Source organism: Lepisma saccharinum, chromosome 27, assembly GCF_977018435.1.
Source record: "Lepisma saccharinum chromosome 27, izLepSacc3.1, whole genome shotgun sequence".
Lineage (NCBI taxonomy): Eukaryota > Metazoa > Arthropoda > Insecta > Zygentoma > Lepismatidae > Lepisma > Lepisma saccharinum.
In genome coordinates, this window is record NC_139255.1 from 50672984 (window position 1) to 50745072 (window position 72089).

The 72089-nt window shown below is 40.1% G+C and overlaps 1 protein-coding gene across 1 annotated transcript; it reads right to left on the bottom strand.

Moving 5' to 3' along the window:
• Window positions 1-31451: 31451 nt before the first annotated feature.
• LOC145979996 (uncharacterized) lies at window positions 31452-39747 on the bottom strand. The gene is made up of 3 exons (XM_083112942.1): window positions 39741-39747; window positions 35048-35119; window positions 31452-32577 (listed from the first exon to the last, which is right to left on the bottom strand). The coding sequence occupies exons 2-3, from the start codon at window positions 35090-35092 to the stop codon at window positions 31594-31596; spliced, it is 1029 nt and encodes a 342-aa protein (XP_082969068.1). The 5' UTR covers window positions 35093-35119; window positions 39741-39747; the 3' UTR covers window positions 31452-31593.
• Window positions 39748-72089: the final 32342 nt, after the last annotated feature.

The window sequence follows — 72089 nt, forward strand, 5'->3', positions numbered from 1 at the left end:
ACTTGCCCTAAACATTTCTCATTTTCAGCAACTTCTTGAAGAAATGTGAACGTTACTCTTACCTTTTTCATCATAATTGCCTCTGCAATTGAGCACACAACACTTATACACCATACCTCTTGCAAGTTTAAGCATATTTATACGTCATGTAAACTAGATTACAGTTCTTAAATTTGCATTACAATTCCATATTCACTAAAAAGGTCCAACATTGATTCCGAAGAAGCAAATCAAACATGGAGGCTATCTCGCCTCCAGTTGATGACGCTTAGTCACGTGCATGGAGCAAGCCATCAGGCTTTCAGATAGAGAAGGTAATGATCAGAAGCGGATTGTAGCATTTCAAAGTTCTCTGATTTAGTATGTGTGCAATGCGAGAAAGGTACCAACCGCTGCAGTTGCTGCAAACGGCTTTCGTCTTTACACAGGACGAATGGGGGAATCCATCTACGTAGAGGAGGAACGTTATCCACAGTTTCAATTATGGTCCGAAACCAATAGGAGCCCAGGTTTCATCTTCTAATTAAAACCCCAATTAAGAGCTCTTTCGCAAGTTCCACACCGCACACACACGTGTAATCCGATTATGAACCTGTTAGAACTGATCTTTCTCTGTTGTTCTCACTGGGCTTTTTTTCTTTTCCGATGAACCGGTTCCGCCTACCCTCCACCCGCTTCGTCGTAAAGCTGATTGGCTTTTTGATCTTTCCCGAACGGAAGATGGATGTATGATTGTGGTGAAGGGTAGGGGGAATTAGGAAGCTCCCGTTTTGCGGGTTCCAAACGTCAGAGAATTTAGAAAGAGCAGACGCTCGCTTGAAAAATGGGATCTGGTTGCGAGGTGTGTTTGCGAGGGTGTCTATGCGTATCTGCGTCCGTGTGCGTGTGGAGGGGGTGAGAGACGCAAAGGCAGAGTGGTGAGAGGCAAAGAGGGAAGGAGTAGATACAGATAGGATGGTAGAAAGAAACAGAGAGAGAATGAGAAGCAAGTGCATCGAGAGAGAAATGGCAAAGAGAGGGAGAGAGAGAAGCACGGAGAATGAGACAAAACGAATGAAAGAGGCAAGAAGCAAAAACACTGGAAAAGGAGAGAGTGAGACAAAGAGTAAAATAGGGTAGAAGAGAAAAGCAATGAGTGGGCAAAGAGCATTAAAGGAAAAGAAGAAAATACACTTAGAAAAGTGAGAGAAAGAGAATGGAAAAGTCAAGAAGAAAAGATACTGAGAAAAGAAGTGTGTGAGAGAAAGTGAATGAACGAGTCAAGAAGAAAGGATACTAAGAAAAGAGAGTGAGAGAAAGAGAACTGAAAAAGTCAAGAAGAAAATACACTAAGAAAAGAAAGAGAATGAAAGAGGCAAGGAGAAAAGATAGAGAAAATAAGTGTGAGAGAGACAGAATGAAAGAGTCAGGAAGAAAGGATACTGTAAAAAGAAGAGTGAGAAAGAGAATGAAAAAGTCAAGAAGAAAATACACTGAGAAAAATAGCGATAGAAAAAAAAGAAAGAGTCAAGAAGAAAGGATACCTAGAAAGTAAGTGAGTGATAGAATGAGAATGAAAGAGTCAAGAAGAGAGGAGGAGAGAATGAGACAATGAAATTGAAAAGAAAGAAAAGGCATAACGAGAAAGAGATAAACAAAATATGAGACAGAGATGAATATAAGGAAAGGAAAGAGACAGCGAGAAGGAAAGGAGAAAAGATAGAACAGGCACACACAGGGAAAGGAAAAACTAAGAGGGACAGGGAGAAACAAAAGGATGGGGTAATATACAGAGGTTGAAATAGACAGAAAAAAGAAGCAAGGGAGAGAAAAGTACATAAGAGAAAGATAGAGAGAGGAAACGGAGAAAATAGAGATCCAAAGGAAGAACGAGAACAGAGAGAGAGTAAGATACAGAGACTGAAAGAGAGAAATTGAGATAGAGAGAAAGTAAGAGCAAAAGAGTAGACAAAATCCGGAAACAGAAGAGAGAGAGAGAGAGAGAGAGGTAGTCAATGGAGCTACGTTCTTGCAATTTCTCTCTCTCACATATCCGACACATTTATATGTAAACGCACGAATGTAGAGCATTACAATTGGGCAATTCCTTTACATTCTATACACCTTTCACAGGTCAACGTGCAACATATTCTTCCTCATTTGTAACCAGTCTCTGCCTCTTCCTTCCCCACTCTTCTTCACTGTATCTATCCACTTCTGTCGTGGTCTCTTTTCTGCATTCGTCTCAATCCAGTCATTTTCCTGAGCACTTTTCTTTACATTTCATTTTATCTTCTTATCTGTAGCTCTTCTTAAATTGTACAATTTTCTCATATCTCTACACATGTTAATAAGTGCTTCAACATATCATGATTTCGTTCGCCTTTTCAGCTTCCTGAATTCTTCCTGAATTCGGTTTTACTCTGAGATGCTCTCCCAGCTGAAGTACACAAGGAACATTTTCTTCTTCCTTTTTAATTACTATCCTCTCTAGAATGCTTAAGAGAGTCCTCTCTAGATTTCTCTAATTAGAAGAAGCAATGGAAGACAGCCAGAAGGAATACCCATTCGCGAAGATATAAAAATAACTCATGAAGAAGAATTAAGACCTATTTGCGGCAACGAAATGGACAGAGAGTAGAGATTTGTTTCAACTGCACAGTTCTCCAATTCAAGTGCTATAATCGTCCAGGCAGTGTTTCCATCTTTCTTACAAAAATATATCCAGGCCTTGACTGAAAATGGGATGTTTACACAGTCTGTACGGAAGATGATAGATTTCATCTTTGTTATTTAGCGTCGCTTTTCTTCCACTTTTGACTAATCGCGATGGCGAAGACGAGTGATATGGTTAACCTGATGTAGGGGCACTCACAAAGAACATTCATGCCGGGCCGGGTTTCGAACTCGAGACCCCTGGCGTCGTAGCACAGTGCGATGACCATTTCGTCACGGAGATTGGTTAATAACCTATTAGATTTTTTTACAAATCTATGAGATTATTTGAGTTGCGAAGAGAACCAGAAGTTCCAAAGCTCTGGATATCTACATGCCACGCATACGAATAATTTGCATATTACAGTAAAACCTGTCTATCCCGGAACATGATGGTTCCGAGCAAAATTTTCCGTCTTAACAGATTTCCTTCTTATACAGGGTTGACTTTAAATACAGTATAGAGCGCTGCAGGAAATAATGGAAAGGCAGATTTACATCTCGCATTACTTATAATGTAGAGTACTAATGCATGTACGTACTTGTATAAAAATGCGATACAGTCGCAATAAACATAGCAGAGATTACAATTATGTAACTACACAACATGTTGGTACACTTTTTACAGTATTGTAAGAACGTACAGTACTTGTGTATCTTTTCGAACCCGGGGCCCCTGTCGTCGTAGCGCGATGTGCATAGAGGGAAAGAGAAAGATTGAAAGATGGAATAAAAGAGGTGAAGAAAGATTGAGATAAAAGTGAAGAAGCAGAAACAAAGAGAGATAACAAGAAAAATAGAAAGATGACGAAAGAACAAAGGAGAAATGGACAAAGAAAGGTGGGGAAAGAGGGTAAGAGATGAAAGAAAGAAACGGAATCGTAACAGCTATGAGTATTGTAGCGCATTCTTTCATATCGACAATGTTACCGATAAGCGAGTGGCAACAGAGGCGTGTTCCATTTACAGTATTGCATTGTTTTCCTGCGAGCGAAAAAAATAAAGGAATAAATTTCCGTCTTACTGAGAATAAAAACATCTCGTTGGTCTTTCAATGGTGTTCCGTTTCCGCCTTAAGCAGATCATTTTCACGTTTAAAATCGGTCCGTTCTGGGGACTTTTTCCCCCCCTTATTTACAGGTTTCCTTCTCATAGAGGTTCCGGGATATGTAGTTTCTGCTGTATTTACATGCTTTAATGTTAATCAACTTTTACTAAGCTCTTAAGAATACGGTAATGCGGTTATTTTTAATGCCAAAGCTCGTGGTGTTTGAATATATGAACTATCGCCTGTTTGCATCAGTAATAAAATTTCGTCTGTCTCAGCGTTTCATCCGTCGCAACCTGGAGCAACTAAGCGAGAGTGGATTCACTTTTAAAAGTAGTCCTTCCAGTTGTATATACATCTCAATGGTCAGGACAAACTCTTTCACTGTGTGTCCGAAATGTCCCCTTGCCCCTACTTGCATATATCCTGTTCCGATCGTGTTGAAAATTGTCCGGTATTCGGTTGCTTGGGAATATTTTCGTTTTCGTGGTTGGCATCCCTGCTCTGAAGGTCACATGGAACGCTCGTTCGAGTTGCCATGGTTAATGTGAACGGATATAGTTACGGTGCTGAGGAAAGGCTAGTGGCGTGGCGGGGCACCAACGACAAGGAACAAACGATGTACGTAATGTTATGTTCCCAAGTATGTTATAAGTAAATAAATAGATACATATGGAATAGTAAATCAATATGTCATATACAATAGGAGTTGTCCGTAGTATGTAATATAATCTAGGAGTACGGAAACTTGTCAGATACCATGCATATATACATGACATTGCAGAGTCGTATCCTATGTTAAAAACCTGGGCTATCGCACCATATCATAGTGTTCGAATGGACAAAAATTTGCTGGTGGGGTGTTTTTCTTAACTCATTTGGGGTGGCGGGTTGAAATCATGTTACTCTGTGATTAAAATATATACGCCATAAATAAAACATGGAATTGTACACTGGTAAGGAACGGATTTCAAGAATTTAATTCTTATTTGCTTAAATAAGAGGCCCATATTGTGAAATATTATCTAGGCCTATATACGAGAATAAATATAAAATTTCAACCTACCTATTTTTACGATTATAAGTTCGAGTACTCCTTGTTGGCGCAGTGGTAAACTAGGGGGTTCCGGTTTCGATACCACTTTAACTGTAGGTCCGATCCCCATTAGCTTATCTGTTCATAAAGTGGACATACAAGAAAAATCCACAACGATTTGGAGCTTATCGTCATTCGTAAGCCGAATAGACAGCTTGTTAATTATGTCCTCTTTTCAGTTCATTACACAACACAGCACATATCATTCACAAAAATACAATCCACTCACTACAGTATTTACACGCTACCTCTAAATAAATTCCACGCACCAAGACAACTCGACGCGATCTAGACTAGAACTGGGCCTTGTCATTTCGGTAATTTTTAGATTAACTCATAAACCATTCCCGGTCAGCCAACAATTTTCTACTCCCCTCTGTATCTCTAGTTGTTTGAAGGTCAACGACCTCTTTTCAACTTCTCTGCAAGCGTTCAATGATGTTCTTGTCCATGCCATATGCCACATTTTCCCCTTGCCTGCGATAATTTGGCTTCAAAATTCCCCGTTCCTGGGAAAATTACATGCTGGGAAAAATTGGTTTACAACATTGACCCAGACTCTTGAGGAAGCTCTGAGGGTTTTTCCCCCCGGCATATGCAACCCTGTTCCCTCTCCTGTAACAGTTTGGCTCCACAATTCCCCGATCCTTGGGAAACTAGATGCTTGGAAAAATTGGTTTCAATGGGTGATCTTTGTCATAGCCCTGTCACGCTTGCCCGTCACCCCCATGGAGTTGCCCGCCGGCGCTGGGCCAGCCGCCTCGCGAATTCAAAGAAAGCGGGCAATGTTTCCAACTCCTAAGAAATCAGGTTCACCTTATTGAAATGAACAATTTTACGCACATTTTCTGATAGATATTTCTTTCTGTATTTTGGTCACTGAGCCTGAGTTTCGCAGATAGCAGTACAAGTGCACGGTCCCGGAGTAAAAAAAAATACGGTAATTTGATGTGGCAACACTGGTTCTTTAGACTAGTGCCGATAGAAGGTCACGAAGCAAAAACTCTCCATCCGCAATTCTACATTCAACATCCAAACATGAACGTTCCAGCTCTATGTTGCGCAAAGAACTTCACCAAACATACTTCTCGGCTTTAAAACAAAAATTTCCTGTTCCCAGTTCGCCCCTAATATTTACCTTTACTTTAATCAGAGCCGAAGTACCGAGCTCTCTGCCTGCTTAGGAATTGTCGCAATTACCAAGCGAGCTTCATTAGACCCAGCCGGGAGATTGCAATGCGGAGAAGGGAGCGAGGCACAAATAAGGCAATCCGGTATCTTTCTCCTCTCATGTAGGAAACATTTATCAACGGCTTTGTCAAACGAGGGATCCCGAAATTAAGCACTGCGAAATTTTCCTGTATTTGCATGCGGAAAGTATAAAGTCAAAATGCTACGCTGGGTCTGATGTCATAACATTGTTCTTATTAGTATTGTTGTAGTGTAAGTGGTGACTGTCGTTTGCACCCAAGTGTGAACCTGGCATCTACGAAAAACTCAATATGCTGACCAAGGCAGAAATTTATTTTATTATAAAACATAAACTAAACGTAACCTTTCAACCTTCTAGCAAGGTCTTCTTCAGATTATGCACAAATGTAACAAGGTACAAAACAGGACGATATATATACGCAAACATTACTCCCCTCCAGAAAGATGTTCTGGAACATTCTGGCAGGTGACTTTCCCTTGTCAATTGTACTTTCACCTGAACAGCTAAACAGTACAGTATGTATATATATATATAAACTTGTTTTTTTTGTTTTTGTTTTTTAAGTAGACCTACCTAAAAAAAATCCTCCAGTTTCCCTCATGGCCCGCAGAGTGTAAAATATTTAATGTTTGGCACTTTACAAAAAAAATGTTTGCAGACCCCTGTTCTAGAATGAAACCATCGCATCAGATTCAAACAATGACATGATTGTTCCAAATATGTGCTTATTTACTACATTTTACACTCAAAATATTTCTGAATTTGAAATATATGTTTATTTTTTAACTTAAGGCAAGCAACCTAGCTACATTAACTGAGCGTTGAAAGTTTTAGATAGGCCTACGTTCTGACTGGGGCGCCGCGGAAATATCTTGAAACACTAAAGACGCAGTGAAACTAAAAATGTTTTGGAACGCCTGCGCTTAGACAATTGAATGCAAGCAGCATAGGTTTAACACAGGGCGTTGAATGTGTGATGGCTGTACGAAGCTGATATTTTCAGATCTCGTCAATTGAGGTAAAATTTATTAAGGAACATGCAATATGGCCAACAACACCGTTAGATTTACAAGCTAATTTACAAAAATTAGATGCAACCGTTTTCGTTTAATTGATTTTACGTTGCTATTGCCACTTTTGGCTAATTTCGACGATGAGGATGATGAAGGTGCGGTGTTGTTTCACACGAAAGTCATTTTCGTGTTTGTTCGCACGGTTTCTTATCTCGTCGCAATCAGGGTGTTGTTTCGCACGGCTGCACCAGGCGAACAGAAAGCATAGAGGAATACGAGATCAGAAAACGACTTGCGAACTGAAACAAGAGAGCGCGGGAAGAAATATTAACGTCGGTATCAACCATTTTTAAGGAGGAAATGGCTGTGGCCGTTAACCAGGGACTTGACTTAGTGACTACCGTTCCAGTATACATAACCGCAAAGGAGGTTTGAACGCTGTTAGGAGGAATACCCTGGGAATACACCAAGAAACACCTACCCCGGCCAATGTATCTTTCCCTCCAGATGTTCTGCATTTCGAAGATGAAACCTCGTTTTTGCAGTTTGACAAAGTGGAAGGAGAGAAACGATTATTATGTTTCGGATACGAGGGTATGGCGGCCGCACTACAGGGAAGCGAAGAATGGTTTCTGGACGAAACATTTAAAAGTTGTTGCAAGCACTTTTCGCAGTTGTACACATTACACGCAGATCTTGGAAGCACAGTTGACTGCACAGCAGAAAATTGAACTGTTTTACGATTACTTTGTACAACAGTGGCTAGAAAACCCAAACATTCCGTTAGAGACATGGAACTGCTACGGTCAGAGACACAGAACCAACAATGCTGTCGAGGGTTGGCACCACAAAATAAACTCAACAATATCCAGGAGTTCTCCGGACATATTTTCGCTTATAAGGGCACTCAAGGATGACGCTGCAGCGGCTTTCGATTGTTTCAGAAGAATTGAGATTGAAGGTAATCATCACAAAAAAAAGAAAACGACGTATATTAAACTTGACGCCAGGAAAAAATCTATCCAGGAAAATCTGGTAAGGTGCGGTGATCTTAAAAACCTATTTGAGAAGTTATGTTAGTGTGTCCTATAAGATTTGTTCTTCTTGAAACAATACATTGGAAAGAAAATATAAATAAATCTGTTTTTAAAATTCAATTTTGTTATTTATTTTTCTAAGTCATTTTCCTTTCCAAATTGAATAACAGTATTTATTAATGTTTTGCATCAAAGGGCTTATTAGTGTCTTTATTTTGTTTTCATTTGTGGTTATTTTCATTCCTCATTTATTTTGATTTTCATTCGATTAAGCTTTAATTCCTCTATGCTTTCTGTTCGCCTGAGCCGTGCGAAACAACACCCAGATTGCGATGAGATAAGAAACCGTGCAAACAAACACGAAATCAAAGTCGCGCGAAACAACACGCAATCGATGATGACGACACTCACAAAAACACCTATGAACAGCCCGGGAGTCGAAGCCGGGACCAATGACGTGTCAGCGCGGTTTGATAACAACTCCGACAAGGAGATAGGCACAAGCGATTTTATACGTGAGCCTGCTCTATGCTGTGGCTTTCTTGCAAGTACTTCAATACATAAATAAAGTGTCACTATGTCATGGAAACCTAAGTGGAAAACAGCATGCTGTTGTCTCGGTTCGGTGAGGTTGGTCAGATTCAGACTGGAGTCTTCCTTTAATCCACAAGGTTGCATACTTTTGGGCAGGGAAACCTTTGATGACTGGACTGGACAGTTAATGGACACGAATGATTTTTCCATCGTTTTTGCTACACGGTTAAGAAATGATATATACCGGGTGAGCAAAAGGTATCTGTGCACCTACACTATGCTTCATTACGCAGAGAAAAACTTCCCTTTCTTGATGTTTGTTGGTACATAAGGACATGAGCAGTTGGTTAGTAAGACCCTCAGTGTTGTCAGTCTCTCCTTGTTGTCAGTCACTCATTATTGTTTCTTCAGAGCGTGATCTTGCAATGGTTGGTCTTTGAACCACTGGCAATACTCAACACGCTTGTCGTGGTGTCTTTCTTGCAGATTTTGCACTACTGTTGTTTTGTAGGAGTGTAAATGTAAGTGCTTTTTATTGCGGCTCTTGCGCAGCCATACGACACACTCACTTGCCGTGCCAATTTACGAATTGACTTCTTTGGGCTTTGCTCCATTCTAATCTAAATATCCTGTAATTTGTCCCCTGCTAGATCTCGTGATCTGCCTGATTTAGGCGCATTCTTCACTGATCCCGTTTTGCGAAATTTATCGATCAACCGCCGCACTGCATTACGATGTGGTGGATCTGTATCAGGAAACCTTTCCATAAACTTATTTCGCACTTCTTCCGTTTATTCACCTCCATGTCGAAAGACTTGTTCCACCAAAAACACACGAGCTTCGAGTAACAAAACCTTTCCTAATGCAGTTCCGCGCATTGCAAAATTACGCTCTGAAGACACAACAATGAGAGACTGACAACAATAAGTGACTGACAACAGTGAGTGTCTTACTAACCAACTGCCCTTATGTGCCAACAACTATCAAGAAAGGGAAGTTTTTCTCTGCGTAATGATATATGCTGTCAATTCTATTTTCCTTGACGGGGTAAAAACATTAATTAACTACCTCTTTAACCTTTCTAAACCCGAAGGTTCATGGCTGCAGCAACACAGGCCTTCCGTCTGTCCCTATCTTGAGCAAGATCGATATACCCTTTTTCATCCCTACCAATTTCCTTGAGGTCCATCTCAACATTATCCCTCCATCTTCGTCTTGGCCTTCCTACAGGTCTCTTACCATCAGGTTTCCCAACAAGAATCCTGTAAACTCCTCTTTCCTCTTCCATTCGTGCCACGTGACCTGCCCACCTAAGTCTTCTTGATTTAATCATTCTAATAATATCTGGACATGAATACAAATTATGTAGTTCTAAATTATGTAACCTTCTCCACTCACCTGTCTCCTCATCCCTTTTAGGCCCAAATATTTTTCTAAGGATCTTATTTTCAAATATTCTTAATTTATGTTCCTCTTTCAATGTAAGGAAACAAGTTTCGCATCCATATAATACTACAGGTAAAATTAGTTTTGTATATTTTAACTTTTAGTTTCATAGATATTAAACGAGAATACAAAAGTTTATGAAAACATTCAAAATAATTTTATTTTTCTGTGGATAACATTTTTGTGGCTGGGGGAAAATCCCCGGCACCCTCTTCCGTTAAACCGAATACATCTCTAACGAGTAACGTTAACGAGGGTGTACACTCGACTACAGCCCTGGTAATCGGTGTGTTTTCCTAACAACCGCAATTTACTCATAACTGTACAACACATTATTGCTTCTGACTGTACCTAACGAAAACCAAAGATACCGCTCTTTTCTCCAGAAAATTCCGAGTAAAAAAGAGTTGTTGGAATCCAGAAATGAATCTTATTTAGAATATCCAAGTCTTATTTCTGCGCCACTAATGGTCCTCTTTGGCTTTAATTTCACTTAAAACGCTTCCTTAATGGGGGTGGTTGCGGAAGGGTAGGGGGAAGGGAGCTCCAAGAAGTAGTCCTTAATTTCCTGTTCCTTTAATTACCACCCTCGTTAAAATAGTAATGCAAAGTAGGTGAGAGGGGAGGAGGAGGTTGGATTAGAAAAGAAAGAACGGAGGGATTTTTTCTCCTTTTCTTTCCTGGTAGAAAGATTGCAGTGGAAACGATGCAGATAATTCTTGAAGAAGGATTAGTCGCTATTTCGCAGTGACGCCTGTGTTCTTCTGAAGATTAGATTTGGCGCAACTTGGATGTAATCACTTGGTACACAGCTTTTGCAAAGATTTATATTCGCAGGGTAAAGCGTACAATTTTCAGTTCGAATGAAGCCAGGACAGTGTCGCCCTGTCATTCTAGCTAAGCTCACATTGTAATCAGGGATTGAAGCATCTGGATGAATAATCTGTGTCCGAGTCTGACCAAACGCAGGCCCGAGAGGTGCTTGTTAGAGTGGATTTCGGTCGAGCGCCAAATAGTTCGTACGGACGACGCTAGATAGCGTACGGAATTGGAGCTTCTTCGCTCGAGCGGTATACGTTCCAAGCCCAGTAGTACACATGAAACCGTAATATGTCTGTGGTAGTGGGCTTTCAAATATGGATCGTGACTATGTGCCTCCACCGGGTACCGAACCCGGGACCCCTTGATTACAAGGCGACGATGCTAGCACTGCGCCATCGGGAAGCCCTTAAAGACGGACTGAAATTGAATATTAAGTGAACACAGTGATCATCTCCATGTTAAAATGAGGTTTATTCTATTTTACCAATACACAATGAAATTAAAATGAAATGGGTGATTGTGGGCTGAAATTACCAATATTTTACATACATTTGTCTACGACTATTATCACGCTAAAATCAAGGTTATTAGAATTATATGGTTAAAACGACCCATGAGGGCGTGAGACTCGACTGAGCGAAAGTGGTCACATATAGTATTCTTTCTAGTGCGTGACATGCTGAAAGCAATTCTTTCGAAGCGAGTTTTGAAGTTAAGATAGATTCCTGCCAATTCCGAACTAATGTAGACATCTGCATTTACGCACAGAGCTTGAAATCTATCAAATCAAGAATGATGCATTTTAGTGCATAACAAGGAACAACAGTTGATGAACGTAGGGAAGAGATTGTAACACTTTTTGTTCTCGAGTAGGGAAGACCGGGGTGAGTTGAACATGTTTTTATGTTTAAATTTCTGCAGCTCTTAAAAATTACTATCTACTGTACTATTGATGAAATGCTACGAGCATTGACCACTGCGAATTTTTATTACACCATGATGCTAAAACTTGTAAAGTTATTGCTTGTTTTGTCGAAGCGTGTCAGTATTGTCAATTCACCCCGTATATGGGGTGAGTTGACTATATGTCCGGGGTCAGTTGACAATATGTGTAATTCTACCCCATACATGGTTTGGAATATTTCATTTCAAACAATATACTGCCTTAAAAATTACGGATTACAAAAATGTTTTCAAATGAACAGTATAACATCAGACATTAACGTTCCAAACTTTAAAAAAAAAGTTTACAAAAGTGTTTACTGAATTTTTACCCACTGGTTATTGTTATATCACAAATACAAATGCAATATACTGTCCTATAATCCTAATGTAATACATATTATTACAAACAATGTGTCTATATGCTAAGATGTTTCTGATGAAACAATTTTCTCAATAGAGCTACAGTATTGTCAACTAGCCCTTTCCTTCCTATTGTCAACTCACCCCGATCGCCATATTGTACTTTCTGGTCATGCCGCTGCTAAACATTGCAGTTTAACAAAGTATCCGAATGTAGTATCCGTACAATTTACCCTAGTCTTCTGGATAGCCTTAGCATAAACTATGTGCTTACTTACTTTGAAAACGTATAAGAAAGAATATAGAGTTGAGAAAATTTACTTCGCAAGTAAGAATTGATGTTATTTGTCATGCACTAGAAACTTTGAGAACAAGACACTCAACTTGTGAGTTGGTTCTAGAGATGACACATATTCACAGTAACCTGCAATGTTGCCAACTCTTGACTGGTGGGAATAAAATGGACTTTGTCAACTCGCCCCTATGGGCAAATCCCCCCGGTCTCCCCTATATTGCCGATGTATACAAGGCAGTACGTAAACGAAATTTTACACACAAGGAACTATACATTTCTAGTATAACAAAACGAAATAACTGCAACAACAAACTATGGACCGTACAACAAAAGAAACCTTGCAATTGTTACAACCTGCCCCACCAAGGGGGTTGCTTATAACAATGAGTAGGATAGGTTGTAACAGTCTCCTTCATAGATGAACACACAAGAATATCTGAATGTAACTTTAACGAAATGTAAATGTAACGAAATGCACGACGACAAATGCCATCACTCTCAAGTTACTAGGGACATTCCGAAAGTAAGTTTCGTCACTTTTTTCACAGGGAAGCTGTACTTCAAAGTGAGAAAACACAATGCCATAAAAAAAGACAATCTTTCCTGAATTGACGATGTTAGGACCGAGAGCAGAGGAGCGATGGTGCATGCGCAGAGTGCCGAAGAATAGAGATAAGCAGCAGATTGACGTGCCCGAGCTCATTAGAGTGCAAACCACTATGGCAGAAAAACGTGATCACAAGTGTGTGCTGTCGTGTGCTATGAATGGGCACATGGGACTAGTGTATAAGATATTCATCGATGCCTACAGAGTGTCTATGGAGACGACGTTGTGTGGTTTTGTTCTTGGACGACAATGCAAGACCCCACACAGCAAGGGTCACTGCAGAACACATTCGTCGTCTGGGATGGGAGAGATTGAATCATCCGGTCTACAGCCCCGATCTTGAGCCATCAGACTTCCACCATTTTTCTGCGTTGACGTCACCACCATCGGGATGTCACTTCGGAAGCAAAGAAGAAGTGCAACAGGCTGTGAAGAACTTCCTTAAATCGCTAGGCACCGATTTTTACTAGGAGGGTTTCTTGAAATTGATTTCACGGTACGACAAATGTATCAATGCCGGAGGCGACTATGTAACAAAATAGCCAAAAGACTGTATTTTGTTATGGCATTGTATTTTTCTGTTTTTACTAAAGCTTCCCTGTGAAAACAAATGACGAAACTTACTTTCGGAACGTCCCTCTAAAATCTAAATCAGGAGTCAGGGGCTTGGCCCAATATTCCAAACATTGGAACGTGACGAGCACTTCGGACTTCGGACCACAACCTAGTAAAGATAAAGGAACCGCAACCTTAAGTCAAGACATCTCTAAAGAAACTGAATTGGCTACATCTCATTTACTCCACGTGGATTTGACTACTGTCAGTTCTTGGACTGACGCTATTGGTGGGAAAGGTTTGAGGGGAGGATTTACTGGGCTCCACATGGACTTGGCATATTGTTGTCCAAGGAAAACTGATCTTTCGGAAATGTCTTTGAAGAGGCGTTCCAATGAGGACTAGGACTATATAGAAATTTTTAGCTCTGTTACAACTAGACCCGCTCTCCCTTGTATTTGATGCATTTCGGTGATTTGATCAGGGGTGCTCCCAGGGCCAAATGAACGAACGAAAAAAGCATAAATGAACATCTTAGAAAAGTGAGCACGTTTTGATCACACCTCGCACATGGCCGCTATTTTGTCCATTCTTTCGCACAATATAAACAGGTACGGTGAGTCCTTTCCTGTTATTTTCTAGAGTAGAGAGGCTTACGCTCAAGCGTGAGGAGAAGTCGTCGAGATGGGTTGTTTTCTTTCACCCTAAGTTTCCAAACTTTCGTGATTAAAAGCGAAGAAAGGGGTTATGAGTGGAAGGAAATAGCCTAACCATGGAGAAGAGCTCTATGGAACAGGATGCGAGCCCCCACTTCTCTAACGCCACGAAAGAGAGAGGAAGAGGAGAGAGGGGGGGGGGGAGAAATATCGCTTGAGAGAGAGAGAGAGAAAGTTACATAGTTTTCAGTATGGTTACATTTTAGAGGGTTAAGTTTGGGAGTTAAGTTCTGAAAGATTCTTCCATTTTCAAGAAAAAATCAGGGATATGGGTTGTTCTAAGTACGAAAGAGGACTCTTTCGTCAGAAATTACCACAGAAATGGAGAAATCTACCAAAATTCTGTAAGATTCCCAATAGAATCTTTGCCACAATCATGTTCGCGTTTCATAACCCGAACCCCACAAATTAACTCAAACGAAATTCAAAGTTATAGGTCAAGATAAAAGTCCGTTGTATAGATGTAGGAAGTTGCGGTGTCTTTGTTTCATATTTGAGTGAAAATGGTAATATATATACATATATATCCCAATTAATGTTTTCCAAGGATACTTCGACATACTGTGAAAACTACATATCCATTATTCCCTGAAAACCAAGGGCTTTCATGTGACGTCATCTAATAGCTTTCTTGTTGAATATCTTGGACGGATCCACCTGTAGAAATTTCATCTTGACCCGAACGTAGGACGCATTTGGCTATAACATCTCAAGGATGTTGTCACAAAGCTTGTCAAAGTATTCATAGACTTAAAGGATGTCACGTTTTAGTTGCGCATAAGCATGACCATTTGCGCATGTCCAGATGCCATATGCGCATGCGCAGAAATTATTTGCTCACGCATGCAATTGATCATATCAATGAACACATTCCCTGTTTGTAAAGTAACAATCACCAAGGAAAAAACATTACATATTGAACCGAATTTTGAAAGCGTTATACATGAAAATTCATACTTCAATTAATGTCAATGTAAAGTAAGTCAAAAACTAACATCACCTACCTTAATCCTGTACTTGATGAAATTCATTCCAAAATGTCACCTGAAAGGGACAAAGGAAATATAATCAGTTTTTATTTTCTAATAAATTTGTGTTTAGAAATGTGTGCATTTATGCTACTAAATATTAAAAGGAATAAATTGATATTAAACACATTAGCGACATCTATACATGTGCTGAGAAACCTGTTTTGAGCAGAAAATGTAATCATATTTGAGTAGAAATACATCAATGATAGGACAATCAAGTTTCATAATTTTCCCTCTTTCTCAAGCTTCAAATGAATCACGAACAAGTCGTTTAATTGAACTCAATTCAAAGTCGTTAAACAGCATTCCTATCGGAAATCTTCAATGGTCTGAAACTGCGCATATACGCGATCAAACAAAAATGAAAAAGTTCACATTTTACCAGAACGGCAAGGAAATAATTAAATACATTACCGATTACCCGTAACAAAGATAATGATTTTCTTTCCAAAGGAAGATACGAGACATATTGGAAACTCGAGAGATGTGTGACGTTCATGTATTTTCTATGTATTAATAATCTAAATGTAATCCGAGTGACCAGAAAAACAATGTGAACACAACAAAACAATTTCATAAATATCTCATTTCCACAGATAAACATATACTGTATATATCATTGCGTTTATCTAAACCTCAATTTCTCCTTTATTTTCTTCCTTCCCCCTTCGGCATGTTTAAACATAATCATTCAATTTGAGATATTATACAAAAAATAAATTAACTATTTAATTCTAGTGGAAACTAACACGTGAAAGTGAGACTATTAAGCCTTTTTCTTTTCAACAAATAAAAGATTCAAATAAATTTTACATAAGTTTTATTTGTTAAGAACTTAAGTATAAATTGAAAGATATTTAAGTTCTTAACAAATAAAACTTATGTAAAATTTATTGAATCTTTCATTTGTTGAAAAGAAAAAGGCTTAATAGTCACTTTCACTTGTTAGTTTCCACTGCAATTAAATAGTTAATTTGTTTTTGTAAAATATGTCAAATTTAATAATTATTTAATTGTCTAATGTAACAATATTCCAAACTTTTTGTGAGGAGTGTATATACCAGGTGGTCCAAAAGTCCCGGAACGGTCACATATCGTGAAAAATACACATCGAATCGGAGATCGAAAAAATACTTGTTCAATAAGTGAAAGAAAGGTATTCTATGATATCACACTTGATTCCCCACCCTCGCCCTTTGGGGGTGGGGCGGGGGCAACTGTGAAATTTTAAATGGAAACCGCCATTTTGTATTGTAGAATCGTAAAGAGTGAGACTCTTAAACCATTTTCTTTTGAACAAATGAAAGATTCAATAAATTTTACGTAAGTTTTATTTGATAAGAACTTAAATATCTTCTCCAACCAATGAAGAGTTTATATTACATATTAACTTAAGGGTTTGAGGCAACATTTCAAAATCAAGTTTAAGATAAATAATAAACTCTCTTAATACAAAAATGACACAAGCTTCTCAAATCAATTTTACCAAAGCTTAAATTATAACAAAGGCACCATTATACTTTACTTCATCTCTTATAATAGATCTAAATAATGGGAAGGGGACACATTTTGGATTCAGCAATATAAGTGATATGAAGCAACCTATGTTCGCGTCAAGAAAGGGAAAATGAAGGAAAATCTTCCTTCCTCTCTCTCTCTCTCTCTTTCATCTTCCTCTCTCTCATTCTCTCTCACTTCTATGATTCTCTTTCCTCTTCTTCTCTTGAAGAAGAGGGAGACAGAGAAAGGACAGAAAGAAAGCAAATGAGAGTTGATTCTTTAGATGAAGGGTAAAATGGCGCGAAAAAGGGGAAATCTTACCCTCAGAGTGGCAAAAGGCAGCAGTACATAGCACGCAGTGCCTGAGATCGCCAGGCAGCACCATCCACCTCCTTGTGGTGTGCACCGTTCGGAGGAAGATTCCAGGGATTGCGCACGTACTATTACCTTCGCGTATTTCGTATTGATCCCCGGTCGTGGCAGCTGGGTTGCTCGGCAACTGCAAAAGAGGGACGGAAAGAAGGTGGAAAAAAACAGTTCCAACTGAATTTGCTTGGCAATTATTTCCTCCGGTGCGTCTTCTCCTTAGATTTCACTCCGGGGAGTCGTCCGGGCGATTGGGGAAGATTTCTCTGCTCGTCTCCCGTAGCGGCCGAATTCGGAGTCTTCCGGGGAGAACGAGAGATGTCGCTGTCGACAGCTGATGCAGTTATTTGCAAAAAGTTTCGTCCATAATCTAACTTTCAGTTCTGTAAATTGCGATTTGTTACATGTATTTGTGTTAAGTACTGTTTAGCAGACAAACTAAAAAATATTCTCTATTACCTTAAAATATCATAGGTGAAAATTGCATTCGCGCATATATGATGTGTGCTACCATACATAAGTGCGTGCTTTATGCCTTCTTCACGTGTAGTAGTGTTTATAGACACTTCGTGAGAAACTTATGAAACGTCTTGAACGTGCGTGTCTCTACACACCGCTACAGATCGGGGGGAGGGGGTGGTAGTGCACAGTGCGCTACAACGCCAGGAGGTCTCTGGTTGAAATCCCAGACCTGGGCATTTTTGTTCATTGTGAGTGTCCATCATAACACGCCCATCTTCGCGATATTATCCGTCAGAAAAGCGAATAGTAATATAATTAAGCCTTGTTTCCATATTAAAAACACTAAGTTGCTGACCAAGCCAGATTTATTGAGAAATATAAACACTTAACAAGTAACGTTTCAACCCTATATCAGGGTCTTCCTCAGACGAAGAACTAAACTAAAAAACTAAAAAAGTTTAGTTTAGTTCTTCGTCTAAGGAAGACCCTGATACAGGGTTGAAACGTTACTTGTTAAGTGTTTATATTTCTTAATAAATCTGCCTTGGTCAGCAACTTAGTGTTTTTAGAAAAGCGAAGTAAAATAAACCGGTGATATGCAGCTACTTGCAGAGAGACGTACGTGAGAATCCTATCTAGGGACAGGTCTATCGTTCTTGCCTTGTAATCAATGGATTCTGGTTCGATTCTTGGTTAAAGTGGCATTGGTTTCGGATCCCACTACAAACTCTAGGCACACTCCTGATCTGAGGATTAAGTGCATCCCATAGGTTCACATACAGCACCAACAAAATTTCACACGTCATCAAAATCAAAGAGCAATCAGTATTCGTTTGTGAGGCAGCTTGTATCTCAACTAGGAAAAATTACGCAAATCATCTCATGCATGTCTCATTATCAACAGGTAAACATCCTCTCAGCTGACAGTTTCCACTTCAAGGTCTGGAAGCGATAAACTTTTGACAATAGATATTTTCGCCTTCAGCTCTCGTTTAGACGCTATGAGATCTCACAAAATATATATTTAAGGACATTCGTGGCCAATATATGACGTCAGTTTCCCACAGACATGTCTCCATAATCTTACTATCTAGGTCGTGTGTGTAATCTTACGAGCTTCGTGAATACATGTCGCATCACTTTAATTGCATCCTGTAAAGATAAACTCACAATGATGAAATGAAATTCCGGTAATAGCAAGCGTTGAGAGGTCGATTCAAGATTTAGTCACCGAAATGTCAAGTCCTGACCTCTTTATATCAATTTTATATATTTTTGCTCCCCTTATCTATGACTTGGGTTAATAGCCACGATGCGCATGAAAAGTAAATTGGATGACGGGAGAAATGCAGTGCTACAAAATCTGCGATCTCTGGCTTCGCAGAGTGTTACGCTGACTATTCCGTAACAGTGGCAAGTTCACTAATTCTATCTCATCATCTTCATCCTCTATATTATCGTAAAGACCCAAGAGAACGAGAGCCGACTTTGTCGCGGAGTGGTTAGCACAGCGCGCTACGACGCCAGGAGTTTCGGGTTCGAATCCCAGTCTGCGCATGCACACAGAACTCGAAATAAATCGATTCAAAGTTGATGCATTTTTAATGCATCAATTAACAAAATAGAATGTGTTATTTTGTTACCATTATTTGATCGTTTTTTATCCTTGAGAAGATCGCGTACACTTTTATGCATATCTGTGTGTATTTTCACCCACCAAAAAGTGCATCATTTGCAGTTCTGTGTGTGGGTGTTCTTTGTGAATGTTCCTTCATCACTCATCCTCATAGTCGCGATTAACCGAAGGTGGGAGAAAAGCGCCGCTAAATAACAAAAATCAAATCAAACCAAGAGAACGAAAAAAAAACTCACAAAATATCACAGCAACAGAGGAAGTATTCAATCCAAGAGGAATTTGACAGAACTCTCCGAGAACGAGCTGAGCACAATCAATGCGAGGGGCAGTCCCCACACGAACTCTTGCTTCAGCCATTGAACACTTGTCGCCTCCATGACTGCAAATTGCGGAGGTGAAGACTTCCCGACGCCTTCGTGACCGGGGTTCCCAAAAGCGATCATGCAGAATCGGCAGCGACGGGACACGAAAGCGCAGCGTCATGTCCATTCGAGTTGATGAGGTGCTTTCTCTTGGTGAGAAGTCTGTGACGGGCGAGACACGCTAATGGCAGAATGAGAGTGGAGGGGAAGCCCAATAAAGCCGGACTCGAAATTGGAAGGAAATGAAGAAGAGGGGTGTGAGCAATAACTGCAAGGAAGGTCACGTCAATGAATGGGCAATAACAGCAATGTGAGATCAGGATTTTCTTCGTTAAGATGGCGCTTGAATTTGTGAATTTCTCTGTGCTACGAAAATGGTGATTGAACTAAAGAGCACAAATTTCAAATTATTCACTTTATCCAAATTATAATTAATATTTTCCTCGTCCCTAGCTGCAAAATTGCAATTCAGTGTTGCCATACCATTACTTTATTTTCGATTCAATATAGGCCTCCCGATGGCGCAGTGGTAGCGTCGTCGCCTTGTAATCAAGAAGTCCTGGGTTCGATTACCCTGTGGGGCCACATAGTGGTTCGGATCCCACTTTAAGCTGAAGGTCCAGTCCCAATTAGCCCTTCGATTCAATGCAACTAAGATTTTCTCAAGAACCTAGGTCCATGTACAGGGTCAACGAAGTTAGTGGTAATGTGTGTTTTATACAGCGTATATTGATACACGTGTAGGTTGAATTGTATATTTTGCAAATATGCTGTATAAAGAAACAAACTGCCGGAGTACTAATTGAAGTGAGTGTACCTTATTCGACTCAACTTCAAATATGTATAAAAATAACCAGATGATTCTGAGCAGGGGCAAATTCGTTTAGCATTATGGTATACTATCGGTAATAATTATTTAAAACAACACTCACAACATATAAAACATACTTCTTTATCACTTTCAATCAAGAAGCAGCCTTGAGAGTGAAGACTGTTAGCTAAAAATGAATCGTAGTGTTTTGCTCTATGTGGTGCCATCTGTTTTCATCTCACGAAACTACATGGCTAGACGCGTCGTCTTTAAGACCTGAAACACAATACAACACGTGCTCGGAAGCGAGGCCAAAATAGTGAGAGCGAACATTGACTTATAACTTTCCTAGAAGATGAATCGTTCCCCGCCGTCATCCGCGATGTTAAATATAGTGTCCTTTCCTTTCCCCACGCGGGCGCAATATGGCAAGACGCGAGGTGCCAAGCAGGTTGTCAAGATCTGGCTGTCCCCCTGGTGTCGACAAAGTGAAACTGTCAGCGGAAATGCCTCGATTTTGGCGCGAGCGAAACTTGACGCTGTCAGGCTCTGGGAGGTTTGTGCGAAGTAATGCAGGTGGCAGGTTGAAAGGCAGTCGCTGCCTGTGTTCTGTGAAACTTCTGTTGTTTGGCACTTGGGGCGCTGTTTAAATGTTAAATTTAGGAACAAGGTCTTGGGGTTGAAGGGACTAAGAAACCGTGATCCATATTCATGATGGCCGTGTACATTATACAGTAAACTTCAGCGCACGTGAGTGAAGTTTCATGAAATAGAAAAGAATAATGTTGCTTGAAATTATAACAATGATGTTTCTCCTTTCCGAAAACTGCGTTCTCGCAATATTATACTTATACATAACTTACGAGATGCCACGTGTTACTGGAGAGCTAAGATATATCAATAACTAATCTCCGGATAAAACTTAAAGTTTTTTTTTCCTGGAAAATATATGAAACTGTCAAGAGTACCCTCTCTACTTTTCCCAAGAGATGTTCAGGGGAACCAAAGACGATGGAGGACAGATTATCTAATATCCCATGTCAGTGGCGCAACTACAGGGTGGGCAGAGGATCGTCCCCCCAACCTTGGACGGAAATCAATCCTAGGGAGCAAACATTGAACAAAAAAAAGCAAGACCATAGGTCATTCTACTCTTACGGCGGACGGTCCTAGTTTTGGCAAGGAAAGTGGCGCCGAGACTTGACGCGGCAGGAAGAAGTACTAAGTGAACCTCGTTCTACTGGCTGCTGCGTTTCTTATCGTGCTGGATTGGTCGCTACCCTGCTCCCCACTTCCCTTGCCAGCATTAGAATCGGCCGCCGTAACAGTAGAAAATAACTTTAGCAGAATCTAAGAGTAGCAGGACAAAAGTATACTCAGGACATGGCAACTAGAAGTGTTTGTGAAGGGTCACACATATCGCACACTTCTCAAACACCTTTTTGGTCAAGCCCCGCCCTTCTTTGCATAAATAATACTATTTTGGCCAAGCCTCGAAAAATTACAGTATATTCATAGTAAGAGCCCAAAATCTAATATTCCTAACCTAACAACGAAAGGAATCCGCGCTTCACAAACACTTCGAGTTGCCATGTCCTGAACAAATCTCTGTTTTTCTAGATAAAGAGACATTTTTAAAGGGAAACTTATCCCCCCGCCCAAAAAAACGCCCTTAAAAGGTACAAACAGGATTAAGCGCGGAATGGATTAGGCACGAAGTTCATATTTTCGCTTTTATCTCAATCGCAGTAGCTCCGACGGTCCGATTTAACCAAAACTCTTCGTGCATGCAGAACCCTGCACGTAGATGAAACCCGTCCCCTCGCTGTGGTTACCAGCACTGGTGTGTCACGAAGCAACTGCTTCCCTCTGGCGGGAAACAACAGCCATTTCTTTTAAGTTACTTCCCACTCTAAACGCAGTCTGTACGTGACTCTGGTGACAATGATGAAGACGCTGAAACGTGGTAATTTCGCATCTTTCCTAAACGGGCACTGTTGCCAACTTTGCTCTTTTCCAACCAGATCTGGCTCTCTTTGTAGACCGCTAAACCACAGATAAGGGTATACGTGTATAAGCAGATCTGAAACGAAGGCAGAAAACCGGTGCACTGACCTCCTGCTGAGAATCCCCATTCGAAAGAAGTTTTGTAATAATCCGCTAAGAGGCGCTGAGAGACACCACTCGCAAGCTTGATTCCACTTACTCTGACAAACAGAACAAGAGATGGCACTGCTAAATTTCAACACCTGACGTCACCGGAACCTGAAGCGATAGATTCCGAGAAAACCTTCACCTGCAGAGCCTCCTCAGTGCTTCGGCATTGAAAACTGACCGCGAAGGCGTGACTTTTGATAGCGGTTAGGAAACAATAGAATTATGTACATGTCAAATAATGCCTGAATATTATTCTCATTCCTAACAGATAAGAGATTACTGAAGAAACAACGTTATAAAAACGAGTACGTTTTCAAGAAACATTTACGCAATTTACGACAGATATTCTGTGCGTAGCAACGAGATAAATAGTTTACTTGTAGTTTTATCTTGAGTTTCTTGCATTTTCGACATAAATACCACCTAAATATATATACAGTAAAACCTCGTTAATCCGGATTAATGCGGGGATAAGTTGACCGGTTTAACGAAAGTCCGGATTAACTGAAATATCCTAAAAGAACAGTGAAAGTGCATTAAAACTCCGTTTATAGCAACATATATGGTGTATTTAAAGGGCATAGGCCTAAATATACTATGCAGTACAGTACGAAGTCTGTGGGAAACAGAATTTCATCAGTGGTTAACTGCCTTTTCTTTGGGAAGTTATTTTGTTGACTTCTAGCCACATTTAAAACCTTGCATTCTGCTTTTTTCTTTTTTGGCCTGTCCGGATTAAACAAAGTCCTGCTTATCATGGTGCGGATTAACAAGGTTTTACTGTAAAATACATTACTGAGTGAATTCAGTAATCGCAGCAATATCTCTTTGAGGCAGTCTTTTATACCGTTTTCGTAAAACTGCATTGCAACGAACTAAAATGTTTGCATTATTTTTGATTGACGAACAGTACGTTTCGAGTACCTTGTCAGTCAGTATTCAAGGAAAAGATAAAGTCAGGTGTTTTCTCGGAATCCAGCTCTTCAGGGCAATGGTTCCGGTGACATCAAGCTGGAGAGCTGTCGAAATTTAGCAGTGCCATCTCTTGTTCTGTTTGTCAGAACAAGTGGAAGCAAGATTGCGAGTGGTGTCTGTCAGCGCCTCTTAGCGGATTATTACAAAACTTCTTTCGAATGGGGATTCTCAGCAGGAGGTCAGTGCACCGGTTTTCTGCCTTCTTTTCAGATCTGCTTACGCTGTGGCTAAACTAAGAAACTATACAATTGAATCGAAAACACAACAGCTTTTTAGTATAATTGGTAACAATATCTATCAATATATCTAGTAAACCTAAAGATATATATTTTTAATTAATGTATTTTTGTTATTTAGTGACCCTTTTCTGCACTTTTAGCTCATCGCGACGATGAGGACACAAAGAGCACCCATACACAGGTCGAGATTCGAACTCGGGAACTTGGATGGCAAGATCGACAACTTAACGCGCTCGATCATCGACCATAGTTTGTCAACAGGGAAAAAAAAATTGCACTAATGAATTTAATTAGAATAAATAGTAATTTGTATTTATTGATTTGAGCAATCACGAAATAAAAATGGCGAATATTTATGCTTACCAAAAATAATTTGTATGATAAAGGAAACAGATTTTTCGCAACAAATGAACTCATAGCCTACAAGATCGTAATTACATAAGCTAGGTCTTTCTCATAGTTTCCGTTTCACTCCATAGATGGCAGCGTGAAATGTATAATTAATTATAGGCAGAAATAGCGTGAAGCTATGAGAAGTATTGCTATTCAACAGTAATAACTATTTCATAAGTTTAAATGAAATATCTCCGACTTATGTTTATTTCCTATAGCTTTTCTTAGTTACGGAGATAATTCTAAAGTTGATGCAAACGAGGTTGTAAAATCTAGTCTATTAAACGACTACAAATCATGTAGTTGACACATTCCTAAATTCTGTTGAACCCCGAGTTAATGCAATAAGAACATGTAACTTCTTTATACAAATGTCACATCTGTCCTTTGTAATGCACTTTTTTTTGTAACTTTACGTTCACAAATTTAAAACATAATAATATGCTTCGTTCCAGCAAATAAATACGCCAGTTTCGAATTTATCAATGTACAGGGTACCTACTATTGAAGTTGCTCTACTCAGAGCCATCTGGTGCCAGTTCGAAGCAACTAATTGCGTTGAAACTTGGTATAGAGGCTATGGACACCATGAGGAAAAAGTTCAAATTTTCACCACCAGGTGGAAATGTGGAGCTTGGAATTAAATTTCTTCAAAGCCCTCTGGAGCTCGATCGAAGCAATAGATTTCGGTGATACTTGATACAGAGACTACGAAGACCATGAGGAAGCGAACGCTCATGACAAGAATAGTTCAAATTTTCACCACCAGGTTGAAATGTATCGCTGAAGTAGCAATAACCAGTAATTTGAGTATGTGACGGAACTGTTGTGTCCAATATGCGGCCTGTCAACGTGAATGACCCTTTGAAAGCGTAAGGTCGGCAGAGAGTTTCCAGAGATTTCAGCGCCACATTTGACCTGGTGGTGAAAATTATAACTATGGGCCAAAGTTCAGTTTCGAACCCTCTGCCATAGTCATATTTAAGGCACGAGAGTGGATTTAGCTCCTTGAGAGCCATTTTAGATCTTATTTACAGTTCGATTTAGCTCCTTTTTGTTAATATGGGTTGGCAACACTGAAAATATAGGGGAAAAGCCAGTCTTGCCAGGTCTTAAAAGGCGCATCTTCACGAACAGAGGCATCGGGACACGTTCCACAAGGATAAAGAACAGAACGACGGTTGCGGTGGACATCGAGGTTCGCTCTTTTACACAGCGCTGAAGTTGTTGGTTAGTGTCCCGGTGGGAGCGTTTGACGGCTGTTCTAATGCATAAACAGAACTGGGGCTTAAAACAGCGATAAAATAGGGAATTCACTGTGCATTCTTTGTACAAACGATAGCAGCAAATGCCACAGAAAAAGCTTGTTTCCCAAGATTCCGAGCCTCTTTCTTGTTTAACATTCCTCTCGCGTTTTTGAAAGGGAAAAGTGGGGGAAATTTTGGTGGTTGCTAGACCGCAAAGAAAAACAGAATGGCGGTCCTCTATTTTTCCTTAGGAGACCGGGAAAAAAGACAAAATATATATTGTCTCTTGTCTTTTACTTTTGGCCAGGAAGTTCCCTTTGGAATAAATTATTAACGGTTCATTGAATCTTCCAACCGCGAGCAGAGAACTTGTCCGGAATTCCCAAGGGGAAAAATGGGGGGGAGAGAGAGTAAAAAAACAAGAGAGATGGCCTGGTACCTTCCGTCATACTCCTTTGCTCAAATTTCGATTTGGAAATGATTCTTTTTCCCCCTCTCGTCCCTTCCAATTCGTTCCACTTTTGCCAATTTCTTTGCAAGAATTCTTTGATTCGTGGAACTCAGAACAGGTAGACTTTTTGTTTAAATGGATATCTCTAAGGGATTCATCAGAAGAGGCATCCAAAAAGCGTCCTTTACAACGTCCATGATAACCTCTCAACCGTATAATACAGATCTTCACAAATCTGCGCTAAATAAGCTCTGGCAAAACGGAAATGACCGTTTTATTTTTCTAGTTTCTAATATGTTGCCTGACAAAACAAAATATAGGTCAGTATAGCCTGACAAGTTAAGTCTAGATATGCGCAGATCGCTGCGGAGCACTTCCTATTACGTCATCCTCCCCACCACTCTTCTACGTAATAGTATGGCCTTGAGTGGTGCCAACTCAGCAAAATTAAGCTAAAACAAATATGACAAACTATTTTTACTGTGTAGATTGTCGGTGCCGGCTCATATCAGTTTATCAGTGGTTCATTTGATTTAATCCGGTCTTTGAAACTGCGAGCGGTTCGCGGATCGTAAACTGTAGTAAACGCGCGTTAATGCTTACAACGAAGATAAACTACTCGGCGAATGACTTCATTTTCTGAATGCGACATCGAGCAGTGGCCTGGTTTTTTTTAAAGCCGAGTGGGGTGGGGGTTATTTTGTTTATCGTACAACAATCACTACGAGAAGGCAATCTGATAACACGCTTGCCTGTGTTCTTTTTTTAAGAATTGAAATGTTCTTGCTCTTTACTCTTGGCTGCATATTTTGAAATGTTACAACATACTTGCGAAATCAGAAGGAGTTACATAAACTTAAGTATAATGTTGTCGAGTCCACAAGCGTCGCCACGGGAGTATCTAAATGCATGGTTTGTCAAGTTTTAAAAGAATTGGATTGGATTGATTTGTTGTTGTTGTAAGTCCACTTTATTCACAGTAAGGCTAATCGGGACTGGACGTACAGTTTAAAGTGGGATCCGAACCACTATGTGCCTCCACCGGGAAACGAACCCGGGATCCCTTGATTACAAGGCAACGACGCTAAGATTGCGCCATCGGGGAGTTCAAGTTTTAAAAGAAGGAAAAGGGTCGTTGGCAAAAGGTGAACTGAAGTTCTGTATTCCGACAGGTAGAAAACAGCCCAGGAATAGCGAACACAAATTTCGTTGAAAATCCTCAGACCATTCCGCTCCCTCCAGGTTGCAACACTGCGAACCAACGTCGCTGCGGAGAAAGGAGTGGAGAAATGTGGTCTTAAGGAGAGAAAAGCGTTACCAAACGTTTTGGCAGTGGTGGTATAGTCGGTAAAGCGTCCGACTGCTATGCGGAAGACCGGGATCGATTTCCGGAGGGGGGTGATCTATGTCATACTTCAGAAGACAGTAGCTCCATGGGAATTGAGTGAGGCCTGGCAACCGTGGATTAGTTGAACCTTCTCGAACAGCCTACATGCGAGATTTACAAGCAACGTAAAAAGGTATTTTAAGAAGTTAGTGAAGTGTTTACTTTTGTAAAACACAGTCCTTCCTGGTTCTTCCCCGGTGCCGTAGTGTAAACGTCGTGGCCTTGTAATCAAGGGGTCCAGGGTTCGATACCCGGTGGAGGCGCATTTCATAGGTGTTTGGCTCACAATTTAAACTGTAGGTCCAGTCCCAATTAGCCAATCTGTGCATAAAGTGGACTTAAAACAACAATTCAAACTCAACAATTTAAATAGTCGTCCCTTGGATGATTCTTATCAACCATTAAAATAAGTCTTGTTGGTTTAAAATATGTTTTCCTTCATTAAAACACTGTTTAAAACATTTAAACCACGTTTAAAACAATAAAAGTTTGATTTGTGTCTTTTATAAATAATTCAGATTTAGCCAACCCTGGAGTAAATGTTCCCTAGATCCCAGGAACAAATATTGTTCGAATTGACCCTCGTTGCTTCCCATCCAGACGCCATATACAGCCGTGGTGGAAACTTCGTCACAACTCGGCTTTCGGATCCACTGCACCATTATGCGATATGTCCACAAACACAAGCATATTTTAACAGGGTCATACCTCATGGCTGTCATATTAACGACTCCTATTTTTTTCTCTCAGCGGGTTTAGTGCTTATAAATGAGTCGTTCACTTGAAAGAATAAAACCCCAAGAGACAGAGAGACGAAAAAATGCAGCGGCGAATTACCTACAGCAATTTAGCACGAGGAGAAAAGCGAACTGCAAGAACCCAATGCAAATTGTATCTCCCGTCATTTCGCGAATGCTGATTGAATATCCAGGCTTATGCGAGCTTGCCGAACAGGTTGGATTTAATGGCCTCCCTTTTCAGTCATGGCCGCCGCTGTGCAGCGTCATCCATTTGCATAACATTCGACCCTCAACGCAGTCTCCTAATGGTTATTGTCCCAGATGGGAGAATCGCGGAAGGAAATTACAGTGGCCAGGCATTTCTCACAGTTGCCGTTTTGCTCCATAGATGGCACAGCGAATTCTAGAATTACATTTTGGGAGACATTTCGTGAAGCTGTGAGAAAAAAGCATGTTGCTGTTCAAGTGCAAGTGTTTTTCAATACGTTTCAATGTAAATATATCTGTATTATATTAATTTCCTAAAGAGGTCCTTAGATTTGGTAATAGTTCTAAAAGTATTGCATGTAGTAGGGTCTAGCTATCCCTTATTATTAAGAACTAAGCCCTTATTATTAAGATCTGAGGTAATCGCAGGTGTACGTCCTAATGCACTACACAAGTAACTGTCAACAATACATTAGTGTCTTTGTACAGAAAAATTCGTTGAATAAAGGAATGTAAATACTACACTACACTAAATACTAACGAGATCTTAATTCAACATATGGCTTCATATATTCATACTTTGTACACTCTGAACTCGCAGCCTGTATAATCCTCTGTGAGATTCGTGTTGTGTCGTCTGCATATGTTTGTGATTGTCCATGCATGCATCTCATCTCACGACCATCCATCCTCATTTTCGCGATTAGTAAACAGGGGCAGAAAAGCAAGTAAAATAAACTAAAAGAATCTATCAATCATGTACTCATGATACAGTGGCGTTGTGAAAAAATCGTCCACAATATTGTAATATATGTAAGTAACAATGGCGCTAGAGGTGAAGCATGTAAGGGGTGACATCATCGAAATGTCAACCAGTCTTCCACATTGTGTACCCTTGAAACAACATTGTCGTAAGTGGAACTGGTCGAAAAGGCACCCTACGTTACCGAAACTTCATACTGCAAATTTTGCAACATACACAATTAAAACATTTCGTTTTTATCATTTTTAACCTTGGTTTTAAAAGTTTCCAAAAACAAAATTGTTAACGGGTTTCACATTAAGGAATGTTTGAATTAATCACCTTTGTCATTTCCGAGTTCTTTGTTGCTTTCAACTGAAAATTTTTATTTTCACAAAATTTCGGACATGGATGTAGCCCCACCATGCGTCTGGTTCCTGTAGATCACCAAAAGCTGAACAAACGAGGTTTTGTATACCTTTCGTAAGGTTTGAAAATAAATGAAAGACACAAGTGCTTCTCGAACACTCGCCATTACACAAATGACGATTGCAGCATTCATGTCGAGTCTGCCTTGTCGCACAACACTGTTGCTATCTTTTGTTCTGACGTCGGACAAGGAATGCCTACGAGGTTAGGTTAGGTTCTATTAGCATAAATACGCTCGAAAATTATTATTTAGGCTAAACCTAGCTAGCCTAACAACGTAGGCATCTAGCCTAAAATTAAAAAGCTTCTCTCGTGACGTCAGAACACAAGGTTGCTAAAGTGTTGTGCGACAATTGAGACCTTTCCTATATCCTTTAAGGCGAACTAATAAACAAGTGACAACTTTCACCACTAGAGTGCAGCAGAGTGTTCTTCAGATATTGAGGGCTTCCATATTATCAGTAGGGCCCCATATTAACACCTATTCCTCAATTATGAACAGTAACTTACTCAGGACAGTTGTTTGTTTAAACGTGTGGATTTTATTTCTAAAATATAATTTTAAAAATGTGGGGACATTATTTGGTGATCTCCAGTCCCACAGGCTCACTGCCTACGGGCAAGATTCCTGCACAATTTCCATCAGAACAACGAGTAGGATTTTTTACAAGCCACTATTGGCGTACCCAGAATTATTTTCAAGGAAAGGTGCGCAAACAAACCTTTTTCATGGAGAGAAACAACATTTTTTCCCAAGGGGAAAGCCCCCCACGGAGGGAAATGCTTTATTTTGATTCAAAAGGGAATAACATTTATTTTTCATCACTTGTTTTTCAGAGGGGGTAGTATCCCCCTTGATCCACTTTTGAAACGCACATGCAAGCCACGTGCATTTGTTTGCATTGATTTCTTACATTCCCCAGATCAATTTTTAATCTTCCTAACTGTTTATCATCCATTTTGGCAGTCGCGGCGATTAGGGGGGGCGGTTACCCCCCACTTTCTGCCACTTTTGCCCTCTTACTATGCTAAACCTTATCTACCAAGGGAAAGTAAGCTGTCCTTGCCCCCAGTTTTAGAACCAAATCGCCGCCACTGATGTTCCGAGGAAATGACAGTGTTTTTGACATATACTTTTAGCTTTTTGGGAAGAGCGGGCTTCTTACATGTTTCTGAGGAACTTATTTATAGAGTATCCACACCGTTTTCAATGTGCAGGTCTATTTACAACTTGCTTTATTATCCTCTCTCAAGGGGCTCTTTATACCCCTTTCTTAACTTTAAGGCAGTGATGTGCGTCTACGCGTAAACAACGATAGTCTACATTCTACACGTAGACTATTTTATACACGTAGATTACGTAATCTATGTAAACAATATGGCGAAAGGTGATAACTTAGCAAAGGGCGCCGTGGAATTAAAAAAAATATATACTGCGTATCAGTTGCTGATGCGCGAGGAGAACTTTTCGTACTATTTCTTCCAAATTCGAACAATTTCTCACCTAGGAAGAAACCTAATATAGGAAATATTCTAGTGTTTTATGGGAAAAATACCAGTTTTGCCTCACGACTGCCATCTGTTGTTGTTTTTTGCATACTATTTATCTTCTTCCATAGTTGGTAATAGAAGGGAAGAGAAATTTTGTTGTAAATAGGGTTATTTTAATTTCGTTAGAAACCAATATAGTTAAAAATGTCACTTTCCTTTCATGAAAGCCTTGAAAATTAATTTTAATGCACTTTAGAATTACGTGTAGACAACGGCACATCACTGCTTTAAGGTAAGGGTTTTAGATAAGGAAATTTTTCCTCCAATTTGAAGGATGAAAATGGCCATAATTGCCAATGCACTCCAAAATTTTAATTAATTCATTCGTTCTTACAGCGAACATACAACAGTGCTGTTGTGGTAGATTGGCGATAATGAAAATCATTGTTAGAAACCATATTTATTGCGAGTTTATCAATACAGTATTGTTGTTAATAATAACAGAGGCTGTATTGTTGGTTGGTTTCCGTAGCTTCTCTCTTCAGCACGCTGGATTATTGCGAGGTAGAAAGGAACATGACAGGTGTTACTCAGGTAACGCGGGAAGCGAGCTGAGAAGCCGGTACAGAGGTCCGGTTACGTCTTGAAGCTGCGAGAGCATCATTTGAAGCTTCTCGGTGACGGCTGCGGTCAGGTTAATCTCCGTAAGGCTGTCTTCAATGTTATCCACGACCTGGTACACGACGGGTGCATTCTGGGAGCCTTCCATGGGACAGGCCGCTGCGTCACCCAAGAAGAGAACCACTTCGCTCTCCTCGGTCTGCTCGTTGATCATGAGGGAGAACTTTGTCACCAGCGTGAGGACATACTTGAGCAGGCGACTCATCCTGTACCCTGTAGGGTTGAAAGATACAACCTCGTACTCTACAGAAGCCCCAGCCGGGCTAAGATCGTCATCACGGCCTTTAATACCGGACAAGATCCCTTCAGTGAAACCGTTGAGCATCGTGGACAGGATGGACTCTATTGTGGCATCGTCGTCTTGGTAGTCGGGGCTTTCAGGTCCGGCGAGGATGTAGACTATAAAGTCGAAGAGGTCTCCCAGAAATCCCTTGCGCGGCTGCGGACCCTTCTGGCCAATCAGAAACGCGAGGATCGTATCGGAGGAGCCGCCTGAGTTGATGATCCTTCCGTACAGCTCGTCGACGCTGTAAGCCACGGTCTGGTAGTTGGAAGTTTCCTCTGGGAAGTCCAGAAGCGAGATGTAGTCCGCCTGCTCTACTTCCGACTGCTGCATCAGCATCTGGAACTGCGTGTTCGTTACCATCGTCTTCCCTTTGGTGATCCCAGAGAAGAATCCGGAGATGAAGGTGATGAGGTTGATGGGAACACCGCGGATGTAGACGACCGAGCTGTTGGAGCCCTTGGAAGCATCCACGGCGTCCTTCAAGATGGCGAAGAAGCTCGAACCCAAGATGCTTGACAATTCGGCCATCCTCTTGTTGGACTCTGCCTTAGTCATCGTCTCCTTGCACTCATTCTGGTTCGGTACCCTTACGGCGGTGCAAACCTACAGAAGAAACCAATTCTATGATTGATTGATTGATTTGGCTTATTCGTGAAGATGATTGATTGATTTGGTTTATTTTACTTCTATTTTCTTCCACTTTTGGCTAATGCAGAAGATGATTGGTTGATGTGGCTTATTTTACCTCGATTTTCTGCCGCTTTGGCTAGTGGTGAAGATGATTGATTGATTTGGCTTATTTTACAGCGCTTTCCTTCCACTTTTGGCTAATAGAGAAGATGACTGATTGATTTGGCTTAGTTTAATTCGATTTCCTTCCACTTTTGGCTAATGGTCAAGATGATTGATTGATTTGGCTTATTTTACCTCGATTGTCTGCCGCTTTGGCTAGTGGTGAAGATGATTGATTGATTTGGCTTATTTTTCCTCGATTTCCTTCCACTTTTGGCTAATAGAGAAGATGATTGATCGATTTGGCTTATTTTACAGCGATTTCTTTCCACTTTTGGCTAATAGAGAAGATGATTGATTGATTTGGCATATTTTACCTCAATTTCCTTTCACTTTTGGCTAATAGATAAGATGATTGATTGGTTTGGCTTATTTTACCTCAATTTCCTTCCACGTTTGGCTAATAGAGAAGATGACTGATTGATTTGGCTTATTCTACCTTGATTTCCTTCTACTTTTGGCTAATAATGAAGATGATTGATTGATTTAGCTTATTTTACCTCGATTTCCTTCAACTTTTGGCTAATAGAGAAGATGATTGATTGATTTGGCTTATTTTACATCGATTTCTTTCCACTTTTGGCTAATAGAGAAGATGATTGAATGATTTGGCTTATATTACCTCGATTTCCTTCCACTTTTGGCTAATAGAGAAGATGACTGATTGATTTGGCATATTTCAACTCTCTTTTCTGCATCTTTTGGCTAGCCGTGAATATGACTGATTGATTTGGCTTATATTACCTCGATGTTCCGCCACTTTTGGCTAATCTAGGTAAAGGATGAGGATGCGTGATGATATGATGGAATTCATGAGGAGGCATTCAGAAAGAACACCCAAGCTCAGGTTGAGATTCGAACCCGGGACCCCTGTCGTCGTAGCGCCCTGTGATAACCACTCCGCTAAGGTCGGGAATTGCTAATTCTAGAGTTGTCTGTACCAGGGTTGTTAAAGGTCCAGGGATTTTAAATAAATTCAATTCCGGTCCAGGAGAGAAAATAGGAAGCGTAAATGGGTTCGGAACCGTAAAGAACCTTCTTATCTGTAAAGTATTTCAATTCGGTCCAGGAACCTTTTTACCAGATGAATTTAAATTCGGTCCAGGAACCTTTCTTCAATGAAACAATACGCAACTTGGACCGAATTTAAATTGTGCGAGAAAAAATGTTCCGGTCCTGCAGCGAAACCAAATAGAACCCATTAGAATTTATGGGTACTTGGAACTGTAAGAACTCTTTATGGTGTTGGAGCTGTGATTACAGTGTTAGGAGTTTAATATCATTACAGTTCAATGGGTCTTTCTATTTCAGTCATTTAATGTCCCCTTTCTACCTCTCGGGCGAATCGCGACGATGGGAGAATGAATGAAGAGCTGATATAAAAAACACAGATGGCGCAGTATGACTTTAGATATTCGTATAGTCGAAATGAAGCATTAACAATATAAGAAATAATCCAATCATAAATTTTGGTTTGCAGAAAATCATTTGAAATTAACTATTGAACATTGAATTTCAAGTAACCTTGGACAGCAATACATTTGGAATATGTCATTTTATTGTCTGTAACAGAACAACATAAGTTATTTTATATTTTGATCTGAATGGTGAAACAATATGATCACTAAATATGTACCTCAGTAATATTTTATGTGTATTTCTAAGCCGAAATCTATTATAAGAACGTATGTAGTCATGAGATGCCCAGCCCTTGGTAAATCTTAATAAGGTCATACCATAAAAGAAGCAGAAAAGTGATTTTATCACCAAATTACATTGTAAATTGCACTTATTGTTTGTTCATTGTTGCTTTGTAAGATATTCGCGGCGATGAGAATTATTAGAGAAAAATGTATGTTTACGTATATTTTTTATTTGCTTTAATCAAACTGTTCAAATATTTTACAGGGACATTTACTAGACAAATCCTTTCTATGTGCATGGTGCCAAAAACCATGAAAGCAATATTAAGCATGTTTTTTTTTTAAAAAAAAAATCGATTTGAATAAAATAAATCAGAAAAAATGATTTTTTAAATAAAAATCAGGATTTTTATTAACCCTGGTCACTACTAACCTTGATTCAGCTTAAGGTAAGGTTTAGTGAACTTAGGATATAGTGAACCAATTACCTGAATGGATTCATATACGCACTTTTCATAATTATCCAGCTGTTACTATGGCATGATACTGAGCTCTAGAGTACTCTGGCAAGGCTTTTCAATATCTTCAGTGTTCATGGTCTGGAAAACTTTTATTTGTATAAATAAATAGGTACTTACACTTATACAAAGGACTATGAAGCATAATATTGTAGACACACCCATCCTTGTAGGAATCTGTGGCTTGAATATCTGAAAACAACAATGAGCAACAATCAGTCTCCATCTCACAAACATAAAGCGGTTGTATGAATAGCACAGATGGAAATGGACAACAATGAAAACCACTTTAAGAAATTTTGAATTGAGGGAGGGTACCATTCTCTGCAGAACATGACGTGCATGCAAAATATCAAGTGTTCAAAACTGAATTTCCACACGTAGTTCAAACCTTAGTCGCCAAATTAAAAAAATACCAAATTCGAAGGCATATTTTCACTTTGGTAGTAATTTAAAAAATAGCATTTGAGATCGTAAGCCAATGCACTGGAAAAAACCTGGTGTTAAAGCGACCTTTTTGACCAACGTTTAACCTCAGTGGTACCAAGAATACAACACTAAGGTAAAGCGCTGACCACAAATATGGTCTGGACCTTCTGGGAACACTGTCTGTGTTGTTTTAACACCAGTGTGGTGGATAGTCAACCACTTCGTCACAAAAGCTGTCTCAAATTATAATCTTTTTGATGCTCATAAAAATGAGAAATGCCACAGCAGCGTTTATGAAAGAACGCTTTCACATCATGTGAACTGCAGAACGAGCATCAGTACTGTGGCGTCGTGGGAAGGCCACAAAGAAGGGAGTGAGTGAGGCAGAAGGCTTGGTCTGTCGCGTTCGTACAGTGGGAAACATCTCTCGTCACTTGACTCGTGCGTGGTATTGGCCAGGGTTGTCAAGGTAATGTACTCCTTACGTTTAATACGTAAAATAAGAGTAATTTACTTCGCGCAGAGGCGTCTCGTGAACGCATGCGGTGCATGCTGCGCATGCGTCAATTGTGAGAAAAGGACTCCGACGTTATTCATGAGCATTTCTACATTCTAATTTCTTCATATAGGAGAAGTATTTATTTTACACGAGAGCTCTGAACTAAGCTTATATTACATTTCTTGGATCTGAAGTGACGCATGCATCAATTGTGGGAAAAGAATTATTACTTTCTTTCACTTCAGATCCAAGAAATGTAATATAATCTTAGTTGAGCGCTCTCGTGTAAAATAAATACTTCTCCTATATGAAGAAATTAGAATGTAGAAATGTTCATCAATGTCGTCGCAGAGCAAGCTGTCCTTTTTTCCCCACAATTGATGCATGCGCAGCAAGCACCGCATGCGTTCACGAGGCGCCTCTGCCACCGACACACATACACACAAAATATATTAACAATACAAAGGGTTTTTGTGATTCCAATGTATCCAAAAATTCTGATTCAATTCCATTAAACGGTATGTGTATTTAAAGTATTCAATTTAAGGTATGAAGTTTACATTTGCCATTTCGCATACTGGGAAAAATTGTTGGTTATACAAGAATTTCAAACTCAAATTTACCTATCAAATTCAACATATCCCAATAAACTTCGGTCTGTCACATAGATTGTTTTGCAAAGGACACCAACAAAGCAAACGGATTGAGAGAATTCTGTTTTACTTTCCACGCAGATTTCTTTTCCTTTCTCGATAAAAATAACAAGAACTAAACTGCTAAAAACTTGTCTCAGGGCATTTATAAATATGAATTACTTCAAAATAGGATTTGGATTAATGAAAGTTGCAATCATTCACGTCTACGGAGAAAAAATCACTCAGAATTCCCGAACTAAAAATTCACGTAGAATTCCAGGATTTCCCGGTGAGTAGTCACCTTGTAGTTCTTTAAGAAGATGTAAAATTTATTTCGTACATTAGTAATATAAAATCAACTTTAATAACATTACATTTTAAGCATTAATTTTCTTACATGTTTCAGCACAAAATTATTACAACACCATTAAGCCTTGTTTCCATGATATGAAAAACTCAATATGCTGACCAAAGCAGAAATTTATTTTATTATAAAACATAAACTAAACGTAACGTTTCAACCTTCTAGCAAGGTTTTCTTCAGACTCTGTACCAAGTACAAATGTAACAAGGTACAACACAGGACGAAAGAATGTGAAAAAGAAGGCAAAATAAATAGCCTATGGAAACAGCTGGAAAAGAATGGCTATGAGAAGGAGGATAGACTGGACATAAACAGAAGAAGGAAGAAAAGTGGCAGGTGGGAATTGGAAGAGAAAGAAAAAGAGAGAAGGTTTGGAGTAAGGAGTATGGGGAAGACCACAGAAAAGATATGCAAAGTGCTTAGGAAAGCGGGCATTAAAACTTACAGGAAGGGAGGGATAAGCATCTTAAGAATAGCTAAGAATGCAAACAAGAAAAAGGAAGACAGAGAAGAGGAAGAGGAAGGGATTATCTACGAAGTGAAATGTAAAGAATGTCAGAGCGTGTACATAGGAGAAACGAGAAAGAGGCTGAAAGACAGGTTGAAACAACATAGGGATGATGTACGACTTAAGAGAGAGAGAGAAATGCGACATTTAAACACACGAGAGAAACAGGACATGATATAGAGTGGGATGAGACTAAGCAGAAGGGAGAAGAGAATGCTAGTGAGAAAATGGAAGGAGGCCAAGGAAATAGAGAAGAAAGGTGAAGAAGACACAATAAACTGGAATGGGGGACTGAAGATAAACAAAGAATGGAAGAAGGTGTTAGAAAGAGTGAAAGGACAAGAGAGAAAGAAGAGAGAAGAAGGAAGAAGAATGAAGGAAAAAGAGCGTGAGATAAAGAGTCCAACCACATTCTAGATGGAAGAAAATATGTTTAGCCTTTTAGGTGAAAGTACAGTTGACAAGGGAAAGCCACCTGCTAGAATGTTCCAGAACAACTTTCTAATAGTCTGGAGGGGAGTCATGTTTGTGTGTATATATATCGTCCTGTTTTGTACCTTGTTACATTTTTACTTGGTGCAAAGCCTGAAGAAGACCTTTCTAGAAGGTTGAAACATTACGTTTAGTTTATGTTTTATAATAAAATAAATTTCTGCCTTGGTCAGAATATTACATTCTAAAGATTATAACAGCTTTCAAATTCCTTTTTCATGCACTTACATAGGCTAATTATGATGTAAATGTGGATAAGGCTGTTCGTGAAATTCCAATGTAAGAGCACGTACAAATTGTTAAGGAAAATTTTTTTAAAAGCCTTTTTTCGTTGTGTACTACCACTGCCATACATAAGAATAGCCATCGCAAAAAACATATATCTTTTAATTTTTATGTTTGATTCTAGTTTCTTACGTTTTATACGTATTTACGGATGTTTTTACGCGTAATTGCACTACCCTGGTTGTGGCATTGCAATCATGGCAAGAGGCACATGGGACAATTCTGCGCAAATGAAAGCGTCTTTCACAGCATTATTTCTTTACCTCTCAACAGACTCTACTCCCCCCCCCCTTTTCTTGCTCTGCTGCAGGCGGAAAGCTCGAACCGCACGGAAAGCTTGCTGGCTTCTACAAGTGAAAACAGAACGGTGATGCCTGAGAAATAAACTGTCATTTACTTGCCAAAAAAATGTCGGATACTTGTTAAATATAAAATATTTTTATCGGTACATAATTATATTCATTATGGTTTTGGTAAGTATAGGGTGTATCAAAAATATTGGATATTTTGAAATGGAAAATACAAGAAGAAGATGAACTTCGAAGCCAGTGTATTCCTGGAGATGAATAGTTAGTGATTCATTCACAATATGGCCTTCATGTTTTGACGATGACGTCAGTAAGATGGCTACCGTTTGGAAAAACTACTGTCTCAATGCTGATTTGTTTGTGGATGTCAGAAGAGGCCCATTTCCATCTCAATTGCTTCGTCAATAAGCAATCTTTCCTATATTGGTCCCTTGAAAACCCGCGTATACTGAATAAAGTGCAGTTACACAGCAACAAAGTGACTGGATGGAGAGCAGGGCATTATGGGTCCTTATTCTTATAACACGCTGTGCACCACTCCACTGCTCCATGATAACTGAATGACATCGCACCTACTCCATGTTTTGTACGTTACGTGGCACCACATTCGTTGCAGTGTTGCCAAGTTACGATTTTAAAAAATTCCATATTTTTGAGACACCCTTTTTTAATTTGTTGAAGACATATAAATGGAACGAGAGTGCGAATTATCAACTAACATTATCCCCTTTTGGAAGTTACATACTTAAGTTATTTTACATATTTTCCCGTTCTATGGTACTTATTTCGTCATTTAAAGTTACAGACGTTTCCAAGGAAACAATCGCTTATGATTGATTTGGTTTATTTAATTCGCTTTTCTGTCACTTTTCGCTAATCGCGAATATGAGGATGAGCGATGATATTGATGAAGGGACACTCACAAAGAACATCCATATCCAGCCTGGGATGTTCAGCAACAATGCAAGCTTTTCTGCAACTGTTGCACTCGTTTTGATCCGAATACGAGCCTTTCCGGTTCATTTTTCAGTAACAAATCTGAGCTTTTCTGCGATGTTACTCTCTCATTTTCATCACATCGTCATGCCCAACCTAGGATTCGAATCCGGGACATCTGGCGTCGTAGCGTGATAACTCCGCCAAGAACGTTGGCGAATAGCAATTTGAATCGAAAATTTCAGACAAGAAAGTTATTTTCGAAACAGATAAAATGATTGGCCTAAACGAAGCAACCAATCACGAGCGTTCTAAAAAAAAAGTGAGCTCAAGTGAAAAGATACAGTACATACTCACATAAGGACGGACCGAATGTATCAAACTGGCCACAACATTGAATATATATATACGGTACGGTGAGGACGTAAACACTTCAATTTCCTCCTAACTTTAATTCCCAGAATGGACCCATTTCCGGGTATCTCCCTTTCAAGTTGCACCCTTTGATGGCCACGGCGCACCGGTGGTAAAATCCACGATTCGCTGTTTACGACTTGATGGAGGTTCAGACAAAGGGTTAAAATATTCCACCTGGGCACTGCCTTTTTTTTTCCTTTACGACTTTCACCATAAAACGATCCACCGGAACATCCGACAATCGTTTCGCCTGTTGAGTGCCACGTCGCAGAATCGTTGGAATAATTTCGAACTTGTTAAGTTCTCTAAGTGGTCGTCGGGTATTCACAACTTTGGGACAGGTTTATCTGCCTCGCACCATTCCTAAAACAATAAATAAACTAGTAAGTATTTTCATTATGCTTGCAGTGCGGAGGTGTGTGTGTGTTAAATTATCAATTAAGAATAAAGCTTTTTTACACAATTTACAGTTTCAAGTATATTCACGCTGTGTATTCTCTGTTTCACGTAAGCAATAACAGATGGCGCTGACGTTCTTCATTATATAAATTGATTCTATCTCTAAACTGAACATCCTTCAATACTGGTAAACATTTCACGTTGGGTAACGAATCCCGAAATCGAGATTCGGTAACAAATTCTTGAAACGAGAATCGGTAACGAATCCTGGAATCGAGAATCGATAATGAAACCCGTAATAGAGATTCGGTAAGGGATCCTGAAATTGAGAATCCATCCCAGTATAGAGATTTGGTAAATAATGCTGGTAAGGAATGATACTAATTTAGCTGAGTTTGCTTATATAATAGGCCCGTAGCCAGGAATTTTTTGAGGAAGGGGCCAGATCCGGGGGACCTGGGGCCAATTGCCCCCGACTTTTTGTCATTTTACTCCCGTAATTATGTCTCCTTCTGGAGACTGCCTCTCAACGCAACAAACACATTCATTTATGCAAGGACAAAATTGAAATTTTTACAAGTTTAAAAAATCGTCATTTTCGTAACATTTTATAGGTTCATATTTAAAAATTTCATGACTCGATGGACGGGCCATGGCCCCCATGGCTCCTCCTCTGAGTACGGGCCTGTAATATAGAACTAGCAAACAGACGCATCGAACTGCTTAAGCTCACGTGTGCCTGTCCCTACAAATGAAAGAGGATACTGGCAGTTGGCGCAACGTCGTTGTCTCGGGTATGATACCAGGTGGATGCATACAGCGGTTCGGATTCCATTTTAAACTGTAGATCCAGTCCCGTTAAGGATGGCCAGATCCGGATCCATTTGGCCATCCCACATGAGCTTCTTCTTTGGAAAGTAAGAATGTGATGATAACATATTGTTACCTGCTAATATAAATATATATATGTAATATACATATATATATATATATATATATATATAGTGTGTGTGCGGGCGTGCGTGATTTGTAATTAATACACTTACGTTAGTCTTACACTTTGCAATTATATAACACTCCATATATTATAATGTTTTATTTTAATTTTTAAAACGGTGACTGTATAACAATTGTATAATTTTTGTATAACATTTCTATCTTGTTAAATATGTCAAAGGTTTCATCCTGGAATGGAATGTCTCACATTTACGTGTGTTTCCATTTCCAATACATTCGAATGAATACATATTCGTTTCAATGGCAATTACAAAATCACCTCTGACATTTTATGTTAAACAAGTAAGATTTTTTTGCGCACGAGTGTGTTAGCCGATGCGTAGCAACGTATTTTATGAACAAGACTTGAAAAAAAATCTTGTAGGACTAACTAATGAAAAATTTCTATGTAATCGAAGATCATAATACCTTTTAAGGTGTGGTAATATTATAATGGGATTGAGATACGAAACTCTCGGATCCGGATCCCTTTGGCCATCCTTAGTCCCGATTAGCCTAACTGTGCACAAAACGGAATTCATATTCAGAACAAAGCCCTTATTATTCAGGCAATATTCAGACGATTTCACGAGCCCAAAATATGAAGTAACTTCAATCTGTTTTGGAATAGAGAATAAATGACAAAAATCACAAGTAAATTATTTATCAAGGTTAATTAAACCCTAATATTTCCTAGTTAATACCGTACGATTTACTGCATCGAAAACTAATTATTACATGGTTTGTTCCTTTGCTGATGTTTTATTTCAAATATAAAACACATCTAAAGCCATGGCTCGCCATCTTCTGTATCTTTTTAATATAATCTCAACCCCTCACTAAAAATTAGAAATTAAGTGATCATGTACTAACTTGAAATAATCTAATTATGGTTTAACTACGCTTAACTAACGAATAGAACGTGCACTAATTCAGCGTTCATTCACATACTCTGACATTATTTCCTGTTTCGGTTTGTCTCCCAATTTGTTCATGGTAATAAACAAGGATTTAGCATGTAAAAATCAGATCTTATGGTATTACTAATCATCCCACAAGGAAGAACAATTAGTAAAATCAGAATCGTTTGTCTTTACTATAACTTGACATTCTGAATCCTGAAATTCATGATATAGAACGGCCCAGGTACGTAGATGCTGAAATTTGTCGCACTTAGTTCCGATTCCAAAAAACAGATGGCCGAGCAGTCATTACTTGTAATATTGTCGTTTAATCTTGCGAAACTCAGTATCAGGTCCGGATTTATGAGTTCAGGGATATTCCGTCCTGGCCTACACTGGAATGGAAGAATGGTTTTGAAAAGGACCACAATCTTTAAAAAAACGAGAAACTGGAATGTGTAGTTAAAACCAGTGATGTGCCGTAGACTCTAAGTTTACGTCCACATGCGTTGTCTACACGTAATCTACGTGTAGATTACATTGGGTTGTAATTTACATAGACTACGTAGACAATCTAAATTGCATTAAAATTAATTTTCAAGGCTTTCATGAAAGGAAAGTGACATTTTCAACTATATTGGTTCGTAACGAACTGAAAAGAATCCTATTTACAACAAAATTCCTCTTCTCTTCCATCATCAGCTATGGAAGAAGATAAATAGTATGCAAGAAAAACAACAGATGGCAGTCGTGAGGCAAAACTGGTATTTTTCCCATAAAACACTAGAATATTTTCTATATTAGGTTTCTTCCTAGGTGAGAAATTGTTCGAATTTGGAAGAAAGAGTATGAAAAGTTCTCCTCACACATCAGCAACTGATACCCAGTATATATTTTTTTTAATTCCACGGCGCCCTTTGCTAAGTTATCACCTCTCGCCATGTTGTTTACATAGATTACGTAATCTACGTGTATAAAATAGTCTACGTGTAGAATGTAGACTATCGTTGTTTATGCGTAGACGCACATTACTGGTTAAAACCCTACTTTAGTATTATACGGACTACCTATAACTACCGGACTATCTAACCTAAATTATTTAGCGTGCATAAATCAGGTACTCCTTATAATACTAAAGTACCGTTAAAAGTAGATGTACTTGCATAACCATTCGTAAACATCTTAAACATCATACTCAAATCGGAAAACGTTAATCTGGTCTATTTTGTAACTAGATCTGGTGAATAGTTTCAGGGAAGGAACTCTTATCTGATATTTTAATGCAAAACACACAACAAATCTGTTCCGAACCTTCTGTTTTACAAATTACCTAGAAAATTTATACTTGCTTATATGTTCACATTATGATCAGATAAGCTAATTCGTACTAATTAAACTGTAATTTAAAGCACACACCCTAAAACACTGTACAGTCAACGGCATTAAAAGTGTGACATCTAGTTCCTGTAATTCGTCCTGTGCGTTGCCTAACCCTACTGTGATGTGCAATTAAATAGTGACTCTTCAACATTCCGGCCATCGCAGTAGATGTAGGAAACACGCATTTGCAGGGAAGCGAGAATTTCAGAATCTTGGTGTGTCACATTTTTATTGCCGGTGAGTGTACCCCCAGAATGGATCGAACCTTGGGCTTATTGAGTGCAAGACGACGACGCTAGCATATTCACGATTGTATTAAGCGGTACTAAAACTTTCATTTATTTATTTTGACTTTCCAATGTTAAAATTAATAAATTACCTTGTCTTGCTTATGGAGCAAGATGGGCCAAAAGACAATTCGTTTCCGAACCACTTATCAATACATATTTGCTAGTTTCAAACATCTTTATGAAAATGGTCCTACACCATGTAAATAACAAAATGATTCACCCTGGAAACTGTAATTGTTTTCAATTAGATTAAGGTTTAAATCTTTGTGACTGCATATTTCATCAACAAAAATTAGTAACATCTGTAGCCTGTATATGCTTCACAAACAAACTTTGCTACGTTTTTAAAGCATCACACACGTAACACATTTTCGTTAATGCTTTTTATTCATTCAGGCCATGTTATCATTCGACCTCGGATTTTTAGGCTCTAAAAAGTGTGCTTGTAGGTTCCCAAAATAGGCTCTAAAAATCCCAAAATAGGCTCTAAAAATTCCAAAATAGGCTCTAAAAATCCCAAAATAGGTTCTAAAAATCCCAAAATAGGCTCTAAAAATCCCAAAATAGGCTCTAAAAATCCCAAAATAAGCTCTAAAAATCCCAAAATAGGTTCTAAAAATCCCAAAATAGGCTCTAAAAATCCCAAAATAGGCTCTAAAAATCCCAAAATAGGTTCTAAAAATCCCAAAATAGGCTCTAAAAATCCCAAAATAGGCTCTAAAAATCCCAAAATAGGCTCTAAAAATCCCAAAATAGGTTCTAAAAATCCCAAAATAGGTTCTAAAAATCCCAAAATAGGCTCTAAAAATTCCAAAATAGGCTCTAAAAATCCCAAAATACGTTCTGAAAATCTTAAATTAGACACGAAAAATCCTGAAGTAGGTTTCAAAAGAAACTTAAAATGCTTCAAAATTCCTGAAAAATACTGATTTAGTATATCTTCAAAAACAAAATTTCAAAAGAACCGTAAGAAATTTTATCTATTATGTAACAACCAAATATTAATTTTCTAACCAAATTTTCATTTGAGTACATCATTTTCAAAATTATCCACAAGTTATTGTAATCCTATATTTGTGTTGTCAGCAAAAGTTACTTGTTGATCTGAAGAATGAATCAAGTACCTATTATTTGCTGCATAACGCTAGGGTGGCTAGTCACTGGGAATTCCTTGAATTCCGGAAATTGCCCGTGAATTCTTGGCTCCGGGAATTCTGCGCGAATTTTTCTGCATGGACGTGAAAAATTGCAACTATTATTAATCCAAATCTCATTGAATTTATACATACAGGGTGGCTCAATAAGTCACTTAACACCCCCAATACAAGGCCACTGCGGCATGGAACGTAAAAATGGCGATGACCAATCGTTGGCTGGCCAAAGGGGAACCACATTGACGCCACTCGCATGGTCGGCAGCCATCTTGATGTCTGCCATCCTGAAATCAACTTCAGAAATTTAAATGGGAAGGGGGTCGTGCGACATATCAAAATGGGCTAGAATTTCACCAGGAAAACAACTGTGACATTTGTTTTCACCTAACGTTAATTGTTGTAGGGTTAACAATACCACAATATTATAGCACATGCTCAATATGATGTCCCTCTTGCGCAACACACACGTGTAATCGTCTCTCCCATGACCTTACCACATTCTGAAGAACCTCAGGAGTTACTGCAATACAGGCATCCACAATGGGCCAGATCCCTGATTTTCGTAGCATACACCATGGCTTTCAGGTGTCCCCAGAGGTAAAAGTCCAATGGTGTCAGGTCAGGTGAGCGTGCAGGCCATTCCACAGTCCCTCGGCGACCAAGCCAGTGGTGAGGGAATTGTTGATCCAGGTACTGACGGACTATCATCCCATTGTGCTGTGGAGCACCATCTTGCTGGAACCATTCAGGATAGCTCCCATCCTCGGACAGTAAGGATGGTAAGATCTGCTCCCGTAGCAGAAGCATGTAGCCTTCTGCATTTAAGTTGCCCTCAATGAGAAATGGACCAACAAGTCGGGAACCCCAAGTACCACACCACACCATTAGCTTCCCGCCTCCCGTCACCTTGCTGGGATCTGTCCAATGTGGATTTTCGGGTGACCAGTACCGCAGATTTTGCTTATTCACCTCTCCCGACACATAAAAATTAGCCTCATCACTGAACAGAATCTTGCTACCGACGGCAGGGTCACGTTGCAGTTGTGCTATAGCCCACTCACAAAACTGCAAATGTCTGTCTGAATCATCCTCACTAAGGTGCTGCTGCAGCTGTATCTTATACGGATGCCAGTGGTGGTCACGTACAATCCTTTGAATTGAACCCCTGCTGACACCGCTTTCCAGCCCCAGTCTCCGTGTGCTACGGGTTGGGGACTTTGCAAATGATGCCAACACCGCTACAGCAGTACCCTCATCCGTGGCTGTTTTCGAACGTCCATGTCGAGGCTTGTCGTCCACAGATCCAGTATCTTGAAACTTTGCCAGCAACTGGTTGACGGCCACATGTAACACCGGTTGTCTTGCAGTATTGCGGTTATTGAAGTCTGCGGCAATGTCACGCGTACTTCTCTCCCCTGACATCAATATGATGGCAATCCGTTCCTCACGTGTTAGTGGCATTTTCGTTCAGATCAGTGAAAAAGGAAATGTGCTACTCTTGACACGATCAATTCACATCATTACTCTTTTAAACTTTTATGTAAAGACAAAACACAATTGTAATTCCCATGTCAACCAATACTACAAGATATGTACATATCGGTAAGTCAATATCCGGACATTTTCAGTCATTGGTCTAAACAAGAAATACCACATAATCAAATACTAACGATAATTTGAACAATAAACATTTAAGCAAAAAGGAAAGTCTCTCTCCCATGCGGGAATCTCCCTTAAATTTAAAGTTAGGTGAAAACAAATGTCACAGTTGTTTTCCTGGTGAAATTCTAGCCCATTTTGATATGTCGCACGACCCCCTTCGCATTTAAATTTCTGAAGTTGATTTCAAGATGGCGGACATCAAGATGGCTGCCGACCATGCGGGTGACGTCAATGTGGTTCCCCCTTGGCCAGGCAACGATTGGTCATCGCCATTTTCACGTTCCATGCCGCAGTGGCCTTGTATTGGGTGTGTTAAGTGACTTATTGAGCCACCCTGTATGTATAAATGCACTGACGCTTTTCATAGTTTAGCTTCTATTTTTATCGAAGAAGGAAAGGAAAAGAAAGCTGCCTGGAAAATAAAGGGAGGGAAATCGATAGAAAACGTGTTTCAAACACATTAGTAATTTGTTGTTTTTTTTATCAAACCGAGCAAATAAATCTGTGAGACATAAAAATTCAGACAAAAACTTAAAATCCTAAAAAAATGCTTCATTTAGGCACATAAACCTAAAATAGGTTCTAACAAGCAAAATAGGTTATTTTAGGCGCTATAAATCTTCATCAGTTGTTGCGTTTTTAAATAAAACGCTAACGTAACTTGTTATTTTTTAACATCATTAAACCTTGTTTCCATGATATGAAAAACTCAATATGCTGACCAAGGCAGAAATTTATTTGATTATAAAACATAAACTAAACGTAACGTTTCAACCTTCTAGCAAGGTCTTCTTCAGACTCTGCACCAAGTACAAATGTAACAAGGTACAAAACAGGACGATATATATACACACAAAAATACTCCCCTCCAGACTATTAGAAAGTAGTTCTGGAACAATCTAGCAGGTGGCTTTCACTTGTCAACTGTACTTTCACCTGAAAGAGAATGTCGCTGGACTCTATTTCCTTCATTCTTCTTCCTTCTTCTCTCCTCCTTCTCTCTTGTCCTTTCCGCTCTTTCTAACACCATCTTCCATTCTTTGTTTAACTTCAGTCCCCCATTCCAGTTCATTGTGTTTTCTTCACCTTTCTTCTCTATTTCCTTGGCCTCCTTCCATTTTCTCACTAGTATTCTCTTCTCCCTTCCTATCTGCTTAGCCTCATCCCACTCTATGTCATGTCCTGTTTCTCTCGTGTGTTTAAATATCGCATTTCTCTCTCTCTTAAGTCGTGCATCATCCCTATGTTGTTTCAACCTGTCTTTCAGCCTCTTTTTCGTTTCTCCTATGTACACACTCTGACATTCTTTACATTTCACTTCGTAGATAATCCCTTCCTCTTCCTCTTCTCTGTTTTCCTTTTTCTTGTTTGTTTCTCCCTCCCTTCCTGTAAGTTTTAATGCCCGCTTTCCTAAGCACTTTGCATATCTTTTCTGTGGTCTTCCCATTCCAAAGCAGGATATACTGGACATAAACAGAAGAAGGAAGAAAAGGGGCAGGGGAGAATTGGAAGAGAAGGATGAAGAGGAAAAGAAAAAGATAGAGAAAACTCTACAGAATAATGATTTCACTGTTTGAAATTTTTGACTTTTTGACATTTTGTAAATTTTGTAACATCTGGCGACGCAGCGGTGGTAAAGAAGAACAGAGCTATTGGTAAAACTCCATTTATTAGAGAGAGAGGGAAGTACTCCATTTACTTCCATACTGACTTTTAAGGTTGAGACACTCTAGCCATGAGGTTAAAAATTAAATACCCCCTCTAGCCCCACGTTTCCCTCAAATCTTCAAGCGTCCATGAGTCTAACGTCCTCTTACCGGAGTTTCAGATAATCACAGAAGCCATGCTTCTGCAATTCATACAAAGGGTATCTGGTTCTATTACTGACGTCAGATTTCTGCCCCAGCATGTTTCAGAAGCCCATAGAGAAGTTGGTAGAGAAACATATGCCAGCGCCTCTAGCGGACAGACTGAAACTATAGACCAGCAGGAAGCCATGACGGCAACTTAAGTATCTCGCTTTTGTGTAACCGTCGCTATACTTACAAAGGACCTCTCAACGATGGGTCACTTGATCTTGTTTGATGTTTCGGGAAAGGTGGGCCGTAGAGCAGCTTTCAGGGTAAATTTGGCGTCCAGGGCAGCCATGGCCGTTTGTCGTCACCGAGATATGGCGCTCTTGTTCCTCACAGAGTATTTAGTGATAGGGTTTCGGATTTCAATGGGAAGAAGCAACACTGTATGGCTTTTGTGTGGCATGCTTTGCCCAATTCGTCTTCCCCATTATCTTAAAGCTCGCTTTATGAACATTGAAATGTGCCCCGCAATGAGCATATGATCCGCAACGCTTCCTTTGCGTTTAGACAGCAACCAGAGGCTTTAGGGTCTATTAATAGCCATGCATAGAGAGCCTTCCTCAAATATATATTAATTTGAAACTCCTACTTTCTCCAAGATGCTAGATGCATTTGTACCGGGTGGTTTAGAATTGAAGTTTCACTATTCAGAGCCATCTGGAGTCAGTTCGAAGCAACGGTTTGCGATAAAACTTGGTATAGAGGCTATGGTGAAGCGAATGCTGGTGAAAAAGTTAGTTTAAATTTTCGCCACAAGATGGACATGTGGCGAGCATTCTTCCAGGACATATTTATCATTACTTTACTTAATTCGAACGGACCTAGCGTGTATTATAATATCTTCAAAAAGACAAAATGGAAGGTAATTTGGTGATAGGGTTATGTGACATCAACTAACATAGTAATACTCTTTCCAAGAAAAAGCAAGTCAGCAGATATGTCACTAATGCATAGGATGATATTTCGCAACAGTCGTTTCGAGTGTACACTTCCAGGATTAGTCACGATTGCTTTTCGGTATCGCAAGCAACTAGAGTCGAAGCAGCAGGTTTGAGAAACTAACCCAAGCAAATGGCAGCCTCCGAAGAGGGGGCAGTTCTCCCTACAAGGTGAACTTGTGATACCGGCAATCGGGTAAGATAGCCAAAATATACTGACTGACTGACTGACTCTTTATTTGGGGGTTTATTTTGTGGAGTATCGCCTTTAACAGGCCTGGCTCCTATTTCTTCCTGTGTGGAGTTAACTATTGACGTGGTTGGTTGTACTTGTCCTTCTTTTCGTCCTGCAACTGTCGCTTGGTGGATACATCTGCGTTGTTGTTTGTTTTGGTTCCGTTAGAACCGTTATACTGTGGTCCTTAAAAGGGCCTGGAATGAGAATTCGTTTTTTGGTCTTAAGAAGGGCCGTCTTTGTTTTTGATGTCGTATCAATGGTAGTTTTAGAAGTTTCCTGCTGCGACGATTTCTAGGTAGACTTCCATCAGGAGTGTGGCTTTGTCCTCTTTACTTTGAAGTTGTGACATCTTGTTTCTGGCACTCCTTATCCTCTGTGGGATGTTGCCGCTGCGAAGTTTCTGAAGTAACCACTGGAGTGTTTCTTCATCTTCTTCGCTGTTTAGTTGCTTTGGTTCTTGGTATTCAAGTCTTCTCTGTTTTATTGTTGTTGCTATGCCATATGTTGTGTTTCCGCTGTTCTTTCGTTCATTCTGTGGTGGTTCTTCTCTTCTTGGTGTTTACTTTTGAAGGGACTCAGCTGTTGTTGGTTTCAGGCCTGTTTGAAAGACTTTACAGCCTCTGAATTTAGCTGGATGTTCTCCCCCGCAGTTGCAGCACTTGGCGTTAAAGCTGAGGTCCTTCTTCTCGCATTCTCTGGTCAGATGACTCTGTGCACATTTTACAATCTAGGCACCGCTTGGCAATTTCTCTGCGTGTGTCCGATCCTCTGGCACCTGTGGCATTGAGGTATTCCAAGGGACCTGTATGTCGTGACCTGAACTTTGTAGCCTAACAGGTCTTCTTTTTTGGCGAATGTCTCTAGCTTTCGCTTTTCTTCTGATGGTAATCAAAAATAGAGGCATCGGCACCCTGACATGGGTGCGTTTGTCTCTCTTTGTCATCTGGGAGGCGTCGAGGACGTCGCAGATCTCTGCAAGCTCTGCTTTGATGTCTTCTACAGGTGTATCTATTGGCAATTTTCTGATGACGATTTTGATTGGTCTGTCTCTTTTTGGAGTCGAAGTAGCATACTCCGTGTCACTCAGCTTACAGTATTCTGTGACTTTGTCAAAAGCCTTCTTCGTCTTGAGCTGTAACCTTATGCCATCTTGGGTTATCTTCACCGTCGGTTTTTCCTCTGCAACCTTGGTGATGGCTGTGGTGAATGCGTATCTATTCTTAGTGTGGAATAAGAATAGCGATGGAGGTCGTTTTTCCGTTGTCTCTGAAGGTCGTTCAGTGATGTCTGGCTGATGGGTGTTCAGAGGTTGAAAGATATTATTCGTTTCAACCGTAGCAGGTGTTGATGTAGCGTTTCCACTGACTTTTGCTATCTTCTTTGGGAAGATGAAGCCTTCATCTGCTGTTTTTCTACTATTGCAGTGTTCATGTGAACTTCTTCTTCCAATATTTCTGCTGTGGATGTATCTTCATACTCTCTTTTTTCTGATTGGTTCTTCCCTACTGCTAGAGAACTCTGTCTGGATGTTGGATTGTACACAGGTAGTTTCCCCCTGTGCGTTGTCATCTGACTTAGCGAGAAACCGCGTGACGGCGTTGCGTATCGTAGCGTCCAAAATATACAGAAAATCGGCTTCGTTTTATACTACACGGTTATTTACAAAAAACAAGGAAACTTGGTGGATATTTACAGATTTCTATAGACTTGCATAATGACGACATGTAAAATAGATATTTACAATATTTACATAAAATAGTTAATGTTGTAAATAACACACCTTTCTAATATATTTTTTCAAAGCCAAAACAGTTTACAATGATTAATTTTGTTGTCTTAAAGAAATTTAAATGAGTTCTAGAACATTCTCAATCTTGTGCGAGTCATAGATAACGTATGCACACGCAGATGTTGCACTTTCTATTTTCAAATGGTAACATGAACAAATTCGACTGAGGCGACACAACTTTGCTCTTGTCTTGTCTATATTTTTTCCGTTGAACATGTTGTGAAACTGGGTAGGTTATTTGGTGATAGTATATTTGTGATGACGTCATCAAGGTGGCTGCTAGGTGGTTACTACGTATTTGATGTTGAATTGTTGTTGTTTAAAGTCCACTTTGTGCACAGATAGGTTATCGGGACTCGACTTATAGTTTAATGGATTCGAAGTAGTGTGTAATGTACCTCCACCGGGTATCAAACGTTACCACTACGTCATCGCGGGGGTGTGTTTGGCAATAAATTCTTACCTATTTCATCTGAATTTGATTTTCACAAGTAAGCACGGAATATGTAACCCTTCGTTAATCTTGTAGTTTCGCCATAGAAACACGTTAAATCTCCCGTTAAATACAGGGTAATTCAAAATGAATGGTGCAACATTACATAGTTACTATGACGTTACTATTTATGATAGAAAATCAAACAAGGCCTCAATATAAAGAAAAACTCTAGAAATTTTATTTTCACTAAGTGGGCTTATGCTGCTTTGCCGCTGTTCCACCAGGATCGCCAGTGTTGCAAAATGGCTAGTGACCAGTAGAGAAGGTGTATTGTGTGTTGGAGCTATCAAGAACTGATTCACTCACAATGGTGCAAAGACATTTCCACATGCGTTTGGGTAGTAATTCACATGTTTCATCCTTCCGGAAGATTTGCCAAAGTTACAACTGTGAATTGTTAGTGTCTTCGAAACCATGAACAATGACCTGCCGTCTCGTGCATAGCATGTACTTGATTATCGCATTGCACGTGGTTCCCAAGTTCAATCTTTGTAATGTGAGCCAAGTAAGTAAAACTTCCACAGTTTTTCTTCATGTTGAAGCCTTGTCTGATTTTCTATCATAAATAGTAAAGTCATAACTTCGTAAAGTTGCACCATTCATTTTGAATTACGCTGTATAACTTGCATAACATAATTCTACACTCGGAATTGCGTTTCAAACACCCACCCATAAACAGTGGTGTGTGCAGTTAATTTTCAGACATCGAAATTGGTTCCAGAACTTGATTTATACAACCCACAGCTGAAAATGGAGTTCTACTTTGTTAACTTCCCCTTGAGTAAATAGACATTTACTTGTCATTAGCATGCAGTTGGGTAATCTACCATGCTCCAGTATTCGTGATTTTCTTTTTTATTGTTCCTTGAAGTTCCATTGCGCTCCCCAGAGCGTCTCTTAAGACGAGGAAGATGCATCGCTGCAAGTTTATAGAAATTCTCGCCCACGGTGAGCAGTGTTGCAAACTGGCCAACTCGTTCTTTAAAGTTGGTTACTTTCGAATTTTTTGATGAAACATCTTATTGAGTGACTTCTGAAAGTTCTAATCATGGCATGGGGTGGGGGTAAAAAAGCTTCATTTTCTGAAGAAAATAACCGTCTCGTATCCTTATTATTTACAGTCGCTTTTCATCCAAGTTTTGGGTAATCGGGGCGACGAGAATCAGATGGAAAAGATGAAAGAACGCTCACAAAAAAAACATGCTCAGGCTAGGACTCGAATCCAGGAATGGTGTCGAGTTCGAGGCCGGCTGAAAAAAAATAGTGAAATACAATTATTTCGCTCAAGTTTCCTATCCAGAATATTTCTGAGCACCTGAACTCACCCTCTTTAATAATACGTGGTTGTCAGTGGCGGCGATTAGGGGGTAGTTGCCCCGCACTATGCTAAACCTTATATACAAAGGAAAATATACTGTCTTCGCCACCCTAGTTTGGCACTTTGCCCCCCCGCCCCCGGAACCCAATCGCCGCCACTGGTGGTTGTGCATGATTAGCATGTGATGCTGTCGTCGATTGTCATGTACAGTCACAGACACTGCCGGCTTGTAACGATTCCATTGAAAGTCAATGTATTACAAGCCGGCAGTGTCTGTGACTGTACAGTGCCATGAGTATTATTGTGCAAATTGTCCATGACTATTTTCATTAATTTTTCTCTGACATCCTGTGTGTATTTAAGCGATGGATTTTTATGTATGCTGGTGCAGAAGTTGTCAACAGCTTGTTTTGAGTTTTATTTTAATTCTTGAAGCTCTAATTGGGTCAAGTAAAGTGCACGAACATGGTGATGGACAATTTGCACGGTAATACTTATGAATCCCACTGTACGAGTACTTAAAATAACAAACGTAGATGTCGCAGCAGTCGGCCTAACTATGACAGCTTCACATCAAAGCAAACTGTACATGTTTTCGTAACAGTATTTCTACTTTAGAGCCACTTTTTTGTAATACAAATCTACTGCTAGTACTCAACCCTAAACTCTAATTAACTGTCCGTAATTTCCAAACCACAAAATTGAATACCGCATCAACAAAACTGAAACCTTGGACTCAGTCGCGATCAGACATCATAAAGTGTACATTATAAAGATTGCATTTGAATATTCCATCAAGCAGGTAGATGTGATCTACAAACACAAGTTACAAGGGATACACTAATCTTTGAAAAATAGTCAATTGTAAAAGAATTGCAAACTCGAATTTACCTAATCAACTTCAAAATATGTTGCAATAATCTTCCTCTGTCAGATAGATTGTTCTACAAAGGACGCTAACAAAGTATACGGACTGAGAGAATTCACTTTCATTTTTCATGCAGCTTTCTTTTTCCTTCCTCGATTAAAATAAAAGCTAATCTGTGAAGAAAAAAATCCTTCATAGCATTATTACATATACATAAACTTAATGGGATTTGGATTAATAGAAGTTGCTATTTCTCACGTCTACGGAGAAATATTCACGCACAATTCCCTGAATCCAAGAATTCCGGTGAATATCAACCCTGTAATATGCTATGCACCGAAGCACACAGGGGTGAATTGGTTTTTCGCTCTATGTCGACCATGCTACGATTCCAGGCACGCTGGTTGAAAAAGCTTAAATACTTCATTACTACTGGCTCACACCGCTTATCCCTTGCAGTTACTAGCCAACGTTACTGTTATGTTTTATCCCGTTTCTCCAGATCATCCTACTTCCGACCCTAACGTGCGATCGAGAACTATATCGTCATTGTACGAGTAGTTTTAAGTTCCAACAATAGAGCAGTGCGGCCAACTTGGAATCGTATGAAGAAGAAAATATATCGAATGAGGAATATCTCTTAGTTGGAAGCGAGAAACTATGACAAACCGGCGTTCCGAAAGCAGTGAATTTATTTATTAAAAATCGGCATGACTACCCTACACAAAATGACATGCATATACAATGTGTCCCAAAATAATTACCCTGATTCTTTTTGCTCCTCACAGTTGTTGCTGATTTTAATTTTCCTCTGCAGGTACGTTGGTGCTGTCTTCCAAGTTTTTGTGGCTGTATGTCCCAGTACCCACACCGCCGCTAGGAGCGCTGTAGCTGGTGAATCTGTGGTGAAGTACAGTCGGACAGATTGGAAGAGACGGTCCAATCCCATGGCCTCCACGATCACCTGACATTACCACATTGGAATTTTTACTTTCCAGATACGTTATGAACAAGGTGTACGCGACAATTGTGCCAGATGCGATGCATTCTACAAGCAGTCGCAAGTGTTATTCCTCAAATGTTCCCCAATGTTTACAGGGAGATTTACTAATACTGCACTGGAGGGTTAGGAGAAGTTTCTCCTCCCACACTTTTTGGCCTCTTAATACTAAACTTTGTCTACCAAGAGAAAGTAAACTGTCAGTGCCTCACCCCCCTTTGGCACCCAATCACCGATACTGTGTATCATTGGAAGTGCCCACCTTTCTTATTGTTTATGATTTAAGCCAACTTTATGCACAGATTGGATGGATAATTGACTAGACCAACGCGGCTCTCCAGTACAAAATTATAAGCTGAGTGTACAGATATAAGCAGCTGAAATCAGATAAATTATCTTTGGACACGCTGTGTATGTAATGCAGTAAAATAGAAAGTTATAACTGGAATTGTACGAAGAGAGACATAAATTCGGGTCTTGCAATTTCTTCCCTAGCCTCCAGCGCTGTAAACCCGCTTAGCCAAGGGACCAGTAACTTCTTTAGGAAACCAGTTGGCATCTTCTAACGTTGTGTATGTAAACTCCATTATTGAAAGCGTCCCTTGACGGAGATTTCAGCATGGCGCGTTCAATTAGATCAGACGAGACTAAGGCTTCGCATAAAGAGGAAACAAACAGAATCCCCCTAGCTGACTGCGTCCCTCTGAAACCAAGGGGTTCCCGTTGAAAGCTCGGCCCTGGACCAATTAAGGCAGCGCTCAAAACTTCGCTAGCAACTTTGTCCATAGTTTTGTGAGTTTCGGTACGGCAGAGAATTACTTTACTCCCCCCCCACCCCCGCATATAGTTCCCCCTCTTCTCCTGGCGAATTATCAGCCCTGTTGAAAGGATGAGGCTTCTATTTTATTTGCACGGAAACCTATTTTCGGTTCTATTCTCTCCGAGTCAATCCTTTCGCTATGCATTAGTTGGGTTGGGGGTTTCCTCCAACCATGCGTTCAAATCTTCCCTTCCCAGATATCTGAAAAATGTTACGGTTCTTCCCCCCGGAAAAATAATAAGGTTTAATGTGTTCAGAAGCGACGCCATGACAGTGTGCTTTTTTAGCCCATCGCGTGAAGCAATCATAGCCGAACCAAATAATCTACGAGGTGTGGCTATAAAGAAACCGGACTGATTTTTTCTCAGTTCAGGGCACGTCGATGACGAAGAGCAGGGCAGGACATTGACCTGGGGACTCTCCTCTACACGCATGCAAAGTTTCACGCACGTGCGGCGCTTAGTCTGGCTCTGACCATTGTTAGAGGAGGGTTGTGTGTGTGAGCTCCAACGGAATCATGCTAAGTGCTAAAGTAGAACAACGTGTTAATGTCACAAAACTTGGGAAAGCCGCCACGGGAACATACAATTAGTTGAAAGAAATTTGTGGGGATCAGTGTTTATTTCGCACACGAGTTTTCGAGTAGTTTAAGAAGTTCAAAGAGGTTAGAGAAGGCTTCGGGGACGATCCACGATCAGGCCGCCCTTGCTCTTCGAAAACTCAAGTCAGTATCGAGAAGGTCGCTAAAATTGGTCGTTGATTGGGTGCCTGAAGGTCAGACTGTCAATCAGTTGTATTTAAAGAATCTTTGGGGGACCCTTTGTGATTGGGTGTGAAGGAGGAGATCAGACATGTGGAAGAATGGCTCATGGATTCTTCATCAGGACAGCGTGGCAATTCACAACGCGCTATCTATGAAGACGTTATTGATAAAACACATTTCAGTGTTGGGATATCCACTGTACTCGCCGGACCTAGCCCCGTGCGACTTTTTTCTTTTCACAAAAGACAAGTCTGCGTTCAAAGGAACCAGGTTCGAATCCAACAGCGGAAAATTCGCATGAGCGGTGTAGGAATCGGGAAGGGAACTACATTGAAGGGGACAACATTTCAATTGTCTGGCTTTTTTCATTAAAGGGTTATAGCATGAGCAGTGATGTGCGTCTACGCGTAAACAACGAGTCTACATTCTACACGTAGATGACGTAATTTATGTAAACAACATGGCGAAAGGTGATAACTTAGCAAAGGGCGCCGTGGAATTAAAACAAAATTATACTGCGTATCAGTTGCTGAAGTGTGGAGAGAACTTTCATACTCTTTCTTCCAAATTCGAACAATTTCTCACCTAGGAAGAAACCTAAGATATAGAAATATTCTAGTGTTTTATGGGAAAAAGACCACTATTGCCTCACGACTGCCATCTGTTGTTGTTTTTTGCATACTATTTATCTTCTTCCATAGTTGATGATAGAAGAGAAGATAAATTTGTTAAATAAATAAGTAGGATTCTTTTCATTTCGTTAGGAACCAATATAGTTGAAAATGTCACTTTTCTTTCATTAAACCCTTGAAAATTAATTTTAATGCACTTTAGATTGTCTACGTAGTCCATGTAAACTACAACCCAATGTAATCTACGCGTAATTACGTGTAGACAATGCATGTAGACGTAAATTTATAGTCTACGGCACATCACTGAGCATGAGTCCGGTTTCTTTATTGCCACACCTCGTACAATAGATATTTAGTCAGCCTCCGTGGCGGAATGGTTAGCACAATGCGCTTTGACGGCAGGGGTTCCGGGTTCGAATCCCGGCCTGGGCATGGGTATTCTCTGTATGTGTTTCTTCATCAATTTAATCATATCATCACTCATTCTTCTTTGCAATTAGCCAAAAGTGGTACAAAAGTAAAGTGAAATAAGCTAAATTAATCAATCAATCAACGTTTTCAGAATTATTTACATGCAGTAGAGGAAGACACAGAAAGACTGAAGTTTACAGAAAGGGAAAGGGCTCCTGATTAACGAAATGTTTAGTGCACTTGCCTCTGATGCGAGCGGTCCCGGGTTCGATCCCAGGGTAGAGCCCCCAAAATGTCATGAGGACAATTGCGGAGATTGAAAAGAAGAAGTTGCGAGCTCCAGTCTCGAAAACCATAAAACAGCGACGATGGGACTCAATTCGCTGACCAGGCGCCACCCAATGAGAAAGCTTCTTTGCTTCACCTGGCCCTTAGGGGGTTGGCTGTTGCACCACATGGACTTTAGTTTTAGGAAGGGAAACCGATTTTTTGTATTTGTATCTACTTGTTACATTACGCCGATTTTCTGCCACTTTGAGGTAATCGCGACGATGAGAATGAGTGATGATTAAATGAAATTCATAAAGGGACCCACAAAGAAGAACCATGCCTCCACTGGGACTCGAACACGGGACTTTCAACAGCGAGATCGGTTGTCGACTATGTAATGAGCACATCTACCGAGCTGGTGATAGAAAAACAAAGAAACAAGGAGAGAGAGAGAGAGAGAATAAGGAAAGATAGAAAGATAGTGAATCAGTTCAGAAACAGAGAAAGATAGTGAGAGATAGAGAAATCGACTAAGAATGAAATAAAGATATATAGAAAGAGAAATAACAAATACAAAAGAAGTAGGGACATTCAATAGCCATGAGGGTAACACTTTAGTATAGGGGTGACGGATTTCTTACTTTTTACAGGAGAAAGTACTTACGCAAATCATTTTCTGTAGCGTTGTGGAAGTTCGTGAACGTAGTTTTCATCCATTTTAATGCGAATGCATGTTGTTTCCTGCGAAAATCTCTGTCCGACACGCTGTTTCTGCTGCCGCCATTTGCTTTCTGCACGAGAGCATAATGCTCCGTGTGTTAGATGACGTAACCCCGTAGTCAGTGTTTCAAACTCGCCGTGTTTTCACTAGAACATGACGTGTCGAGTATTTTTATTTTTTATTTTTTTAACTATGTTTGCCTAACCTAATCTAACCTTACGGAAAATGGTTTGTGGGGCTAACGTGAATGGTTTGTGGGGCTAATGTGAATGGTTTGCGAGGTATTAGCATAATTTCAAATCCGGGCATGAAAGTAGGTATTTTCCGGTGAACAAGGTTGCAACACTGCATAAATCGACAAAACACTCTCACAACGCGCTATGAACCAGTACGCTATCGCCATATTGTGTGTTACAGAATCGAAATAACGAGTAAAAAAAGGTAAAGTGCTCCCCTGTGCTTAGCACCACGCCATGAAGGCGTATAGGGGGTATGGGGGTAACGCCCCACACTTTCTTGATCCGGTCATGAGTGGGGGTGATGTGATCAGCATCACGCCCCTGACCGCCTTTACCCCCCAGGTACCCATGTTATTCGACGCTGGGTGGGCGCCGGGGCCGCTTCCATCGTTAGAAAAGTTCCCGGATTTGAACCGGCCGGGGATCTAACCCGGGACGTTGAGCATGGTAGTCAGAAATAACGAGTAACAGTAAGTACTCGTAAATGTAAGAAACATACATTATTTTCGTTAGAAATTCATTATTTCACCTAAAGAAATGTTCCGCCTTCCAGAATAGTACTTTTGCAATGTAAAAAAGTGCGAAATAAATTATTTATATGTGTCACCCCTATAGTAAAGTAGTACCGCCATGAGTCCACCTTTCTCATCATTAATAGGGTTTGTAAATATAACAGACCGGTTAAACTTTACTTTTTCAGTCACAGAACCCAGAAGGATCTACTCTAATTGAACCACAGTGGCGAAAACTATTTTTGACAAAACTTTTACAATTTTAAGAAGGGAAGTTGGAAGAATTCCAAAGAAACTGATAGACAAAGATATCATAGAGTATATTAAATAAATACGTAATTAGACACTTATTTAGTGAATTATTGGAATGTACGTAAGGTATTAAAACAAAAAATACAGATATAAGAAATTTCCAAGAACCTCTTCTGTCACCTCCTGACATCTAGCGACTGGAACGGTGAACTTTTTTTTCAGTCTTTTCAATTTACGAATTATATCAAAGATATAACAGATGGTAAGGATGGACCAAATATTTTCAGGAGGACTCTGCTTCGGTAGTCATGGCTACCAAGTTCATCGTTACCATAGTTACTAAGATGATCTGTTTCTTTTTCTATCCGCCATAAAGCAATGCAATGTTTGGAACATTATTATCTTGTGCGTCAATCTTATATTCTTACTGAAGATAAAATTTCACACGCCATAAATTTTAAACTAAAGTTCAAATAAATCAGACTTCAATTTTTTTTTTTTGAAAAAATGGTAATATACGTATATAGGGTGACTTTAAATTATTGCAGTGAATTAATAAATTACAGTGCATTTTGCGTTCAATGTACATTCGCACTTACTTTGTAAATACATAGCAAAACTATGTTTTTTGTAAGTGCTCTAGCATGGCATACATCACTTCATTGCTAGATTTGACTGTTGTTATTTAGCGTATCATTTCTGTTACTTCTGGCTAATCGCAACAACGAGGATGAGCGATGAATACTCACAATGAACAGCCTGGACCTCTGATAATGATATGCTATGATAATCTCTCCGCCACGGAAGTCGTCTGTCCTCTGATAGAGTTCGCCCGCATCTGGTGAAGCGTGTTAATGAATGCTATTTCTGGCGAATGCACTGTTAATGCGGGCCCACAGTTCAAATAGAGCGGTCCTTACTCGTGGCACAAACACGGAATCAAACAAAGGAAATAGTCACACGGAATTAAGTCAAGAGAGCCTGGAGACCAAACAAGAATCAACTGCGCATTAGCTCGACAGGAAGATCTCCCGCTGAGGGTAAACATGTACAATTGGGTTGTATTAATACGCATGCGTGAGATCCATGCATTGTGTGAGGCGGAAGATCTACAACGTTGCCAGTCCTCTTTGTAGCGTCTTTTCTGGCATTAGGGGTGTGTAGGTGGCAGCACGCATATTAATGAGCAATTGCACATTACAATATCTACCGGTATCATGGGTATATGTTGTCGCAGAATTTTGCTCGGAAATTCACGTTTTGCGAGGTGGAAGATCTCCAACGTTGCCAGTTCTCTCCTTTGTAGCATCTTCGCTGTCATTAGGGATGTGAGGGAACGATTTTTTGGGGTCGGGACGGGAATTTTTAAAATGCCAACATTCCCTGCATTCGGGATGGGAAAAAATCGTCATTTCCGGACCAAGTCGGGAAATTTTCCGAAAAGGAAGTTGTCGAAATTTCCAGAACTTCTATAAATCTCGAATTGTACAGTGGGATCCATGAGTATTACCGTGCAAATTGTCCATGACTATTTTCATTATTATTTTTTTTAAAACCTTTGTTTTTAAGCGATGGATTTTTATGTATGCTGGTGAAGAAGTTGTCAACAGCTTGTTTTGAGTTTTCTTTTAATTCTTGAAGCTGTTATTGGGTCAAATAAAGTGCACGAACATGGTGATGGACAATTTGCAAGGTAATACTCATGGATCCCACTGTACACGTCATTTTTACCTTAAGGCATTGTTTTTGCATTTCTGGAATAAAAACTAACAATTTCCGATTATTTTCACACTTCATTTTAAAACGACCATTCGGTATTTCTCGACTGATTAGGTTAACGAAAAGTCGGGAAATCATTTCCCGAATTCGGGATCGGGACGGGAAATTTTTTCCCCAATATCCGGGTCCCAACTTTTCTGGATCCCGCACACAGCATTTACATCATTTGAGGGATGTGCGTGATTCCGAAAAGTCAGGACTGGGATCGCGAAAAAAAAATTCCCGTCCCGATCCAGACTTTTCTGGATCCCGAGGAGTCGAGAAATGCCAAATGGTCATTTCAAATAGTCGTTCTTTGTGTACGAGAAATGATAAAACAATCAACTAAGGTGAAAATGATGTGTAAATTTCGAGATTTTCAGATATTCGGGAAGTTTCAAACATTTCCCGTCCCGACCCAGAAAATTCGGTCCCGCACACCCCTAATTATTATATAAAGATTTTTTTTTTTTACCTGGAATCCTAAAATTTATTGTCTTCCAATTTTGAACTTATAGCCTACATCTACATTTAAACAGCATTACATTATTATACAAATATTAAACAAATGTCACCTGGAATCGTAAAATATATTGTCTTCCAATTTTCAGTTTCACGTTGCTTAATGTTTCTGCGAGGAGAAAATTTGCTTGCATAAATAGAATTTTTGAATAAATATGTATTTATTTTAAATACTAAAAAGAGATATAACAACTTTCCTATACTCGGATTTGGAGCTATTGTTCATGTAAGGAGATGTTTATTATATTTATTTTGTGATTACACGACAACATGTTACAGGTGGACCATTAGTTCCTCTAAGTAATATACGGAATTTTCCTTGCACTTGAATAGCCTATGTTGTGAAATGTAAAATGTGTTTGCATTTTCCCGAATGGAAAGAAATATTGAAACAACAGTGGCGCTTGTCCTCTCGGATGTAAATTTTGCACAAAACAAATAATATTCGAAGTAAAATATGTGTCATTTATATATCGGGAGGAGAGAAAGCTTTACCAACTAAAATGCAACGTGCTCGGTTCATAAAGCTTCGACATGTTCACAGACTCACGTAGTGTGCTGAAAAAAAAGATAATCACAACAATAAGTTCATAAATTTATGTAAATATTTCCATCTCCTTAAAGAAGTTTCCAAGAACACAGGTCAATGAACTAAATCATAGCAAGCACAATGTAGTAAAATAAGTTTACAATGGTTTGAATTTCTGTGGTAAGGAAGATAATGGTTATAAGTAATAAACAATTTAAACTTCCTTTATTGAGCTAATTGAAAATAGGTTAATTTAACAGTAGCGCCTTGCGTCTGTCAAATTATCTAAGGGAGGTACAGGGGGTACAATTAGATTTACGGATTTACGGGGTACAGAACCCCCCTTGAAAGTCTTGACGTGCATTGAACAGAGACGTGTAACACTCATTCCGTGACAGTCGAAGAGAGACATGGAGTGGACCCAAGAACAGTGGCGCGACCACAGGGGGCATTGCTCCTCCCCCAACGTTCGACGGAAGTGAATTCTAGGGGGCAAACATTTATGGTCAAAGACACCTGCAGAGGGCACAGGTGAGCAATTACGCCCCCCCCTCTTCGATTTCAAATTTTATGCAAGTAAAGATAAATTTCGCAACATTTCTCTTGCTCGCATCGCTCGCAATGTCGTTTCTCAGTTTCGTCAAGTTGCGTAGCTAAAGGGCGGCGACCATGAACGCCAAATTATCTAATAAAAAAAATGTTTTTAAAGAGACAATGCCTTGGCGGCCCGTGATATTATGTGCGCCCTAATAAGGGCAAATATTGATCGTCAAGGGCACCTGCAAGGGGGAGGCACAGAGGAGCAATTGTCCCCTTCCATTTCAAATTTTATGCAAATAAGAATACATTTCGTAAAATTTTCTTGCTCGCTTCGCTCGCAATGCTTGCTTTTCTCAGTCTCGTCAAGTTCAGATCCATAGCTAGGGGGCTGCGGGAGTCGGCTAAGGATGCCGCACATAGGCGTCCGCTGACCCCTGATTGGGGGGGGGGGGGCAAAAACCTTGAAGCTCCATAATTAGTTATACGTTTGTATAATTGTGTTCCCCACCAACATCTCTGTTCTCCTTTCCTTTTCAATGCGTAATGCATGTAAATGTACGCTGCAGCGACTTCCATGTTCGTACACACTCAACTGGTGAAATGCGGAACGGTATTCTGTTACGCCTATGTGGACGCGGCTTAATATCTGCACATTTCAATGATACTGCGAGTAAACAATAAATAAGAAGCTATGTCTCTCTGCGGAGCTTTCGGATGCAACAACAGACGTTGCAAGAACTGTTTTTTTTTGTTGTTGTTTTTTTTTTAAAAAAGAAGGAATTTAGAGGTCCAAGAAGATTACGTTTCCCAGATAAACATGCTTACAAAACATATTTACGTTTATTATACACGCATTTCTGTTGTGATGTTTTTAGTGATATTATTATTAACGGTATGTATAAAATTATAAATTAAAAAATTACCACATATTGGAGTAGCAAAAATCATTCGCAAGTTTCCTAAAGATAACTATTGCGAATGTTTATACATGTTCCGAACTATGTGGAATGTAAATTCGTAACCAACAAAGAGACTTCAGACATGAAAAAAGAGACACGTGTCGCTTGGAAACCAAATATCATAGATAAATGAGACCTTCCGGACTGAAGTGACACGCCAAACTGCACGTGTCGCTCGAACTGGGCCATTTTCTTAATAACAGTCCATCGGGTCGCCTTGGTCTGTTTGTGGCACATGCATGGTCATTTTTTTATTCAGACCGAAGTGGCCTGTGACGCTTGTCGTCTCCAATAATGGTGTTTTCAGATCGAATGTAGACGCGACGTGGGGACGATCCAGGCAACGTTTACACCAGTGGCGAAGCGTCATAAGAGGCCCGGAGGCCGGGCATACCCTAGTATAATTGGCTATTACGGATTATTTTATCACTTACAATTTCATTAAACGAATGCTCAAGGTCCCGGGTTCGATCCCCGGTAGGTTCAAATCCGGGAACTTTTCTAACGTAGGAAGCGGCCCCGGCGCCCACCCAGCGTCGAATGACATGGGTACCCTGGGGGGTAAAGGCGGTCAGGGGCGTGATGCTGATCACATCACCCCCACTCATGACCGGATCAAGAAAGTGTGGGGCATTACCACCACACCCCCTATACGCCTTCATGGCGTGGTTCTAAGCACAGGGGAGCACTTTACCTTTTACCTTTTTCATTAAACGACGCTTAATACAAGAAAACTAAAATTCTAGACCTTACGATAATTTCCACAAATTTCCATCCCCGTCAGAGACTATATCGTCGCATGTTGAGCCACTTCTCCGAGGGCCTCAGCTGGTCCCATAACATTCTATGTGATCCATGAGGGAAAGCATAATTTCAGGGGCGCGTTCGCCCGAAATGGACACAGTGAGTCTGGCCTCACGCAGTGATGCCAACCCTAGCATCTCTTCCGTTCATCCTTGCGCAAAACGATCCGGAGGTAGTCACTGCCATTGTTTTCTACGGCCCTGTTCCAGTCATACTGCCGACAATCGTCATAAAATTTCTCGCCCAAACAGACCCTTCTTTCATTTGCGACCCTCTTCTCAAAATCCACAGCAGCCTCGAGTGCTGGTTGCAAACTTCAAAGATTTCGCACTAAAAACCTAGGTAAAGGTAAAGTTCCAAGTGCATATAACACAGTGCCATGAAGACACATTTACGGGATGTGGGGGAAAGGTAATTTTGGAGGCGAAGTGATCAGTATCACACTCCAGGATTGCCCACATGCACCCATTGATATGAGGCTGTTGAGCCCCGGAGCTACTTTGTGCGGGGACAATGCGGAATAATTTCGACCTTTATTCACCTACTCCGGGATTCGAATCCGGGTCTCCCGCCGGCAGTCAGATGCCCTAACAACTACACCACCGCGGCTCTAAAAAGCTAGTGCAATTAGATACTCTGCTTTGACGTAACGGACATAAAATTTGCCTGAAGTCATAGGAGTAATAAGCGACATGCGACAGCAACAAGTGTCGCTTGGAAATGAACCCACAGTAATAAATGCAACCTTCCGAACGGAAGCGACTAGACCGGCAAGCGACACCTGTTGCTTTGTCGCTTGCGTGTCGTTCGAACTGGGCAGTTTTTTAATAGCTTGCATTGTGTCGCCTCTGTCTGTTGGTAGTGAACTCACAGTGAAAGCTTGCTTATAGACTAAGGGAGATTTCACATGGAAGCGACACGCGACCCGTATCGCTTCAGGATTTCACCAATCGAACGCAGGTTTGTGCTGGCTGCCATGCTCCTACGCTGTGAAACGTTGCTGTTGATTGGCTCGTTCCAAAGCAACTTGTGTCGCGTGTCGCTTGTCGCTCCGGTCTGAAATCTCCCTAAAGGAGCGTGTCGCTCGTTGCTTTGATGTGGAAACCCTGTGTCGCTTGTCACTTCAACCTGAAAGCTATCGTGTGGAAATTTCACACTGAAGCGACAAGCGACATGTATAATTCACACCCAAGCGACAACGGACCGAGGCTACAAGAGACACGTGCAGCTTTTCGTGTGTCTTCGGTTCGAAAGGTTGCATTGACTACTGAAAGTTCGCTTCCAAGCGACTCGTGTAGCTTGTCGCCTGTAACTTTGGTGTGAAGAAATCTTGCTCACAGCATACTCTTCGAACCGAAGCTGCACGTCTCGCTTGTCGCTTGCTTGTTCTGCTTAGGCCGTTTTCTGGATACCGTATAGACAGTATAGTCGCGAGGGTTGTTATCCGCGCATGCGCGATGAATGCTTGCTTATAAACTGAAGTGTCCCTGTCGTTCGTTGATTCAGTGCGATACTTCCGTGTCGCTTGTTACATTAAACAAGTCACAGGAGAGAAGCGACAAGCAACACGTAACCTTCCGAACCGAAGCACCACGTGTCTCTTGTCACTTGCGTGTCGCTCAAATTGGGTCGTTTTCTTAATATCGAGCGTAGAATCGCCCCGATCTGTTGGTACTGCTCATGCGATGAATACTTTTATCATAGACGGAACGGAAGGGGATCCTGTCGCTTGTAACTTCAGTGTAAACCCCCGTGTGGCTTGTCGCCTGTTCCTTCTGTCTGAAAGCTCCCTGCATGTACGATGGATAAAGAGTGGATGGGAGCTAGAAAAGCAAGGCAGATTCTATACATTATCTAGCTATTGATAATCAACAAACTTTATTTGATCTACTCATGTTCTTATGATTAAGGAATCATATTTATTCTCACTATAGCTACAGTGAACAAAGTGATTACAGGTTTAACCAATTTTCGAGAATAATATTTGTGATGTCTCCCAGTTATAACTTTTGTTGGCATAATATCCTGGATTACTTTCACGAGACGAGACGGGACAGACCAAAGTCTCGTCTCGTCTCGTCTCGTGGGCAACACTACATTTCTGAGAGTCGGTTGCCGACACATACGACACGTGTCGCCTGTCGCTTCGAACTGAATGGTCCCATTGACAGAACGGGTTCCCGTCTTTTGTCACCTGTTGAGTGCCGTTTATCGCCTGATGTTTCGGTGTTGACATTCTCCTGAACGTAAGAATTAATATATTAAAACGCAACGGCAAGGTAGCTGAGACGAACTAAATATAGTATGTTTATAAACAAAGAACACTAAATTTGATGTAATTGGGCCTTGCCTAGCAGCCATGGGTCGAAAATAAAAATAGTTATACTTTTTACACTATGCCTAATGTTTTCTTTTTCTGGTTGCGAATACTAATTCAACAGCGGAAGTAGGAATCTGATATAAACTTCTCAAAATTGAAAAGATAATGTATTAAGTGCGTAAGCGCATGATATTTTTTATTATTATACACTATGACACTGTACCCTATCCGATATTATAATATTAACACATGTTTTCTTTCCCTCCTATTTTCGTCCTTTATTTCTTTGGTTACAACAATTTTAAAATTATAGTTCCTGTAAATAAGAAAGCGGTAGAGATTGCAAGACATGAAACAGAGTATACAATATTTTTGGTAATAACTTTTCTCGATACATGTGCATGTATAAAATAGAAAACCATATTTAGTAGCCATGAGGGAAAAGTATGATATCACGTTAAAAAAAGGGTTAGTTATGAAATAACAACTATAAAAATAAAAATACAGTCGCGTGGAAGTATTATGTATTATTATTTACCAGATTCACAAGAATAAAGCACTTAAATTGTGAAAAATTTAAGGCTTTTCTTTTAGTTCCGATGTCTGTTCTGTTGACAATTGTCTCATTAAAATTCTTAGTGTCACAGCACTGATTAATCGTCTATCATGATCTGACATAATTTCTAAAGTTTTGATGAAATTAAACTTGCAATTTAATGTAATAGAAGCACGCTATTCCCTATGTATTTAAATGGGAGAACAATTGGCCATCATCAAAAGCATAGGGATTGAAGGTGCTGTCAGCATATTTTCGTTTCGGACTTAGGTCTCCATTCACCAAGCTAATGCGTCATTAATGAGCAATTGCACATTCTAATATCTACCCGTTAGCATGCATGGTTGATTGATTAAAGTCCACATTATGCATGGGTGACCGCAGGGGGGGGAGGGCATTTGCACCCCCTGAGATATCTGGAAAGAAATAACGTAATTCGAATAGTGAAACTGTAGAGATATTTTATTCGCGATTCCAGTCCCGACTTTTCGGAATCCCGCACATTCCTCAAATGATGTAAATGCTGTGTACGGGATACAGAAAAGTTGTGACCCGAATATCGGGGAAAAAATTTCCCGTTCCGATCCCGAATTCGGGAAATGATTTCCCGACTTTTCGTTATCCTAAGCAGTCGAGAAATGCCGAATGGTCGTTTTAAAATGAAGTGTGTGAAAATTATCGGAAATTGTTAGCTTTTATTCCAGAAATGCAAAAACAATGACTTAAAGTAAAAATGACGTGTACAATTCAAGATTTATAGAAGTTCGGAAAATTTCTACCACTTCCTTTCCGGAAAATTTTTCGACTTGGTCTGGAAATGGCGAATTTTTCACATCCCGAATGCAGGGAATATCGGGATTTCAAAAATTCCCGTCCCGACCCCAAAAAAATCTTACCTTCACATCCCTAATGGCATCGAAGATGCCAGAAAGAAGAGAACTGGCAACGTTGGAGATCTTCCACCTCGCAAAAGTCTGCAACAAGAAATACCCACGATACCGGTAGATATTGGCATGTGCAATTGCTCGTTAATGTGCGTACTATGCTGCCACCTACACACCCCTCATGCCAGCGTAAGACGCTTCAAAGAGAACTGGCAACGTTGTAGATCTTCTGCCTCGCGAAATGCATGGATCTCGCGCATGCGTATTAATACAACCCAATTGTACATGATTACCCCCGCTGAGTCTCCTTTACAGAGGAAACCAGTAGTTTTAAGGTGTTCATGCAATCACCGAACAGAGCTTGTAATTGATAAATCTTTCTGGACAGTTGCGACCCACTGCTTCGATCGAAACTCAATGATGCAGCATTTCTCATTACTCGTTCACTCCAACGCACTCTAGTGGCAGCATTTGAAAACAACAACTTTCAGATATGCTTGTTATACGTATATCAGCAAAACAGTTGGACGCGTAATACGCTTACAAAACAAATAAACGAAACCGCAGAGGCGTATTCTAAAGGTTTGAACTGGTTTACCGCAGCATTTCTTATTTGTTTTACTTATTACACACCCCATGTAGATGAATTAGATAGGCAATAGAAATGAAACATCAATGTAGGTATGCTAGATTGAAAAAAAAAAAAGTCCGACATTTCTATATTTTTTCATACAATTCTCCTTTTCACCTAAAATTGGAATAGCCGCTGTGGTCTGGTTGATAGGGTGTCTAACTGCCAAGCGGGAGAGCCGGATTCGATAAAGCAGCTCTGGGGCTCACCCAACCTCAAATCAATGAGTACCTGGGAGCAACCCTGGAGGATAAAGGCGACCGGATCGTGGTGCTGATCACATCCCTTCCCAAATGGCCGAGATTGAGAATGTCTGGGGCCCTACCCTCACATCCCCCTAAATGCGCCTGCATGGCACGGTGCTATATGCACGTGGGACGTTACTTTACCTAAAATTGGACCTGGATTTCCCTGTAGCATCACTGCCTCTGCCAAACGTGGCAACGAAAGCATGAAGGAACAAGCAGTTTTCTCCCGCCAACGCTGTTTCCAGTGGTGGAACTGACTTCGTAGACCGTTGTGTTTAAAACAGCCACTCACTTCGGCTCCCTCGCACTCCCCGCGTACACCCGGTCGTCAGAAGTGTGCGATGGAGAATGATCCGTGGCGTACAGAGTCTTTAAGTTCTTAAATTCTGGTTTAGAAGCTTGTTTTGATAGTTTGCATAATATTTAATGAGCAATTACCCATATATTACACGACACTGTGAAATCGCTACAATAATTTATAATCATCCTGTATATACTCCGTGTCCCAAAATGATTATCGTGGTTTCTAGTAGTTGATACAGGGTGACAATTAATGAACTATATGAAATAAAACCGTCATAATTTCTGAACGGTTCGCGTGATGACGTCCAAACTGCGTGGCTGGCCACAGGGCATGATTCGTATGCGTATGCGCACGCAACGTGTTGAGGTCGGCCATTTGCAAGTGAAAATGTCCTGGAGGAGTATTTTGGGGACCGCATTCTGGCTCTGGGGTACCCAGAGGCCACTGGAAGGGGGCTATGTTAAGGACAAGGTGTACAGAAATAACCCCAAAACCATTGCCGAGCTGAAAACTGTCATTCAGGAGGTCATCGATGTTTTGATACTTCAGCGGGTCATGCAGAATTTTGCTGTTCGTCTGCCCCACATCATCGCCAGAGATGGCAGACATATCGAACATGTCAAAACCTAAATCCGAATGTCTGTAGTGCCGTTTACATGTGCAATACAGTTTGTGTACTACGTGGTTTGTCACTAATTTCAGTTTGATTTCATATAGTTCATTAATTGTCACCCTGTATATTGTAACAGACGAAGGTGCATGTTTACATCGTACATGTACGATAAAAAACGGCTGTGGAAGTTTGATACCCTATCATTTGTTTCCCATCAATCACAGCGGTGTAGGTGTATTACAAGAAGGGGACTCCCGTGCAGAAGTCCATTTGTGTCATTGAATTTGCAGAGCGTGGTTCTGCTGTTTCAGTTCAGCGAGTTTTTCGACGACGATTTGGAAGTGATCTTCGGTCCGTTAACAACATTCGTCGAGGGTTTAATGAGTTTCAAGCAGCTGGATGTATCTGCAAAGAGATCTGGACGTCCATGTGTGTAAAATAAAAGTGCTTTGGGAAGGCTGACTGGCTGATTTTTCTAGAGTTTCTATTGTTGAAGTGTCGTTTCCATGACTTCGATCTGCCTTGTTGAGTTGGTAATGACGTGTTGCTGGAGGTAATGTCTGTGTTAGGCTCCTACAACTTTGGCTTTAAGTCCGGTCTAAGTAGAATCGGTTTGTGGCCCTTAGAAGGGCCTGCTGGTTTGTGGTCCTTAGAAGGGCCATTGGAAAGGATTGGATTACCGGATGTATATGTGCCGTATCACGAAAAATGCTCACATTGAATATTTATAAGGTACACTACATAAACTTGTTGAGCGGTTGTTTAGCCCCACATAAGCTTTGTCTTTGTGCCCCACATATAAGGGAAATTAAACAACTATGAAACCCCGATAATCATTTTGGGACACGCTGTATTTTAGGCAGATAACAAATTTCATTAACATTAGTGCCATCTTTTGATGACGGCAGGAACTACTACAATTAATCTTGCAATTACTGATATGGCACGGTTCTCAATTCCCCACAGACCATTCCCTTTTCCTCCTATTTTTTACTACATGCGCAGCTCAAGGGCTCTACAAACAAATCAAGGTCTATTAATGTATTATGCTTTGGAAGGTACAAATTGTTGCAATTGCGGGGGCAATTAAATGGTATCCTCCAGCAACGAATGTGAACAAGCGCTGTGTTTTGCCTTGGGCATTTCATGACGTTATTCCATTTGTGCTCATCACTTAGGGAAACATTATTATTTATAATGAAGTTACAAAAACAGGGCATTCGACCTTTGTGGTGACATGGGTATATATATATATATATATATATATATATATATATATATATATATATATATATATTCTTCTCTCTAAAAGTTCAAGGTGTGTGGGAGTTTTGGGTAGGAGAGATTGCGTAGGTTACAAGGACTGTAGCAGAAAATTTTCAAAGAGGTTGGGTCTAAATGTACAAATTTTGACCTGAACTGATCTATGTACTGTAAACCGTGAAATGCTTACGGTAGAATAGAAAAAATCCTATAAAGATAAAAGATAAATTGAGACCTGGAAAAACATTTTAAAAAAAACGTGGAAGATATAAAATAGAGTGGGACACAGAGAAAGAGAAGGAGAAAGAAAATGAAATAAAAATAAGAGAGAGACAGAAAGACAGAATAAGAGTGAGAACTAAGACAAGAGACAGAGAAAGATCGCGAGAGGAACAGAAATATAAACGAGACAGGGAGAGAAAGAGACAGAAAGTAAACGGAAATAAATTCGA

What these genes read in the sequence shown, in the direction of transcription:
- LOC145979996 (XM_083112942.1), bottom strand. Translation starts at nt 35,092, where the DNA reads ATGGGTGTGTCTACAATATTATGCTTCATAGTCCTTTGTATAAGT. An exon ending in TCATAGTCCTTTGTATAAGT is followed by an intron (nt 32,578 to 35,047) that starts GTAAGTACCTAT and finishes TTTCTTCTGTAG; the next exon opens with GTTTGCACCGCCGTAAGGGT.